Source organism: Eptesicus fuscus, chromosome 3, assembly GCF_027574615.1.
Source record: "Eptesicus fuscus isolate TK198812 chromosome 3, DD_ASM_mEF_20220401, whole genome shotgun sequence".
NCBI classification, from domain to species: domain Eukaryota; kingdom Metazoa; phylum Chordata; class Mammalia; order Chiroptera; family Vespertilionidae; genus Eptesicus; species Eptesicus fuscus.
The window spans coordinates 42,948,354-43,018,762 of NC_072475.1; the positions used below are offsets into that span (position 1 = coordinate 42,948,354).

Here is a 70,409-nt window from a genome sequence, read left to right on the forward strand (position 1 = left end):
GCAACCTTGAAGCTAGGCATTTTTTGCGACACTGCAACCCCAATCTTGGGCATGTACCCTACAGAAACTCTCACACACATGCTGAAGGAGACATGGACTAGTACACTGTCCATAGTGGCGTTGTTGGTAATCAGGACACAATGCAAACAGTCTAAATTTTCATCATTAGGAAAAATACACTGATCGGCCAGATTATTATGATCTCTGAACGCATAATAATCTGGCCACTCAGTGTGTGTGTGTGTGTGTGTGTGTGTGTGTGTGTGTGTGTGTGTATTAGAGGCCCAGGGCATGAATTCATGCATGGGTGAGGAAGTCTGGCCAGCCTGGTCAGGGGGAGGGGACATGGGCGGTTGGACGGCCTGCCTGCTGGTGGAACTCCTGGTTGAGGGGACAATTTGCATATTAGCTTTTTGTTATATAGGATATACACTGAGTGGCCAGATTCTTATGCGTTCAGAGATCATAATAATCTGGCCACTCAGTGTATATTTAAGATAATATTAGCACAATAGTATACTATACTACAGTTAAAATAAAATTTTGTTTATAAAAAGCACACACCTGCCCTAGCTGCTTTGGCTCAGTGGATAGAGCAGCAGCCTGTGGACTGAAGGGTCCCAGGTTCGATTGGGCACAAGCCTGGGATTGCCAGCTTGATCCCCAGTAGGGGGCATGCAGAAGGCAACCAATCAATGATTCTCTTTCATCATTGATGTTTCTATCTCTCTCCTCTCCCTTCCTCTCTGAAATCAATAATATATATATATATATATATATATATATATATATATATATATATATATATATAAAAGCACACTCCCTAGAGCTTATGTAGCAACATATGCCTGGTCCTGTTCTAAGTTTTAAATAAATATTACCTCATTTACTGAATGAACCAGAGTAGATTTATCGACACGAATCAACTAGGATAAATCCCAAGAGGATCGGCTGAAAAAGCAAGTCACAGAAGTATAGATTCAGTATTTTACCATGTATGTAAGGTTTGTAATATTTAAAATAATACATGATGCTCAGGAATTCACTCATATATAATAAAAATATAGAGAGAGGTTACGTCAGGGGTGAGGGGGAGGGGGAGGAGTAAGGAGGGTCCCTGTGGGACCTCATCAGGAAGGATGCTGCATTTCAAATGCTTAGTCCTGGCTAAATTGTTATCTATACCTCGATATATCTTTGAGATAGCTCATAAAACAGGAAACAGTAAAGGGAAAAATCACCTACTTCCATTTAATGATTTTCTTCCAGTCTTTCTTCTATGCTTATTTTATATCCTTATGATGATCCCATATACACTTGTATCTGTTTCTTTCACTTAATAAGATCATTTATCATGTTGTTAAAAACTGTTGATAGAACAAATTGATGGTCACCAGCTAGGAGGGAAGTTGGAGGGGTGGGTGAAAAAGGTGAAAGGGATTAAGAAGTACAAATTGCCAGCTATAAAAATAGTCACAGGGAAGTAAAGTACAGCATAGGAAGCACAGTCAATAATGCAATAACTATGTATGGTGTCAGATGGGTACTAGACGTATGGGAGTGATCGCTTCATAAGTCATTTAAACGTCTAACCACTATTTTGTACACTTAAAACTTATATGATATTGTGTGTCAACTGTAATTGGGAGAGTAAATTAATTTTTAAAAGAAACCTCTCTTGATACATCAGAGTTTATGGTAATGAGGTGGTTAGCAGCCTCCATATGAGGCCGTTCCCAGAAAGACCACTCGATCGGAGGGTTGGAACAGCCCCATCCACTGACCTCTGAGAGGTGGGGGTGGCTGTGTAAAAACTCCTTACCAGTGAGATTTGATGAACTTCCGAATTGGCGAGCACATGAATACGCTGGGAGGTGGCACCCCAGCTCCAGGGGACAGGAGCTCCTGTGCTTGGGACTCTTGCAGACGTCACCCTTTGTACTTCCTTATTGGACGTTCATTGGTGTCCTTTATGATAAAGCAGAAAACATTTTAAAAACTCTTCACAAATGTTGTTAATGACAGAATGAATTCCAACCTGTGGATGCACCAATAACATACTTAACCCAGTTCCCAGCCTGTTGATTCCAATTTTAATAAACTCTTTCTCATTTTTCAGTCCAAACAATATCTGTGCTTTGGGAAGTGTTTGGGATTATACCTTCTGATGCTTTCTCACAAGTAGAATTTCGGGAGCAAATAGTATAAGCCTTCACAGACGCGCTCTGTTACTCCTTTCTGCCAAGAGTGGGACCAATTCACTCTCCCACCCCCAGCAGTCCTTGGGTGACTCCACTTCTTGTGCAGCTTTGTCAGCACTAGATATTCTTGTGTGTGTGTTTTTTTTTTTTTAAATCCTCACTATTTTGATATGTAAAAATAGAAGTGTATTTGTATTATTTTGAGAATGTATTCCCCCAACTGAGCACCGCACGTTGATACAGGGAGAAAAGCTTTCCTGTCGAGGGCACCGTCAGACCCACGGTGTCGTCCCCGCGGAGCTGGGCGCCGTGTCCTGGGCGCCCCGGCAGGTGCAGCTCCGAGCGTCGCCCCTGGTTCTCCGGGACTGAGTGCCCCCCCCCCGGCCCCCCGCCCCCCCCGCCCTTCCCACACTCAGCCCGTCCCAGCTCAGCGCTGAGCTCAGCGGCTCTGCTGCGGGAGCCCAGCCCCCGCGGGCGCACAGCGAGGTGCTGGGCGCGGGGGGCGGGGGGCCCCCCCCTTTACTTTTCACCATCCTTCTTTCCTCCCCGCCCAGTCGTGTGGGGCTCACCTCCCCCCACCTGGTGGGCTGGGGCTGATGTTTAGCGCTGCCTCACAGCCGTCCTTGGGCCGCTTTCACCCAGGGACACCCTGGCCACTGACATCCCGCCCACAGCGTGCGGGCACCCAGGGCCCCATTCAGCCTCCCGAGGCCGGGGGAGCGGGGTGGGCGGGCCGGGCACCCTCCCCCGGGAGCGCACCCCCGCCACCTCCATCTCGGGCCACACACAGGCGGGGTGGGACCGACAGAGGTTTTCCTTTCCCATGGACAGGACTGGAATTTGGGTGGGAGGTGGGAATTGAGGAAGTCGGGGAGGGAGGGGTGACGGGGTGGGTGAGAAGTGGGAGGCTGTTGCTAGGGACGGGGGAGTGGAGGAACGCGGGGGTGGGGAGTTAAGGGATGAAATGAGGGGACCGGAGGAAGGGAGAGGCTGGGGGGGGGGGGGGGATAGGGAGATGGGGGGGGGGAGGGTGGTGCAAAGAGGAGACCAGGGAGCAATTAGGAGGGACATTCAGATCAGCTGGGGGTTCCAGGAGAGGGAAGGGGGTGCGGGAGTAGCAGGATGAAAGGGGTTTCAGGAGGCACTGCCAAGCCTCTGCTGCCCCCTGGAGGGATCTGGGCATGGCTTTCCTCAAGGGCTCTGCTTGGAGCGGGACAGGCCCTGGGGAAGCCTGCAGCTCCAGGCCATGGCCCAGGTGGGGAAGGCGAGGACACAGGTGGGCGGTGTTTAGCGAGGAGAACAGGCAAGGACAGTGCTTCCCCAGCTGCCAGGAGCCTCCTGGGAGTGGACCGAGAGGCCATCTGGGAAGTGGAGCCCACGTGGAGGGAGGAGCACCTGCTGGAGGGAGGATCTGAAGCACAAGGACCGCGGTGGGAAGCCCAAGATCCTCCAGGGACCAGCTTCTCCTCACAGGGTACCATCCCCACCGGGGAGGGATGAATGATGGTGTGGACACCTTACGGGAGGCTATAGAAATGGTGCTGTCAGGTGATGCTCCTCACACGAGTGGGACACACAGATCCGCTGGGAGAGCTTCAGCAAAAGCAGATTCCAATCCAGCAGGTCTGAGGTGGGGCCCGAGACCGCGTTTCTCACGAGCTCCCAGGTGAGGCCTGGGCTGCTGCCTCAGGACCACACTGTGAGCAGCAGGAGAGTAAGCAGTTGTGTCCTGACGCGGAGAAATGTCTACGTCATGAGGTAAAGTGAAAGGATCGTCTATGTGGGATGAACCCCATTTTTTTAAAAAAATTGTGTCTTATACAAACACACAAATGCATACACATACATAGAAAAAAAGATGCGAAATTTACACCAGCTGTATTTTTCTACAGGAAATGGGATTACAAGTGGTTTTAATTTTCTACTTTCAGCTTGTCTCGATTTTCTGAGTTTTCTTCAATAAACATGCACGGTTAATGTATGACAAAAGATGATCGCGTAACCCCAGAAATTATATGTTTGAAAAGGAGGACTCAGGCAGAAGTGCACAGGTTTCCCTCCGCTGGGTTGGCTGCTCCTCTTCCCACACTCTCCAGAGCATCTACTTACACACTGCACGGAAAGGGGACCCTCAGACCCCGAGGCGGGGTGCCTGGCTCACTTTGTTCTGCTAAGGGTTAGCTCAGACGCTCAACAACTGTGTGCTCACCGGAATGAGGTAAACTTGGTTATGCAAACGCTAGGAGCACGCTTAAATTGCAGCATGCTGTAAAATTTTCTTAGTGGCTATTACTTATTTACATCGCGTGTATTGATTATGTGGGCTCTCCAAGCTTGAAGATCTTAGTATTATGTTTTTTAAATTATTGTTGTTGTTGTTGTTTTTTAATTCTCACCAGAGGATATTTTTTTCCATTGATTTTTAGAGAGAGTGGAAGGGAGAGGGAGAGATAGAAACACTGATGTGAGAGAGACACGTTGATTGGTTGCCTCCTGCATGCCCCTAACCAGGGCCGGAGCCTGCAACCGAGGTATGTGCCCTTGACCAGAATTAAACCTGGGACCCTTCAGTCTGCAGGCTGATGATCTATCCACTGAGCTAAACCAGCTGAGGCAATATTACGAGTGGATAACTCTTTTCACTTATATGTCATCTGGTAATTTATACTCTCTTATTGATCATCTCATTTGATTTTCTGAGGGAAGTGCTCTCATTTCCCTTTTATATAAAGAGGGAGAAACTGAACCTCAGAGAGTTAAATATAAACTTGCCCAAGGCCAACAGCTAGTAGGAGGCAGAGTACTGAACTTGGTAACCCAGAATGTCTGACTCTAGAATCTAATTTCTTACTGAGATGTATCTCACAAGACACTGGCCTCAGGTCCAGAAATCTACCCTGGCCGTTCCTGTGCATCCACATCTCTGGAGCATTGTCCTCTCGTGTATGAGTGTGGGGTGATGAAACCTCTGTAGCACAGCTCAGGCTACAGTGAGGGCAGCGGCGTGGGCTCACTTAGAGCCACGCTGGGCACGTGGAAGGGGCAATGTGATGATGATGATGGGAGGGATGGTGATAATGTGTTTATTCATTTCAAAGAAGGATAACATGAAAACGAAACCTAGGAACTGATTACTAAGTATTATCTAGATATCTTTGAGAAGATCTTTTTTCTTGTTTATAAAATAGGACACTTTTATTATGTTTCCCCCTCTCTTTGAAAAGATTCAGTCAATCAAACAAATTGCTTTTGTTAACTAATAATTGGTTCTCTCTCCCTCTCTCTCCTTTTTAAATTAATCAGTCATTTGTAACTACCATAGTTTCTAATCAACATGAAATATAAATATAACCACATGGAACAGCTGCAGTTCTATACAAAAGAAAAGAAATTTTAATAGGCTTGTGCAGCTTTATAAAAAAAATCAATGTTTAATTATTGTTAAGACTTTTAAAATAGTGAAAAGACCCACCCATGAACTTCCTAAGAATCTATTCTAAAGAAACAATTTAAATTGCAGAAGAAAAAAAAATGTATTGCATTATTTATGATAACCTAAACAGTGAAAAAACACTAACTATTCATCTGTAAATGAATTGGGGCACATTTGCATGTTTGCACAATGGCATATTTTGCAGCCATTAAAAGTTCTGTTCAGCCTAGAGAGTGGAGAAAGATTTCCAATGCAGGGCACCAAACCCAGAAGCTATTAAGTAAAAGCTGACAGATTTGACACCATAAATATTAAAAAGGCTTGTCCTTGAAAGACATCATAAACAGAGTGGAAATACAAGTGACAAACTGAGATAAAATATGCAGGAACAATCTTAAAACCATGTGTTTTTATTTTCCCCATAAGTCCCGCTCCTTCGAACTTCTCTCCTCCAAGGCTGAGCCTTGCAGCTCAGTGCCCAGAGAAAAAGGGGTAGAAGCTGCCTGGGACAGAGAGGCCCTGGAAAGACTATGAGCCTCAGCCCTGACTTCCTTCACCTCCATAGAAAGACAAGGGTCTCCAATGCCAGCCTTTGCAGAGAAAAGAAACGATTTTTTTTCCTGAAGTTTGCCCTTTAATAAATCAAAGACCAACCTTGGTTGACTTGATCATAAATGTCTACACAGGGAGAACTACTATCAAGAGGAAGCATGGAAAATAGCCATCCCTTCCGTGGGGAGCATCGTGGAAGGAAGAGAGAGACAAGGATAGGAGAGTGGATGGTGAGAGATGTGTGTCCTGACTGTTGCAAACTTCTAGACAGGGAGATTGAAGGAAACATCCAAAGTAAGAGACAGGCTTCAGATCTCTTTTTTGTTTGGAGTTCTGGGATGAGAAGCCTCACAAGACACCTGCCCTGGACAACCTTCCTGTCTATTTAGGCAGAGAGAAGGCCAGCAGTTAGCTACCCAGAATCTTTCCTGGCATTCACTGGCAAGAAGGACATCCAGGATTTCCTGGATACGTGTGGGCAGGAAGAGCTGATCCTGTAGGTGAGGACTGAGTGGTCACTCAGGATGGAGCCAAATGGGAGTTGCAGCCAGGCCTCAAGGGGGTTCAGAGCACCCGTGGGATGGCAGTGGAGAAGAGTTCATTGAAAGAACCCCTGACTCCAAAGAAGCTAAGAAAGACCTCAAGTTTCTTAACTCAATGTAAAAAACAAAAGACAGTAAGATGCGTGTCCAGTGTCCAGGCCAATCAGAAGCATGGTTACAAGTCAAAGGTAAGTATCACATGATCTCACTCACATGTGAACAAAATAAACTGATGAACAAAATAGATCCAGAGACATAGAACCATGAACAGACTGAAGAATTTTAGAGGGAAAGTGAGGGTAGGGGTAGGGATGGGGGAGGAGAGATTAACCAGAGAATTTATATGTATACTAGAGGCCTGAGTAGCTCCCTTCCGCTCGCCTCAGCTGGCCACCCCACCCGTTGCCGCTAGTAGCTCTCAGCCCCATCCCACCCGCCGCAAGAGCCTCTGCTGGTTTGGTCGTGATGCCGTTAGGGGGTCAATGGGAAAAAAAACAACAACCAATAAACAAAGTGGATATCTGTAATACTTTCAATAATAAAGACAAATTTTTTAAAAAAGAAACATGGCTACAGACATCCGAGGAGCCATGGAGCAGTACAAGGACCTGGGCTCAGGACCTTAGACCCCTTCTTCTCTTCACCATTAGACCATAGCAGCCCCATCTTCCATGCACCCAAATGTCATCTCAGAGAATTTGCAAAAGGAGGAGCATAGGAGTTAAAATACCTAGGCCTATCATAGTCTAACTGCTGAAAACCAAGTGTAAAGAGAAAATATTAAAAGTAGCCAGATAAAAGACACTATATATATACAGGAGAGTAATGAAATGAATGATGAAAAATAAGGAAGGCCAGAAGATAATGGAGCAACATCTTTAAATGGTTAGAAGTAAAAGCTGACAATCCATAATTTTATATTCTGCGAATACACCCTCAGAAATGAGGGTAAACAAAAGTCATTTTAAAATAAATGATAGTTGAGAGAATTCATTGCCTGCAAAACTGCAGTATAAAAAAAGTTAAACTAGACAGAAACCCATTTAGAGGACATTACACCCAACAACTGCACATTCTTTTCAAGTGTGCACAGAATGGTCAACAAGATAGACCAGATGCTGGGCCATAATGTAAGTGTCTCAATGCATTTCAGAAGACCAAAATCTTAGAGTATGTTCTCTGACTCCAACAAAATTAAATTGGAGACCAGTAAAAATAAGATAGGTAGAAAAAAATCCCTAAATATTTGGAAATTAAATAAGGTAATTTTAAATCTATTATGGGTCAAAGAAGAAATCACAAGAGAAATTTTAAAATATTTAAATTAAATTATAAATGAAATAGCAAAATTTGTGAGCTGTACCTAAGCAGCTTAGAGGGAAGTTTATCAGTTTAAATGCTTACAGTGGAAAAGCAACAAGGGTTTAAAATCCATGATTTGAGTTTCTGGCTTCAGAAACAAGAAATGTATGAGTAAATTGAACTCAAATTAAGTAGGGGAAGGAGAAAATAAAGATAAGGGCAAAGATCAATAAAAGGGACAATAGTCCAACTATAAAGAAAATGAATAAAGCTGAAAGTTGGTTCTGTGCAAAGGTGATTAAAATTAATAAACCTTTTGTGAGATTAGCTAAGAAAAAGAGAGAGATAACACAATCAGAAACAAAAGATGGAATTCAATGGGGATTCTCAGACCTTGAAAAAATTAAAAAGTTATGAACAATCTTATGCTAATAAATTTAACAATTTAAGTAAAATGAACAAATTCCTTGAAAAACACTATTCACCTGAACACTACTTGCCTAATATAAATATCCCTGTACTCATTAAATACATTGAATTTCTAATAATAATTTTAAAAAAACTTCCCACAAAGGAAACTTCAGGCCAAGATAGTCTCATCAGTGAATTCCATCAAACATTTATGGGAAATGGAAGGAGTGACAAAATCATATTGTAGAAGAGCACATAGGTAAGAAATAATGTTGCAGTTATATTTGAAAATTAAAAGCTGCCACAGTGATGTTGAGATAGGCAAATATTTTTTACACAGGACACAAAAAGCACAAACTATAAAGATATTGGTCTTACCAAAATAAAATTTCTATTCATCAAAACACATAATAAAAAAATGAAAACTCAACATCCAGACTGGAGAAAATATGTGCAATACACATATATGACAAAGAACTTGTATCAAAAATAGATAAAGAACTCTTGTTAATCCTAATATATAAAAAGCCAGGGGCTATCATGACCGAAACAACTAGACGGACGACCGAACAGCAGGCTGCATGGGGTGACCAGGTCGGCAGGGCGGCAGTTGGGGCCAACCAGGACGGCAGAGGGGGGCAGTTAGGGGCAATCAGGCCAGTGGGCAGGTGAGCAGTTAGAAGCCAGCGGTCCCGGATCGTGAGAGGGATGTCTGACTGCCAGTTTAGCAGGCCTAAACTAGCAGTTGGACATCCCCGAGGGGTCCTGGATTGGAGAGGGTGCAGGCTGGGCTGAGGGGACCCCCCATGCATGAATTTCATGCACCGGGCCTCTAGTCAATAATAAAAAGACAACTCAATGAAAAATAGACAAAAGACTTGAAGAAAAACTTGAGAAAACAGAATTCTCTGGTCAATAAGCACAGGAGAAGATGGCCAACATTTTTAGTCATCAAGGAAATGCTAATTAAAACCACAATAAGATGTTGCTTCATACCCATTAGAATGGCTAAAATTAAAAAGATGAAAAATTCTAAATATTGGTAAGGATGTGGAGTAACTGGACTTTCATATATTGATGATGATTATGTAAAATGGTACCTCCATTTTGAAAAATTGTTTTGCAGTTTCTTATCTATATATATGAAAGGCTAATATGCAAAATGTCCCCTCGGGAGTTTGACCAGGAGAACAGGAGTTCAATCGCTCGCTATGACATGTGCTGACCACCAGGGGGTGGCGCGGAACATGGGGGGGCGACCAGTGGTGGCGGGGGCAGGGTGCTGAGGGAGCAAGGGAAGGAGGAGGCCAGGAGGCAGGAAGGTGGGGAAACTAATTGGCCCTGATTGCTGGCCAGGCCTAGGAACTCTACCCGTGCACGAATTTCATGCACCGGGCCTCTGGTATAAAGATAAACATATACCTATCTTATGACCTAGAGTAATGTAGGCATTTTAATTTTTTGAGGAAACTCCATACTGTTCTCCACAGTGGCTGCACCAGTCTGCATTCCCATCAGCAGTGCATGAGGGTTCCTTTTTCTCCACATCCTCACCAGCACTTGTCATTTGTTGATGATAGCCATTCTGACAGGTGTGAGATGGTACCTCATTGTCGTTTTGACATTCTTTCTTAAATGTTTAATAGTGTTCTATTGTACAAACATACCACAATTTATTTATTCATTCCCTAATGATGAACATTTGAGTTCTTTCTAGTGTTTACTATTGTGAATAAAGCTGCTACAAACACACAACAAGCCCAGCTGGCATGGCTCAGTGGTTGAGTGTTGGCCTATGAACCAGGAGGTCATGGTTGGATTCCTGGCCAGGGCACATACCTGGGTTGATCCTAACCCATGGTTCTCTCTTATCATTTATGTTTCTATCTTTGTCTCCCTCTTCTTCTTCTCTGAACTCAATAAAAAAGCAGATGAGTGGATTAGAAAACAGTGACACATCTACACAATGGAACACTATGCTGCTGTAAAAAAGAAGGAAGTCTTTCCATTTGCAACAGCATGGAAGGGCCTGGAGAGCATTATGCTAAGCGAAATAAGCCAGTCAGAGAAAGATAAATATCACACGATCTCACCCATTTTGTAGAATATAATGAACAACATAAACTGATGAACTAAAATAGATCCACAGACAAAGAAGCATCAAACAGACCATCCAACTTTAGAGAGAAGGCGGGGCGGGGCAGGGGGTGGGGCGGGAAAGAGATCAACCAAAGGACTTGTATGCATGCATATAAGCATAACCAATGGACACAGACAGTAGGGGGGTGAGGGCCTTGTGCTGGGGGGTGGGAACGGGCGGGGAGAAGTCAATGGGAGAATATGGAGACATATGTAATACTGTAAACAATAAAGAATTTAAATAATAAAAAAGAAAGAATGAACTATTGATATATGCAGCAACATGCATGAATCTCAAAAACATTCTGTTGAGTGACAAAAACCAGACACAAATGAATACATAATGTATGAGTCCATTGGTACTCAGGAAGGGGCAGAGTGATTTATGTTGATAGAAATCAAAATGGTCATTGCCCATAGGGGTTGGGCACAAGGGAATTTTCTGGGGTGATGGATATAGTCTACATTTAAATTAGTGTGTTGGTTACATAGGAGTAAAAATTCATCAAAACCTTTTGTTTTACACTTGAGATCTTTGCATTTCACTGTACGTAAGTTTTCCTGAATTAAAAAAAAAAAAGGAAAAACAAATAGTGTGTGTAGTGATATCTCAGTCTCTGGCATACCTTTTATGTATCCTATATTTTTTCGCATGACATAAAAAACTCAGTTGTTCAATAATGTTTGCTGCTGTGATTGATGAATCTAAAAATCCCACTGTCTTAATACAAACATATTTCTTATTCACCTGAAGTCCAAAATGGATGCTCATGATCTCAGGCAGTCCTCCAAGTGGTGATATAAGAGTCTGTCTTGGCCTCCACACCTCCATAGCATGCTTCCAAAGATGCGAGCATCTGTCTGCATCAAGCCAGCCAGCAGCAGGGTGAAAGCTCGGAGACTGTGCATGAGAGGCTTCAATGGGCCACGCCTGGCCGGGGCATGACTTCCGCTCTCACTCTGCTGGCTTGAATGTAGTCGCATAGACACACATGACTGAAAGGCAGGCTGGTAATTGTAGTCTAGACAAGAGCCGTCGGAGAAGATGAAAAAGATTTGTAAGTTAGCAGTTGCTGTCACACCGTATTAAAATCTCATACTAGCTAACATGTGTTAAATATATACTATTCATGAGCAACTGTTTAAGAGCTTTACAATCTTCAAAAATTCTTTGAGATACATACAGGTTTAATCCCTATTTTACAAGTGAGGAAACAGAGGCATAAAGAGATTGAGTTATCCAAGTCATTCAGCTCATAAGAGGAGGAGCTTGGATTTGAACTCAGGCAGCCTAAGGCCAGAGCAGGTGACCATAACCATTACTTTATGATGCATCCATTTAAAGGTCGCACAAAAATTTTAGATGAGTCAAATTTTACTTAACCATCTTTATATTGTTAGAGATTTAGGTTATAAATTGACTAGGGCTGCGAATAATGCATTGCTGAACATCTTCAAGTTCCCTCCTCCCCATATTATGGATTGACTCTTTAGAATTCTTTTTTTATTTTTTAAAGTTTGCTAAATCAGGCAGACAAGACTCTGCTTCCTCTCTGAATTATGTACTGCATACAAATGACCTCATTATTGACAAGACATTCATCATGGGATGTTAAATGTTTTGGTTCAGCTCTCTCAATTTGCAAATTGTTCTCTACAGAATATTAATCTGCTTTTGGTTGATATTTGGCCCTGAAGATACTTGAGTAGACAGATAGTTTCCCACTTTACACAACAGAGTTATGAATTTTTCATTGGGAAAGATCTCATAGCCTAGCTGGTCCAATTCTTTAGCTGATGAAGAAGGATAGTTCTAAAAATGTCAGGACAAAAATAGAAATTTTAGAAATTGAATCACATTATTTTACTTGATAGAGGAGCTTGCTTTCAAAGAGAGTTCATGAGAAATGCTGCAGCAAGCGAAAATTTAGCTTGTGAACAATTAACAGCTGTTACAGTCCAGATGCAGAAAGGGACCAAACTTTGAACTGACAAACTGGACCTCAGCTGTGGAAGTGACTTGGCTGTTACAAGATAGTTAACATATTCCCAGTCCTAGCGTGCACAAACACCTTGCTCAGCACTTTACATTCTTTGTCTCATGTAGTCCTTGCAGCAAACCTATGGGGCATATATTGTTAATATCCGTGTTGTACAAATGAGGAAATGGAAGCCTGCAGAGGTTAGAGGCTGATGCATTACTTTTAAAAGCAGAAAACCATCCCCACCATAGCTCATGGAACCTCATTAAAACGATATCTTTTTATTATTATTATTTTTTAAAAATATACTTTTATTAATTTCAGAGAGGAAGGGAGAGGGAGAGAGAGAGAGAAAAAGTCAATGATGAGAGAGAATCATTGATCAGTTGCCTCCTGCATGCTCCCTACTGGAGATCGAGCCCACAACCCAGGCATGAACGGAATCAAACCCAGGACCATTCAGTCCACAGGCCGACGCTCTATCCACTGAGCCAAACCAGCTAAGGCAAAACAATATCTTTTTAAATTCTTTGTTTGTCAGTCAGGGTGGACTAGGAATTCCACTCAGAAGATTATTCCCAAACCCTAAAATTCTCTTAGTTTCTCAGGAAAAAAATAAAAAAGGAATAGGCTAAAAAGTTAACTAGAATGGTAAAAATCTAAGCTTTCTTGAACTCAGAGTGGGAGGAACAGGCTACAAGTACTGATTGATTGGATGGTGACCTTTCAGGAAAGGCTGACCCACCAGGAAGTCTATTGTAGTTTCCATTCTCTGTCACTTGCTCTTTCTGTGTCAAAGCTCTCCTACCAGGTGTCTGTGTGTGTGTGTGTGGGGGGTCCCTCCCTCCCCCCTCCCTCCTTTCTTTTCTCCTTCACCTTCTCCCACAGCCTCTTCCCAGCTTCTTTCAGGCCCAGCCTCCCCTGCCAGTCTCAGTCCTTCCCTGTCATTCAAGCCACAACCCTGGGGAATCTTCTTGAACTTTTCAGAAGGTAGAGGCTGGCTTCCATTAGCCTCCATCTGTTAAAATGCGAAATTCCTTCCCAGACGCCAACCCTTATCCCAAAGCTCCCTCTCCTTGGAACACAGGTGTGTCACAGGGGTTGTCTATTCCCCTGATGACTGTCCTACAGTCTGAGGTACCCCCGGAGGCTGAGCTGTCGCTCACAGGGGGCCGTGGGGGAGGCAGGTTGCAGGGATAAGGAGCAATGGGTCCTTATTGGTGCCCCTGTGGGCACTGTGTGGAGCTGAGGACAGCCAGGCACTGGATGAGAGCTTGGCTTGGCTTGCAGATAACCTCCTGTATCCCAGGCCCCATGGCCTCTGGTGTCCTCACCTGGACTGTGGCAGCCTCCTCTGGGACAGGAGGAGATTCCAGGGAGAACGGGCTCAGGGGGGTTGGACAGTGGGGTGGGGACTGTGTGGAAGGAGCCTCGGTGCCAGCCGCCTGAGTCCAAGCCCGTGCAGCCCAGCCAAGGCCGTGGGGACATGAGGTCTCGGGTTGGCACTGGCTGGGGCGCTGGGAGGCCCCCGGGAGGAGTCACACAGGCTGACTTCCTCGGGAAGCTCACGGTCTCCTTAGGAAGGAAAGGCATACACCTGCAGGCTTGCTCACGCACACCGAGCTCACACACACGCAACGCAAATGATGTGAAGACACCCGAGCACAGTGAAGAGCGGACCGGCTCCAGTGCGGCAGAGACTGGACTCCGCGACAGTGGACTGGTGCCGGGTCTGCCGGCCCCAACAGCCTTGTGGTCTCACCAGACCCAGCTCACAAGGGGGCAGTCTGGCGGCATGGGCACTTGGCCCCTGTGGGAGTCTGTGTTGTTTGGTTGGTGGATGCATAGATCTCTGCTGCGTGTGGCATGGCCTTGGTGGAGAATCCCAGGGGTCTCCTTGTGAGTCTCCCATGGGAACGTGTCACCAACCCCACAAGACAACTTTCCCATCACTGACATCTTCAGCACCACGGCAGCGGGTTATGAGGCTCAGGTGACAGAGCTGCTTGCATCTCAGGGAACACGGGGCCACTTGGAGACATTGGGGTGGGGCAGCCTGAGTGGGGGTTTCCCCTACCTTCTCAGCTGAAGCTCTGCAGACTAAACATGTTCTTAGAAAGAAAAGAAGTTGCTCTTTGCTGTGTTATCTTGTTGGATCCTTTTATATACCTATCTCCCAACTAACTGTGAGTTCCTTTAAGGCAAGATTAGAATCCCAGCCACTGCATGTGATCCTGGGCAAGTCACCTCACTTCTCTGAGCCTCAGCATCCCCTCTAAAAACGGGGGGTAGCCCTGACCAGTTTGGCTCAGTGGACAGAGCGTCGGCCTGCAGACTGAAGGGTCCCAGGTTCGATTCTGGTCAAGGGCATGTACCTTGGTTGTGGGCACATCCCCAGTAGGGGGTGTGCAGGAGGAAGTTGATTGATGTTTCTCTCTCATCGATGTTTCTAACTCTCTACCCCTCTCCCTTCCTCTCTGTAAAAAAAAATCAATAAAATATATTAAAAAAAAAATAAAAACGGGGGGTAGTGTCGGAGCCCAGGGCCCAGAGGTGCTGTGAGCACTGAGAGAGAGAAAGCTCACAGGACCTGGCACCGTGTCTGCACAAAGTCTGTTCTCCTTAAAGGCTGGCTATCATTCTCCTTCCCCGTGGCCCTCTGACAAAAGATTCCCCACGCCAGGCCCAGCACTCAGTAAATCTGTGCTAATGTGTTAGTGGGTGTTGATGAGTTCATGTAACCCTTGGGTCACATGTGGTTAGCATGTGTGCATTTTAATAGGCTCTTTTACAGTGACTCTAATGATGTGTGGATTGTCTGGGGGCTCTGGGGTTGTTCTCTCAAGTTGTAAACTCACCACCGCTCTATTCCACCCTCCTGGGAGTCTAGCCACCTCCTCTGCAGCCCGGCATCTCTGCAACCCCCTCCTCACAGGCACTCGACGCCAAGGACTGCAGGCTGTATGTGGTTTGTGTCCATGGGTATGTGTGCTGTTTGTATGCATGTGTGTCGCCTCTGTGTTGTATGAATGTGTGTGTCCTCTGTAGTTAAGTTCCCAGAAGCAGTAAAAAGCTGACCCTGCCGGGGTGCAACTTCCTCACTCACCTCCGAGGGCTCCGAGCCCCTCCCAGCTCCCCCAAACTGGAGTGTTGCAGCATATGTGATCCTTGGTCTTTGTATTTCAGAATTTCAACCAGGACTTTGGCTAAACGGTGCTCAAAACAATGGTCCTTCTTAGCTAACTGAATGGAATAAAGCAGTGCTGAGATAGTGTTGTCTGGGCAATACTGCAGTGCCCTCTAGTGGCTATTTCCGGAACTTTTCAGTGTTTGCAGTTATGTTTGTCTTTGCGCCCAAGAGCTCAGAAGTTTTTCCTGGGAATCCAGCCAGGCTTGGCCTCGGTTGCTGTTGGTCATTCCTCTGCCCCGCAGAGAGCACAGCTCAGTAGGAAGTGGGGGTGAGGCTGGGGTCAGGCTGGGGAAGGAGTTGATTTGAGGAGACCAGATCTGAGCCTGCACAGCCCAGGAGACAAGGTAGCAGGGAACAGTCAGACCTCTCATTTTCTCTGCATCCCTCTCTTCTTTTTTTTCTCAGGAAATGATTTGGCACATGGCTTGATTCTCTTAGTGAAAACAAGGATACCTAAAACAAGATGACACATAAAAGTCAAGATTCTCAGACCAGGCACATGCACGCACACCCACATCTAATCCATCAGCAAGTCTTGGACCCAGCAAGTTCTGGACCCAAAACATATCTCAAATCCATCCTCACTTGCCAGACCATTGCCTAAGCCACCATCATCTCCTGGATGAATTATCCCAAAAGCCTCCCAGTCGACCCTCTGGATTCTACTCTCACTTTCCTATAATCCAGACTACACGCACAGTAGTTAAATGTTCTTTCAAAATAATAAACAGATCCCATTGCCCCCCCCCCCATTTAATAATGCTTTATTTGTCCTCCATTTCACTTGAAATAAAGTCCAAACTCCTTCCTGCATCCTACAAGGCCCCGTGTGTGGAATGAAGGAAGGCCGCCACTCCAAAGGGTGGACCCAGGACCAGATGATAGAGTTGTAGAGCATGAGAGAGAGTCCCCTCCCGAGGAAGAGAAAAATGTTCTAGTCATCAAAGCTGCCCAGGTGGTCTGCTCAGTGCGGGGTACGGTCCTGCCATGGAGAGTGCAGAGCTGCCGCTGAGAGGTTGGCTGCAGACTGGAGGAGGTGACCCCCCCTTGCCTTCCTGCACCAGAATTCTGTATCTGTCCGCATGAGAAATGTGGGAGGAAGTCCCCACTTCATTCGTGGTGGAGAGACACACAGATAGAATCTGAGCGGGTGCAGCCGCTGCCTCTTTGGGAACCCTTCTTGCAGGGAGGAGCCAGTACCTGGGGGGCAGCCCTTTCTGTCGACACCTCCAGTGTGGGGAGGGCCAAGTCTGCCTCCTCCCTGAAACGTCCTCCTCTCTGGCTCAGTTCTTCCGTCTTGCAGGGTTCCCTCTTCTGAAAGCGTGCCAGAGACTGCGCTGCAGGTCGGGGTCATTGAGATGGAAGGTGCAAACTCTGCTGTTAGGAAGGTCTTGGGTGAGGGGGAGCTGGGCTGGCTGGCAGTTCCAGCACCACAAGGACACTTGGACCGGGAGTGGGGGGTGGCGAGTGTGAGGGGCAGAGCTCACAGGAACTGGACCCAGGGAGCCCTGTGGTCATGGTGTCCCAGGGCGGGGCCAAGGCTTTGTTGGTTTCGAAAGATCCCCAGGTGGTTCTAAGGTGACGACGGTTGTGGAACCCTGGCTTAGTTGGGAAAAGCGTTGCCTTTGAGACATCTGGATTAGAATCCCAGTTTTGTCATTTGACGCTGGTGTGACTGTGGCATCTACCCCTCTAGTCCTGTGAATGAGCAGGGGGAGGAACAGGGAGGAGGGAGGGAGACAAGGAGAGATTTGTTGAGCAGTGTACCTGGCCAGGGTGTCTTCGCCAATGGCCACATTACACAGGCCCAGCTGTACCCTAGGCCATGGGTACAGGCAAGGGTACCCACTCAGTCCAGTTCCCATTTCTGAAGCACTTGCTGCAGGAAGAGCCAAGATGGCGTCTTTATGCAGGGAACACAGTAAATCCTTAAAAAACATTATGAAAGGATTTTCCCAGCCACCCTATGTGGTGGGCACTTCAGGATCCCATTACAGAAAAGGAAATGGGTACACTGAGAGGTTGGGAATTGTGTCTAAGGAAACTGAAGTTAGGTACTGGACTGGCATTGGAACGAAGCCCCGTCTCAGTCAAAAGCCTAGAATGAGTCTTGCTTACCCACCATCCAGCTTAAGAAATGAAATATTACACGGTTGAAGTCTCTGAATTCCCCTCCTGATCCTCTCGATCCCCTCAGCTCTCTCCCCTCCAGCCGCTGTCCTGAATTTGGTGCTTATCATATTCCTGCATGCTTATATACCTTTACCACATATGCAAAGATCTATAAACAGTGCATAGTATCTGACTGCACATTTAGAGCCTCTTATAGACAGTGTCAGGGAAAGGAAATCCTTCTGAAACTTTGCCTCTCAAAATTGTTTTTGACATTTATCCATGTTGACACAGATCTCCAATTTATGCATGATCACTTTTTATTTTTTTATTTTTATTGGGATATAATTGACATGCAACACGGTATTAGTTTTATGTGTACAACATAATGCTTTGATATATATATATATATATATATATATATATACATTGTGAAATGATTACAGTTTACTTAACACCCATCACCACACATAGTTACAAATCTTGTGATGAGAACTTTTAAGATATACTCTCTTAGCAACTTTCAAATATACTATATAGTATTGCTAGCTGTAGCCATCATACTGTACATTACACCTCCAGGATTATTTATCTTATAATTAGAAGTTTGTATCTTTTGATCGCCTTCACCCATTTCACTCACCCTTCTCCTCCCCGCCCCCCCCCCCAACTCTCTCCCCCCTCTGTTTTCTGATACCAACCAATTTGTTCTCTGGATCTATGAATTCAGGTGTGTTTTTTCCCCCTTAGAGTCCACATGTGAGTTAGATTATATGGTATTTGTCTGACTTATTTCGCTTAGCATCATGCCTTTAAGATCCATCCATGTTGTTGCAAATGGCTGGAATCTGTGGTGGGAGAAGAAGGCCTCCCGCTCAGCAGCGTGCTCCTGTAACAAAGGTATCCAGTTAACAGCTTGTGGATAGCCTTAGAAGTAAGTCCACAAAGAATTTCCAACTCAGCCGCCTAGCCTTTTACTTTAAAGAGTAGACCCATTGAGGATCACCCCTACCAGTGGCGTTTCAATACCCTCTGGGGGTCACCACCTCCACGCAGCCTTTTTTATGGCTGAATAATATTCAGTTGTATATACGTGCCATATTTTCTTTATTCGTTCATTTGTTGATGGACATTTAGGTTATTCCCATGTCTTGGCTATTGTAAAAAAAAAAAATGCTGCCATGAACATGAGGGTGTAGATACCATTTTGAGACAGTGATTAAGTTTCCTTCAGAGACATACCCAGCAGTGGAATTGCTGGGTCATATGGCAGTTCTATTTTTTTTTTAATTTTTAAGTATATTTTAATTGATTTCAGAGAGGAAGGGAGAGGAAGAGAGAGATAGAAACATCAATGATGAGAAAGAATCATTGATCGGCTGCCTCCTGCATGCCCCACACTGGGGATCGAGCCTGCAATCTGGGCATGTGCCTTGACAGGGAATTGAACCATGACCTCCTGGTTTAGAGGTCAATGCTCAACCACTGAGCCACGATGACCAGGCTGGCAGTTCTATTTTTAATTATTTCAGGAACCTTCACGCTGTTTTCCATATGGCTGCACCAATTTACATTCCCACCAACAGTGCACAAGGGTTCCCTTTCGCCACATCCTCGCCAACACCTGTTATCGCTTGTCTTTTTGACGATGGCCATTCTAACAGGTGTGAAGTGGTAACTCATTGTGGTTTGATTTGCATTTCCCTGATGATTTGTGATGTTAAGTGTTTTTTCCATGTACCTGTTGGCCATCTGTGAGTCTTTTTTTTTTTATTATTAAATATATTTTATTGATTTTTTACGGAGAGGAAGGGAGAGGGATAGAGAGCTAGAAACATCGATGAGAGAGAAACATCGATCAGCTGCCTCCTGCACACTTCCTACTGGGGATGTGCCCGCAACCAAGGCACACACCCTTGACCGGAACCGAACCCGGGACCCCTCAGTCCACAGGCCAACGCTCCATCCACTGAGCCAAACCGGTTAGGGCATCTGTGAGTCTTCCTTGGAAAAATGTCTATTCTGATTCTCTGCCTATTTTTTAATGGGATTGTTTGATTTTATCATCACTTTTTAAAACCCATGACTCTGTTGATGGACCTTTAGGTTGTTATCATGTACGTTTTTAGACAACGTTGCTACACACACTTTTGTTCAGGTAACCTTTTGCACACACATAAGCGTTTCACAAGGGTGTACACCCGGGAGTGGAATTCCTGGGCTGAGGGCATTGGGCTCTTTACATTTATTTTGCATTTCCCCTTGTGTCAGCAGCATGCCAGAGTTTCTGTTGCTTTATGTCCTCACCCACACTAGGATTGCCAGATCTCACACGTACAAGCCTACCTTCTTATTCTGTGCTTAATAGTCTTTTGTGGTTAAAAAAAAAAAAATCAATGGAAGAATAGTTACACAAGGAATGCATCCAGATGACGTTCTTGGCTATGTAATCCTCAGAGAAGTCTGGATGGAGGTCGCTAAGGCAAGCTGTGCCATTGTTGATTCAGAACATTCTGCTATGAAACATGGAGTGAGAGACATGAAGCCCACTAGGACCTGGACCAGCTTGTTGGTGATCTCCTCCAACAATCTGTTTCAAGGCATCGTCCTTTTGTCGTGACCTTTGGTTTGGGGGAATACATAGGGAGCCCAAACGACTAGGTTTTCCTGAGGTGGCCGCAGTCCATGCCAGTTGTCCCAGAAAAACTTCTAATCGCACCTCCTTGGACTCTTCAAAGTGTTCAGGTTTGAAAGATACATTCTAGGGTCATGCGAAAGATAAAAGTGGCAATTCAGGTCCATTTCCTATCCAGAGTATTTAGACTTCTAATATTCTGCCGTGGTCAGTGTGGATATGATTTAAGGCCAGAGAGCAAATCATAGGGGAAGAGCTACAATGATTGCTACAACAAGGAGATGTAGGATGGAAGTAGGAGAGCCTGGGATCTTTTCAGAGAGGGAGCTGACCACAGCTCAGCAGCTCTGTTCCCTGTGCTCTCACTGTGGAGTTCGGGCCATGCTCCTTGCTCACTGCCCCTGGGAGAGCCAGCTCCAGCGGCAGGTGGTGCCGGGAAGCCTGGCAGGTGTTCCCCCTCCCAGTCTCCTCAAGATCAGAATCCGATCCAGGCCACCAGACAGTGCTCCCTGCCAGCCCTTTCACGAAAACAGTTCCTGGATGTGCTTCGTGAGTTGTGGCCAAGCTCTTGTGACAACACCTCCTGGAACAACAAAGGGATCCTTTGTGGGCAGCCGGCTCCAGTTAACAGCTTGTGGATGGCTGGACTCTCTGGCACTTTCTCCTTTAGACGGCACCCCATCCCCCGACTCCCATCTATTCAGTTCAAGACAGTCTGGGATCCCACATAGATAATTGGGCCATTTGATCAACCTGAAGAGGTAGGTCAGGGCGGCCTTCCAACATGAAAACTTCCGGAGGAAATGGCAGGACACAATGGGAGACCTGTGGTGGGAGGCCCCTCGGCGGTTCCGTTCCAGCATCGTGCCACCTCCTGAGTGAAGGCTCCAGCTCAGCAGCGTGCTCATGGAACAAAGGCGTAGCCTTAGAAGGAAGTCCACAAAGGATTTCCAACTCGCAGCCTAGCCTTTTACTCTAAAGAGTAGACCCATTGAGGATCACTCCCACCAGTGGCGTTTCAACACCCCTCTGGGGGTCACCACCTCCGTGCAGGCTTTGTTGAGCTGCGACCCACCCCGGCCCAAATAACAGTGACCTCTTGCTTTTGTGCTTCCTTCATTATCCACTGTGTGTGTGTATACACACACATACATATGCCTGTCACAGCACAATGACTCCCTCAAAGACAATAGCAGTATCTTACCTTATTTCATGCACTAGGAGCCCAACAAAAGTGTGTTAAGAAATGAATCTGCTCATCACCTAGAGGGAGTTAGCCCCAGAAGCAAACTGGATAGAGGAACCCAAATGAGATCTCAAGTCTCTTGTTGTCTTCTGCCTTTCTTCTCGGTCTCATTTTCTGTCATGCAGATGGACTGTCCTGATATTCGAGGAGGCTGGCCACCAGAAAGCCCCAAGTCACAGCATTACAGCTCTGGGAAATGAAGGCAGCTGCATGGTCTCCCCCTAGGCTCATGGTCATCCCAGGGTCCATAGTGTGGGGTCCACTGACTGAAGGGTTCACTGGAATCATATGACTGGACTGGGAAAATGGGGGGATTGAGGCGATCCTGAAGAGACAAGAATAACAGACATTTAGAGCAATAGCATTGGAGCTTGGGGAATTCCTGGGAAGACAGATTCAGAGCTGGAGCCCAGGACTGATCCTGTCGGAGGGATGACTCTGGCACCTGTAATAACCACAGGCCAAGGGGGTGGGGTTTTAGTGCCAAACCTCTGTAAGAACAGCAAGTGGTTATATCTGCAGACTCTGAACATCATCAACAGTTAGCAGATGTTGGAGAACCTACTAAGTGCCAGACACTGTACAGGCCCACGGGGAGAGGTGGTCACCAGTCAGCAATCCTTGCCTTCATGTGACTTGCCATTCACTGGACGCCCATGCTCCACTGAATGGACCCCAGTGAGCCTCACTTCCTGGCAGACTTGGCTTCCAGGATGACTGGGGTGGGCAGTCATCATTCTGAGAGCTAACATTCTTGGAACTGAAGGCCCCAGTTCATCATGGCAACAGGGCTATGATGTGGATTTTTAGGATTTAGGATCAAAAACAGGCCCTAACTTGAGAGAGAGAGAGAGAGAGAGAGAGAGAGAGAGAGAGAGAGAGAGAGAGAGATGAAAGAGAGAGAAAAGGAAGAAGAAGAAGAAGAAGAAGAAGAAGAAGAAGAACAACAACAACAACAATAACAACAACAACAACAACAACAAAAACAACAGCCAGGCATTGGGGTGGGTTGGGACAGGACCAGAACTTGCTGTGGTCTGGACCCTGTCTAGAGGGTGCTGCTCCTCTGGCTCAGCATGAGCTGCCTTCAGTCCCTGGGCTGTCTCTTCAGCCCAGCTCCTGGGAGAAGGCTCTGCCTGGCCTGACCTGGGCCAGTGCCCACCCCTGTGATCGGGAGCAGGTTCTGTGATTGGCAACCCCACCATGTGGAGTTGCGGAGAGGCGTGTCACCCATAGGAAGGATGAAAGGGAGGGAAGTATGTTGAGTGTGACAGAAACAGCAGCGTGTTGTTTTATCTCCATTTTCTATTACCCAGGTGTTGTTTATCTCGGTTCTCCAGGTGAGGAAACTGAAGCTTAGAGAGGTTATATGGCTTGCTCAAGATCACACTGATGTATGACAGCACTTGAACCCAACCTGCTTGATGCAGAGTCTACACTCTGCATCTCTATACCAAGGGCAGGTGGCTGGCAGGGCCACCTCACTCAATCACAAACGATAATTTAACAGAATAACATAGTGGTTAAGAGTTCAGGGACCAGTTAAAAGGTAATTGCAATCCAGCAGGCAGGACAGGGAGGACTAACTTATACTGAGGCAGCAGCTAAGATGTACAGGAGGATGTGAATGACTAGAGAGCACGAAAAGAAAGGTTCGGTAACTGAAATCTGTCATGAGCGATAGTCAACAGGATGCATGAAGGAAGGACAGGATGCAGACACTCAGGTTTCTGGTGTGGGCACCTGGTGGATGGAAGTCCTGCAATGAGATACAGAATTAGAAGGAGGAAGTGGTGGGGTTGGGGGTGGTAGGGAGATGGCTATAATTTTGGACATCTTGGATTTGGAGGTGCCTGAAGGACACCCAAACAGAAACATCCAGGAGCCAGTGGATAGATGGGGTCAGGAGCATGGGAAAGAGTCATGGGTGTAGCTGGTGCCCCCACACCCCCGCCCCACTCCAGGGGCACTGACAAAGGCCTGAGGGTTCAGCCTGGGGAGTACAACATTTCAGGGCAGTTCAGAGTACTTTCTGGGTTCTGCAATTTTGTGAGAAAATATCAGGAAGGGTATCTCATTCATTACTGTGCCTCTTCCTGCTCTGCCCCTTCCCTGCCTGCCTTACCTGGGTAGGTCAGTCTCCCAGCCTGCCTTACCTGGGTAGGTCACTCTCCCAGGCTGTCTTACCTGGGTAGGTCACTCTCCCAGGCTGCCTTACCTGGGTAGGTCACTCTCCCCAGCCTGCCTTACCTGGGTAGGTAAGCCTCCCAGGCTGCCTTACCTGGGTAGGTCACTCTCCCCAGCCTGCCTTACCTGGGTAGGTCAGTCTCCCAGGCTGCCTTACCTGGGTAGGTCAGTCTCCCAGGCTGCCTTACCTGGGTAGGTCAGTCTCCCAGGCTGCCTTACCTGGGTAGGTCAGTCTCCCAGGCTGCCTTACCTGGGTAGGTCAGTCTCCCAGGCTGCCTTACCTGGGTAGGTCAGTCTCCCCAGCCTGCCTTACCTGGGTAGGTCAGTCTCCCAGCCTGCCTTACCTGGGTAGGTCAGTCTCCCAGCCTGCCTTACCTGGGTAGGTCAGTCTCCTAGGCTGCCTTACCTGGGTAGGTAAGTCTTAACATTTCAGCGTACATGGCATACCCTGAGTAGAGCCTTGCCAGGTCTCCTGAACCTGCTTTATAACATTGCACACTTCTGCACAGCACTCATGCCATTTGAATAATTTAATCTCATCAGTAATGCTTTCCCCTACTAGACCAGAAGCTCCATGAAGGCACAGACCATACCTATCTTGCTCTTGTATCCCAGTGGGATGTGGAGAACATCCCCCTCCAGGCCTTTTCCTTGATCCCCCAAACCCGCCAACTTCCAAGGATGCTGATTTACTTGGCCAGTTTCCGAGGCACAGATAGGGACAGGGTCATAGCATGTTACAACCCACCTACATTCCAGTGGCCCTTCACCTGTGCCTCTGGGTCAGTGACACAACCTGGGCTTTCCTGGGGGCCAGCATCTTCCCCTCTCCTGTTTCTCCCAGTACCCGAGCACTTGGAAGGGCTCCTCCTTTGAGGGAATGGAGACTCAGATGAAGTGAATTGCTGACGGTCACAAAGCTAAGGAGAGGTGGGGTCAGGTTTCTAACCCAGGCTGGCCTGGCTCTGAAGCCCTTATTTCTTTCACTCCTTCCAGCTGGGAGCAGGGGGGTGCGGCGAGGACTCTGAGTAGCAGTAGGGACCCAGACAGGTCTGACAAAATGCATTCTGAAAAGGAAAACACAGTTAGGCCTGACCCCAGAGGGTAGCTTCAGAAATCAGGGAGAAGAAAATGCCTCTCTTGTACTATGCCTGCTGGAACACTGGGGCAGATCAGGTGCCACGTCTGGCTGGGCTGGGAAAGAAGCCCAGGAAGAAATTGGCCAGAGCCAGTACCTGGGCAGACGCTGGGAACAGGGACAGCGAGGAGGAGGGGCGGGGCATCCCAATGAACCTTTCCCACCTGAGACCTGCAGCAAAGCCTGGCAAAGGCCGCTAGGTCTGCGGAGGGAAGGAGAGCAGGTCCCATTGACTCTGGGGGTCCGGAGTAGGGAAACTTGCACATCAGGTGGGGATGGGGAAGGGAGGAGGGGAAGTACGAGACTAAAAGGCGTTTTAAGTGTATATATAGAGAGATTTCAGAGAGGAAGGGAGAGGGAGAGAGACAGAAACATCAATGTTGAAAGAGAATCACCAATGGGCCACATCCCACACACCCCCTACTGCGGATCAAGCCTGAGACCTGATCAGGAATCGAACCTGACCTCCTGGTTCATATGTTGATGCTCAACCACTGAGCCACACCAGCTGGGCTAAAAGGCATTGTTTTAAAAAGCAAATATGACTGACTTTTCCTCTGCTTGAAACCTTAAAACCCAAATGAGGCTTCCTATGTCCATAGGGCTGGATTCCAAACTCCTTAACTGGGCTGGTGGAGCCCTCTGCAATATGGCCCTGTTGATCTTGCCAATGACTCCTAAATTGTCCCCCCCAGTGCAGACTTTATGATCTGGTGGTTCTCCCTACTGACCCCCAACTTTAGACCCACCTGGGGAGCTTTTAAAATACATCAGTGACCAGATTCCTAAAACTGGACAACCAATGGGGTCCAGGCTGCCTGTCACTATTTGAGCCAATTAAGCAGAGACAGGGTTGAATCATATATGAGTGCTTATTCCAATAATGCTGGCAGTACGGGAGAGCAGCAGGTCATCCACAAAAATCTGCTCTGCCCCTCCCCACTAGCCAGCTGTTTATGTTGGGTAGAGGGACAAAGAGTACATGGGAAAGTAGGCAAGGTATAATGGTTATAGGTTATAGGCAATGTGGGTGGTGGTGGTGGTGGGGGGGCGGTTTGCAGAGGGCGGGTGCCCCGGGGCACCTCCAGGACTAGATTGTTTAATCTTTCCGCAATGATAGGCAGTTCACAGAAAAGGAGGATGGACTGCATTCTGATATTGGCTCCTATGTCCTGAGGTGTACAACTCTCAGCCAGGTTAGAAAGTGCTTTCTCTAACCAGAATAGAACCATCACAGTTAAGCAGAGCATTGTTAATATTTCTTAATAATAATAGCTAGTTCCTACTATTCCATTTCTGCCCCTAACACTCCATTGCAGGTCAGGATCTCTGGTGGGGGCTGGGGGGTGGGCACCCTTCATTTTAAAAAACTCCTCAGGTGATTCTATTGTGTCTAGGGCTGAGGACCCCGTGGCTCAGCCTTTGCCTTCTGCCATCGATCCTGGCCAATTCCTCTTCATCTCCAGGCCTCAGCCTGGTTGCAGCTCCGAGTCTGCCTCTCATGACCTCTGTCCTGGCGTCCTCCTCAGCGGGTCTGTGCCTGTCTATGCCTGTGGCCCACAACACTGAATAACTTCAATAAATGGGCTGAAATGTTGAGTATCGAGTTAAAAATCTGTCTCCGTAAAAATTTCCTAGTCCTTGATATTTCCTCCTTTCTAATTAAACATGAAAGCCCCAGTCTTTTCCATTTTTTAACTTTCCCCAAATGTCTACGGACACTGGTCTTTAATTAGCACTTCTGCACCCCTCTGGGTCCTCGCTGTCCTCCTGAGCAGGGAGCTGGCTCTCTGTTCCTGCAAACGTTAGTGTTTCCCCAAATAGCTCCTAGAAAAGGAAGTGCGGCTTCTCCACCAGAAAAGACAGTTTGCAAACAAGAGCTCTGCACAGGCAGGCTCAAAGGCAAGTGGAGCTCCCCCTCTCTGGGAGGTGTTTAAAGCACCTCCACTTAAGATCACAGAGCGGTTTAGTCAATACTCATCCATTTCCTCCTCCACCCTTCCCCGGGGGAAGCCAGAACTGAGCCCTTGTCAGAGAGGGTACTGGCTGCAGAATAGCATCAAGAGAAGGAAGGGGATGAACCTGGTAAGATCGGAAGATGATGAAGGGGAGCCGCGGCCAACAGGGCGCTCATTGTCTTTGGAAAAGCTAAGAGCCGCGAGCTGGCCCAAACAACCCGAGGCAGTTTCCGAAAGCAACTGTGGAGAAAGAAGCCTGCACCTTTCTCACCTGCTTTGAATGGGTGGCTCGGAAGTGGGGGAAGAAGCCAGGAATCCACAGGGCATCCTTCTCCTGCCAACTGCCCAGGGCCTGGAGGGAAGCCAGGCTGTCAGCCCCCTGGAGCTTGGGAATGTGTCTGAGTAGAAGGAAGCTGCAGCAAACCCCACCCCCTCCCCATCCTGGAGAGGAGGTGCTGATGCAAGTGCCCAGGCCCCAGGGAGAGAAATGGCTGCAGCCAAAGCGCTAGGTGTGGACAACTAATCATTGTTGGATTTCTGGCGCCGTTGACTTTCCTTCTCCGAGCTCAGTTTCCTCACCTGAAAATGAGGATTTTGTTGGACCAGGTGCCAACGGTGCTTCCAGCCTTGCCTTCTGGGGCTGGTGAGAAAGCAGGGGAAGGAGAGAGAGAGAGGCGTGCAGAAGAGGTTGTGATTCAAGAGAAAGAAAGGATCTGAGCCCCTGTCTGGGGGATTTGGCATGTCTGCACATGGCATCCGGCTCTAGACTGGAGGCCCGGCCCATAAAAAGAGGGTGGAAAGACTCCCCCCCCATCTTGGGGGACATCAGATGAGGAAACTGAGGTCCAAAGAGCTTTAAAAGCTTCACACGGGGTCCCACGGGTAGCAGGCAAGGTACCTTTGTCCACTATGCCACAGTGACTATGGGGATGGCAGGTCCGTGAAATTTCATGCACCAACTCTGATAGATTGACAAGCACTGTCACGCTGGGAGGTGTTTAAAGCACCTCCACTTAAGATCACAGAGAGGTTCAGTCAAAACGCATCCATTTCCTCCTCCACTCTTGCCTAGGGGAAGCCAGAACTGAGACCAATGAGCAACGTCTGCCACAGGCTTGGGAAGAGGTAGTAGCAGCATGGATACCACAGATTTACTGTACTTACTGATTCATTTAGAGCAGTGGTTCTCAACCTTTCTAATGCCGCGACCCTTTAATACAGTTCCTCATGTTGTGGTGACCCCTGACCATAAAATTATTTTCGTTGCTACTTCATAACCGTAATTTTGCTACTGTTAATGAATCGTAATGTAAATATCTGTGTTTTCCAACGGTCTTAGGCTCTACAGCAGCGGTTCTCAACCTGTGGGTCGCAACCCACAGGTTGAGAACTGCTAGCAGGATAACCGTAATTTTGCTACTGTTAATGAATCGTAATGTAAATATCTGTGTTTTCCGATGGTCTTAGGCTCTACAGCAGCGGTTCTCAACCTGTGGGTCGCAACCCACAGGTTGAGAACTGCTAGCAGGGTCGCCTAAGACCATCGGAAAACACAGATATTTACATTACGATTCATTAACAGTAGCAAAATTACGGTTATGAAGTAGCAACGAAAATAATTTTATGGTCGGGGGTCACCACAACATGAGGAACTGTATTAAAGGGTCGCGGCATTAGAAAGGTTGAGAACCACTGATTTAGAGAATTGTTGTTGAGATGCTGCTTCACACAGGGCACTGGCATTACACTGGGGATTCAGTGGTAAATGAGACAAGCCCCTGCCCTCAGGAAGCTTACATTCTAGAAAGGGAGAGAGACACGACACATGTAACCCAATGACTAAATAGCATAATCTCATCTAGTGCTGAAGAGTATAAGGAAAATAAAATAGTGCAATGGGCTAGACAGCGATGGTGTGGGGAAGAGGGAGTAGACCAAATGGTCAGGGAGGTAAACCTTTAAGCAGAGACCTACATGCTCAAAGGAGGCAACTCTCCAAGAGCTGGGAGAAGAGCATCCAGGCAGAGGGAACAACCAGTGCAAAGGCCCTGAGGAGAGACCAGACACTGAGGCTGCTTAGATGGCAGGGAGGGGTTCAGTGGAGGAGATGGGAGTGGTGAAGCCAGCTGTCTGCTCAAGGAACTCATTCAGATGTATGACAGGTCTCCCAAACAGCCAGTCCAAAGTAACGGCCTCAGTCCCCAGCACCCTCCCCCCGCCAACCAAATTGTTCCTCCCTCAGTCGTTCCTTCTCTTCTTGTAAATGACCACCCATGCCATTGCTCAAACCACTGTGCTACATACATCCCAAGCCCTGTTACCATCAACTCTGGCTGTGGCCTCTTCCCTGGTCTCCTTGCCTTTACCCTGGTCCTCAACCAAAGCCCCTAAAACTCTCACCAAACCAATCCCACTATCACTTTATTGCTCCAAAGCTCTCTTCTCTCACTTTTGTATTTCTTGCAACAATCCCAACCCACAAACTCGGGGACACATATTTATTATCTTTTTAAAGGAGAATCTGAAGTTGATCACAGCCACAGGGGCATTGAGCCCCAATTCAATTCACACACATTCCTTTAGCGGTCCCCAAACTGACAGTGTTTCCAGCATGGTTCTGGGGACTGGGCATTAATTATCATAGGACCATTTATCAGGCACCTGCAGTACGCCTGGCCGTGTGGCTAGAGCTTTACAATAACCCTGCAAGGGAGGTATGATTATCATCCCACTTGGACTCAGAAAGGTTCGGCTTCTTGTCCTAAGTCCCCCAGCTGGCCCTAGCCAGATTGGCACAGTGGATAGAGCATCAGCCTGTGGACTGAAGTTCCCCGGTTGGATTCTGGTTAAGGGCACATGCCTGGGCTGCAGGCTCGATCTCTCTCCTCACTGATGTTTCTATCTCTCTTTCCCTCTCCCTTCCTCTCTGAAAGGCCCTGCCCACTCCAGGCCCCATCCCCCAGCAAGGATGTGGAGTTAGGTCTCTCTGATGCCAAAGCCCAAACTCTTGCTTCTACATAAACTTCCTCCAAGACTCAAATGGGCTCAGAGAGAGGTGCCTTGACCTCAGTCTGGATGATTTCCTTTCATTCCAAAATCAAAGCCTGCTCCCTGGGTTCCTTGGCACCTCCTCAGCCTGGAAAGATAAGAAGCTTAGCACCTTTTGTCTACCTAGCCCTGAGGAGATGAAGGTGTTCCAGTCCTTATCTGGTCTGGCTTTCAGTCCCCATCCCTCCACCTGCCCCCTCTCATGTCCCCTATGTTGCCAGGTGGTCACCTTCCTGACATAGGCTGTTGTCGCCAATACCCAGATGCCCTTCAGCCTGTCGGCCTCTTGATCAGGAAGCATTCCCGTGGGAACCATGGTGCCAACATCCGGTCAGAAAGGGCCTTCTGATACCTGCTGGCCCTGCTGCCTCTGTTTTCAGGCCCAAGAACAAAGGAGCTTGGTGCCTGCCGCCCGGCAGGCTGTGTTTGTCCAGGGCGAGGCCTAGCCTGGCACAGATGCTGCGCAAACAGGAGTGTCGGCTTCACAGATCCGCCTCACGACCAGCGGGGCTTCAGCTTAGAGGTGTTGCTGCTAGGCCACCTGCTGAAATGTTACCCTGTTCCAACCAGCACCCCAGGGCAGAGGGGACTGTCGGGCAAGCAGTCCACTCTCTAGGCCTCAAGCTTTCCAGCTCTGCAATGGGAGGGTTGTACAAATGATCTGTGAGACTCCTTCTGTGGCCTAGGACTTGAGAACAAATCTGGGAGGCAGAAGTACCGGGGTTGGGTATGGAATCTGGGCTTCTGTCTGGCCTCCCCGAGCCTTCCGTCTCATGGCATCTCAATCTCCACCCCTGATTGAGCCCCATTCACCCCACATGCCTCGGTCTGGCCAGGAGGACTGACCTCCCTCAGAGCAATGTCCTTGAGTACTGGATCCATGACCCCATTTACCCCAATGGAGCTTTTAGGACGGGAACTAGGTTACTTCACAGTAAAATGATTAAGTGTTACCATCTTGCTTCTGAGGCCTAGCTCTGATCTCTCACTCTGCCTCCAGAAATCTTAGGGTCACTGGGAAAGGCATGGAAGGATGTTTCTCCAGTTAGGACAGTGAGAAGCTGCATGGCGATAGTGATTCCCAGATTTTAGTGAGCATCAGAGTCACCTAGAACCCTTGTCTAAAATACAGAATGCTGGGTTCATTATCTCAGAGACTCTGAGTTCCAAGATCCGAGGTGGACTCAGGATTCTGAGTTTTTAACAAGCACCTAGGTGATACTTAGATCTCCGATGAAGTAGAATGAGCGTGTCTAAAAGCTATGCAGCCCTGGGTTCAAATCCCATCCCTGACCCTTATTAGCACTATGACTTGGGACAAGTCACTAAGTCTTTCTAGATGTCAGTTTTGTTTGTGAAATGAAGCTAAAATAACATCTACCTCGCAATAAATGGAACCTATTGTTTCAGAGTGTTTATTGCACTTTGTAAATGTTTGTTGAGCAAACGGGGTAGAAGTCCATTTGTTTAAACCAGAAACTTGCGGTTCTCCTTGATGTCTCCATCTACCACCCATCTCTCAACTACTCAATCACAAATCCCATTAACTCTACCTCTGAAAACATATTAGACCTGCCCACTCCTCTCCAACCCTAGCCACCACTCTAGCCCAAGCCACCACCTTCTGCCTGACCACTGTACAGCGTCCTCTCTGATCTGATTTCCCCCAGCACCTTCGCCTACTCATCCTTCCCAGAGCAGCCATGCTAATCTGATTGGGTAATGTCTCTGCCTCCAGCCCTGGCCCTCAGAAAAGCCTTATGATTCTGGAAAAAAATTCCTCTGGTTCCTCCACACCTACTGCTAAGCCTTTTTCAGCCCTTCTCAGACTCTGCACTCAAGATCTGAACTTCTGTCAGGTTCCTTCCATGAACAGCAGTTTCTCTTACCTTGGGACTTCACACAAAGTATGTTTGCTCTGCCTGAAACAGCCACCGCCCCCACTCCCAGAACACACACACACACACTTCACCTATTCATCATTCATATTTCAGCTTGCATGTAATTTCCTCAGGGCCAGACATAGCCATCCCCCTCACATGTGCTCTAGTAACTCTGTCCTTCCTGCATAATACCTGTTACACTCGTCTGTGATGACTTCATGCCTGCCTCCACCACTAAACTAGCTCCAAGAAAAAGAACACAAACCTCTGTCTTATCCTTTGCTGTAGCGCCGGTTACTGGAGTCTTTGGCTCAAAGAAGGATGAAATATACGGCTGAATAAATGAATGAATGAATGAATGAATGAGTGAATGAATGAATGAGCGAGAAGGCTGTGGTCGCAGGATTTTTCGAGGTGAGTGCCTCCTGATAGTACCCTAAGCTGAATTTAGGGTCTGGATGTGCCTGGAGAAAAGACAGCCACGTGGGGACGTCTCTGGACATGTACCGGCCACAGGAGGGCGCCCCCGGTTCATTGTACCTGGACAGCAGCTCCTCGATTACTAACCACCGACAGGCGACAGGAGGCGGGTTTTCCCTCTGACGGACTGTGTTGCTCCGCCCAATCTAATTCATCTTTTCCTTGGCCCCGCCCACTCCAGGTCTTGCAGACCCTGAGGATGGGCTTGATGGAGGTGCCGCCAACTGAGCTCCAGCAGAGCGCTGTCGGGGCAGAGCCAGCCCTCCCGGCGGCCTGTGAGTGGGCGGCCGGTGGCTAGAGGCGGGCCTCGGGGTTGACGGGCAGGCGGCCGTTTCCGCCCCCCTCGCCCAGAGCGGCCGCGCCAGCGCCGGGCACAGCAGAAGTGAGTACGTGAGCGGCGCAGCAAAGACCCGTCCTCGGACCCCTGACGGCCCGCGCACCCCGAGCCCCGGATCCGAGTCGAGCCCGCGGCGTACCCCGGATTACCGTGCACCCCGAACTACGACCACCTGCGCCCTCTCGCTCTGGCTGGCCTCCCCGAGCCCTGTGGCTCCGAGCTCTCCAGCGCCCAATCCTCCTGGACCGGTCTGTCCGGATTCCCGCGGGACCGACCTGCCAGCATCGCCGGCTCCAGGCGCTGCCTCGGTCCCGGAGCCGCTCGCCTGAATTGCACCCGCTCCCGGCCCGACCTCCTGGGACTGCGCGCGAGCCTGCCGCGGAGCCCCGAAGAGCGGACCCTCCCCCGGGCGTCCGCAGCCCCGCCGGCGCGGCTAGGCGCGGCCCGGCTCGGCTCCCGGAGCGCCCCCGGCCATGGCCCGAGCCCGCCCGCCGCCGCCGCCGCCGCCGCCGCTCCTGCCGCTGCTCCCTCCGCTGCTGCTGCTGCCGCTGCTGCTGCCCGCCGGCTGCCACGCGCTCGAAGGTGAGCGGCGTCGGGGGGCGCGTCCGAGGGTTAAGGTGCTCCGGTCACCCGGGCGTGGGCCGGGGAGAGCCCGCAGTGTGGTTCCGACACGGACTGAGCGCACGCCGGAGGAGGGCCCCCCACCTGCGCCCGCTCCCGGGACGGGAGGAGAGGTGTGAGGACGCCCCCCGAGACGCCTCGGGGGCTCCGGCTGGTGCCGAGGCCGGCGGTTGCACGGGCTGTACGATCGCGGGCCCCTGGACTCGGGTCGAACGTCTCCGCGAGTCCTGGCCGCGCCGTGCACTTTGGTGCGAACACCCCGCGGAGAAGCGGGGCCCTCGGCACCTCGGGGAGGCGAGGAAGTGTGGGCGACGACCCCGGCGAGGCGGAGGCTCCGAGGCTGCGGCAGAGTTGTGGGAAGCGGGACTCCCCCAGGTTGGGGGGCGGCGTCGGTTAGGAACCCGTTGGAGTTCATTGTGAGAGTGTGAATGAGTGCACCCCGCTTTGTCAGGGGATGGCTGCGGGGGTGAAGAAGGCGGGGGCCTGTTATTGTTTATGGTTTACTGAGTGCCAGTCGCACACGAGGTGCACGGGCGTTGCACACTGCTCTGCGGATCCCCCGCCACCTTCTTAGCAGGACACCCCCCAGTGCTCCGGTCTCCACTGAACCCCTGAGGTGGTGGGGTTTGCCCCGGGTAGCTCTGGAGCCCTGTGCCTTACCCCTTAGCCAGTGGGGAAGGCCGGGCTTCTCAATAGCTTCTGTGAACCCTGCCAAGACTGCTGCTGAGAGGGTAGCGCCATCTCCCCAGTGATTGTACTTGGATGAACGGCCCAAGTGTTGTCGGCCCTGGCGAGAGAGCTCACACACATGCCACTTGACACCAGCCTGCCAGGGACAGGGGCACTGACATTGGCCACAAACGACACACACACACACACACACACACTTTCAAAAATGTCCGAGCCATTGAATGAGGGAAGAAGAACCTTCTGTAAGGTGGAGGGAAGGGCACCCCTGAAATTGGGGGGCAATTAGAATAAAGGCAGTACTTACGTTTGATATCTTTAACAGATCTAGTCACTTGCTTAGTTGAAGAACAAAAACGACTTCTGTGTAACTTGATTTGTTCATTTGCTCACCATGGGTAAAGGTAAAGGTTGGAAGGGAAAATAAACCGGTTCCGAGAGAAAGGCATCTTCCGGGGCTTTCTGATTTTCTCCGGGGAACAGCGTTCCTAGGGACCCCCACCCCTTTCATCTCGGAGCCCGCCGGTGCTGACAGACCGAGCCCCACCGACGGACACATGCAAATTCAGGCAGACACACCAAGGTCGCGCCCACACTTGTGCACACTCATCCACATGTGTGTGTGATAGGATCGCTGGCGTGAGAAACCAGAGCGGGGCTTTGTTGTTGATTGCCTCAAGGGTGTGAGCCAGGGAGCCTGATGGAGTTCCCAGGTCTGTGTCTTAGCCCAGGAGCGGCGACACAGGCACACACGCTTCTGGGGCTGTGTGTGCCAGGCCCCAGGGGCCCTTGTTGTGGGTGTGGTGGGTGCTGGTGCTCAGATTAGGGTGGGGGTGTGGTTTGGGTCAGGTGAGGTACGACTACCTGAGGAGGCTCTCCCCCCCTCCAACCCCCCCCACCCCCAGCCCCACGCTCTGTCTTTTCCTCTCTGTCCCCATCCTTTTCACCCCTCACAACTTGCGGCAGGCCCTAGCAGGAGCTGGCAGCTGGAGACCAAGGACCTGAGGGGCTGGCTAGGAGGCAGAGACCTGATGAGCTGTAGCCTCGCCCCCATCCCTCTCCTGCCCCCTCAGCTGTGAGCGGCCAGGCCAGTGTGCCCCTGGGAAGCAGCAGTGCCTCCCGAGGGTGGCTTTCAACAGTTCCTTTTGCCAACCTCAGACCCTAGTGTCTTCGGTTTGTGTGTGTGAAAATGAAAGGAAAAGGAGAGATGCCTCAGGGCATTGATCCTAGCCCTGCCGTACCCCTACTCACCCTCCAGTTCTCCCTCACAGGGAGATGGAATAGGATAGTACCCACCTCCTCTGGCTATTGAATCCTTAATGTGTGTAAAGTTCTTAGCACATAGCTATAGCTATTCAAGGATTGCTGTTATTGTTATTATTACCCTAGGGTTTGCTCCTTGGGGGACCTCAGAAGTGAAAATTTATGTTGTGCCCTTACCGTGTTGAAGGGCAATCGCAGGAAAGAATAATGGGGGAGGGAAGGTTGGTCTGAGAAGGGAGGAGTTGTCACCTCACCTCCCTCTCCTTTCAGCTCTGGACGGGCGGGAAGGGGAAGGATGGGAAGAGAGCTGTCTCTGACTCCAGCCTGTCCCCCACCCCTATTCTGGAGCTGGAAGGTGGGATGGGTAGACTTGGAGGTCCTGGGCTGTGACCAGAGAGCAAGCACTGAAGATTTCTTCAGCGCCCCAAGCTTCACGGGCGGGCGGGGGGGGGGTCCAGTCTCCTTGCTCCAGCCTTCCATTTGGCTTTGCCAGTATATAGTTTGCTCTGGGCCTACGGGAGACTTCGGCTCTCTGCATGGGGGGCTGAGGGAGGAGGGCATTATATTTAGGCTCAGGGTCCTTGAGCTAAGGCTGCTGCCCCTCATGGACCCACTCATTAGATACTGTCTAGTACCGGTTGCTCTTCCCTCCCTGCACACTTGGGGTTCAGTAAAACTCTGTATCTAAGGATGGCATTCGTTTTCTGTGAGGATGGAGCCCACTAGCTTGTCCTCCCTGGTTGAAGAAATACCCCTCCTCTTGCCCTTTGATTGATTACCCCACCCCCCAACACACTCGAGGTCACACACACACACACACACACACACACACACACACACTTGCCCTCGGATTTACACACAGACACAGGGAAACAAGGCCACCTTGTTGCTCACTTTCCTTTCGAGTAATGCTCTCTAGTCTCCTAAGCCAAGATCATTCCCTGTTTCAGAACCAAGAACGGGTATGGGAGTGGGATCCAGTAGGCGAGCAGACCGGGCACGGGGTGTGGGGTGAGGAAGGCTGTTTGAACCGGAGGTCCCTTATACCTGTGATAGGATGGGGAGGTCCCTGCTGGAAAGGTCAGCCCCTTTGGAGAAAAGAGAAACAGCCTAGAGATGGAAAGCCAGCGCAGCCCCCTCCTGGCCGGCCCAGCCACGGTAGCTGAGCTGCGGCTGCAGGGGAATCGGTCCCTGAGGGAAAGAGGCCGGGTGTGAGTCCCGCTCTTTCTCAGGCGGCGGCAGTGGCCACTGTGTAGGTGCTGGCTGAGGGGGGACAAGGGCCTGGGATCTTTGTGGCTGGCCCACTTGTTTGAGTTGCCTCTGGTGGGCCCCCTCTCCGTCCCTGTTTGTTATGAGCTGGCACTGAAGAGCTGCTGCTGAGGGGCAGTGGCAGGCCTTTGGGGGAACCAGTTTGTTCGTCACTGCCTTCCCTTTAGCCAGAACTGCTGCTGCCACCGCTGCCGTGGGCAAGGCCTCCGCCACCCTCCGCCACCACCGGCCTTAGACTAATTAAACAGCGTGAAGAGGCTGAATCACCAGGCCTGCATAGTTTTAAAATTGTAGCCCTGCCTGTTGTGCTGAGTCAAACTGGTTTGTCGGGATTGGGCAGCTGGGGGAGGGGAGAGTGTGGGGAGGGAGCCTGGGTACAGCTGGGCACCTGATGGGGTGGGAGAGGCCCCTTGCCCTGGGGGCTGGCCCTGGCGCCAGGTCTCCTATTGCCTTCTGTCCCCAGACTCCTGGCCAGACTGACCCACTGTGACCTGGATCCCTGGGAAGGGCTCAAAGGCCTCACCTAAGGGCTAGCTCTCCATCTATCCTCCGGACTGGATGGCAGGGTCAGGACTGGGGTGGGGGGCATGGATGAGCACCGAGGCATCTGGGCTCCCTGCCTTGTGCCTCTTCCTCCCTTCTCCTCCCTCTCAGGTTTATTTAATTATAAATCCCCATGATCTGAGGGGAAGAATGAAAAACAAAATGTGTTCTCTGTTCTGAGATGCTCCCCACTCCTCCTTCCCAAACTTGAGGGCTACAGCAGGGGTGTGTGGATGGGGGAGGTGGCCTTGGGTGAGAGAGGCTCCTCCAGGTCCCATGGCAGGGTTCCCCCGAGACCCCTTGCTCCTCAGGCTAACCACCCTGAGTGTGCAGGTTGGTGCATGCATGTATACCATGAGAGAAGACTGGGGACAGATTCCTGGAGTTGGTTGGCTGAGATATGGACCCTGTGTTGTGTGTGTGTGGCAGGGGTGTGTAGGGGGGTGCAACTCAGGGATGGCATGAAGTTCATTCTCTCTTTGCAGGCAGGACTCTGGGATGCACCTCCTCGCCCAGACCACAGCCCCTCTGTCCACCTGCCCCTGCACACTCTGCTGCTCCAGCCCTGGGGAAAGACCTTTTCCCCACCTCAAAGTCCCTGGGCTGGAATTTGGCTTGGAGGCATCTTGCTTGTCTCTAGAATTTTTTGGTTCCTTGAGTTTCACTGACACCCCTATTCCCCGGGTAGGGTGCTGTGGGGCCTGGCAGGTGCGACCAGGGCAGGTGGCAGGCTCCTAGTTGGTGCCCTTGTACCAGGGCAGCCCAGTGAGGCTCTCAGACACAGGCCGGCTGCCCCGTTTTTCTTATGCTGGGCCCCCAACTTATGTGTGGAAGTGTTGCCTGAAGTTCCCGGGGCTAGATCTCTTCATGATGCCACCCCCTCCCCAACAGCTCAGGGGCCCTGCAGACAGTGCCATTGTGCTGGCAGGGAAGTGGCCTGCTGCTTGGCCAGGGCCTCTACCTGGGGAGGCTGCACCCAGCCACACCCAGAACCATCTTCATGCCCCTGCGCCACCCTCAGCCTTGTGACCTGTGACAGCTCCAGCATGTGCCAGGGTGACAGGAAGCAGGTCTGGTCCAGGCTGCCCAGTACCACTGCTTTCTTAGCACACACTCCCCCGCCCAGCTCTTCCCATAGAAAGACTGTACTTGCAGTGTGTGTGTGTGTGTGTGTGTGTGTGCTGCATGTGCATGAAGGATGCACCTCTGAGGCTTTACACAAACTCACACTGTGTCTGTATGCTCGGCATGTTTCAGTGCAAACGGGCCTCCGTGTGTGTGCAGCTGATGCTAGTGTGTGTGACTATGTAAGAGCATGTAAGAGTCTGTACAGGAAAACTGGTGTTTTTGTTTGCACTTGACTACACTCAAAACTGTGCCTTGTGGCTGGCAATAGTGTGTGCGGCTGGGTGTGTAAGGAGAATGTACAGTTGGGTGTGTGTCCTTCTGTGTATGCATATGTCTCAGGAAATCTGCACATATGAAGACTGTAGGAGTGACTCTTGGTGTAAGGCAAGCCAAATCTGTGTGTAGGAAAGTTTCACTGTATGTGAACGTCTAGAGAAGACTAATCTGTTTGTGCCATGTGCATCCGAGTGTCTGAGAGAGACAGACCATGGCTATGTGTGAAGCTGTGTGTGTCTTCGGGCAGCTGTGGCTTTGTGTGTTTTGGGCCCCCATATGTGTTGACTTGTCACTCTTTGGCCCCAGGGGTGGGGAATGAACCTAGCCACTGAGAACTGGGTGAAACGTGTGTATCTGTGTGTCTGTGCGCAGGCGCGGGCCACACAGCTGCTGCCACGTGGCTTTTCTCTGTCGCTCTGAAAGTGCAATTGGTTCATTTCTGAGCATTGAAGGCCCAGTTCCAGAAAGTCCCCAGGCCTGGGGTCCACTTCCCTGCTTGCTTTTGGGGGGCCGTTGGGGTTCCCTGCTTGACCAAATCCTGTGTCTGGGAGTGGCCAGCTACTCTCCGGTCTCCCTGCAGCAGCCACATGGTGGAACAGAGGAGGGCAGGGGTGCAGGCAGCAGCTGGAGAGTTTAGAAACTGCTCACTCACTTTTCTTTTGTCCTCATCCCCACACCTCATATCCTTTACCCCAACCCCAGCACACGCGTGCGCACGCGCACACACAAGCATACACACACACACACACCACATAGCAGAAAAAAGGTGGGCTCTGCTGGATTGGGTCTCTCCCTCCCAGTGCCACAGACAGGGGGATTCTGCACCCCACCACACACACACACACACACACACACACACACACACACACACACACCCCTCCTGAGGCTGGGACACAGGCACCTCAGGTCTCTGTCTTGCTGAAGGAAGCCGACCCCTCCCCTCCCCCAAAGAGTAAGCCCCCTCCTCATCAGGGTGACCGGAGCCCTTCCTCAGGCACACATGACTCGAAATCCAAGTCCTCTCCTCATTAATGGGAAAAATGTGCGGAGATTGAGCGATGGCCAAGGCTGAGCGATGGCCAAGGGCCGATCCCCTCCCTCCCTCCCTCCCTCCCTTGCTCTCGCCCCAGAAATTAAACAGAAATGAAGAGCCTCCCCTTTCTCCTGCCCACCCCCCTCTTCCCACCTCCCCACGTCTCCTCCCTCCGCTCCCTCCCTCGGAGCCAGCGCAGGGCTTGTTTTAAACTGTGGAGGAATCTGGCTGAAGGGGGGAGGGGGCTGAATATTTGGGTTTAAACAGTTCCAGATGGGTTTGGCACAGGCTGAGCAGAAGGAAGTGCGAGAGAGGGAGGAGGGAGGCAGGCAAGGGAGCGGTGGGAGCCTTGCCTGCTCGGGCGGCGGGCGGGCAGCGGGCAGACTAGCAGGCGGACTGGCTGGCGGGCTGGGGGAGGGGTGCGTTTGGCTGGGCTGGCTCCCAGGGACAGGACACTACTTCGGACTGCTGGCTGGGGAAGAGGCCACTTGGCAGCCTCCCTCTCTGCCTCCGCCTCCTTGGGCCTCCTTGTCTCTCCATCTCACTGTCTTTTGTAGTGCGCCGCCGGCCATCCCAGCTGTCTGGTCCCCACCAGCCGTCTCTCACATCTCTCCTGCTCGGGTGCCGCCCACCATCCGCCTCTAGGAGGCCCCTGCTCTGCCCGCCAGCCTCTTTCCCTGCTGGTCTCTGGGCCCCTGCTTCTGCCCATCTATCTCCTCTTCCCTCCCGCCCCCACCCAATGTTGGTGTCTGTCTGCCAGAGGGACCTGTCGGGCCACCGACCCAAAGGCTGGGAGGACTCACCTGCAGCCTGCCCTCCAGGGACGAGCGCTGCTGCAGGGCGGGGACGGGCCTCACTCAAAGTGAATGGCTGCTGCCTGGCTGCCCCCATGGCATCCGCTGGGCCCCAGGGCCACGACTGCGTCCTCCACCACCCTCAGCTCAGATCCAGCTGCAGGAAACCAAGCAAGGCTGCGAGCCTGGAGCCTGTGGGGTTCGGGTCTTTTCCCTCCGGGTGCTCTCAACCTGCCCCGCTGATGATGTAGAGGCCTCCAGAAGCTCTGGGGTGACTGAGCCCCATTCCAGCTCAGACTCGAGGGGAGGATGGCTGGTTGCCCTGCCTTCTAGGCTGTAAGAAGGGAGTTGACACTTCTTTTCCGCTCCTAGATCTGATCTTGGGGTCACGCTGTCAGAGAGCAGAGTTGTCCAGCCAGAGGACCCAGAACCAGGTTCTGAGGGGAGCAAGTTTATGTCGGAAACATTCATGGGTTCCTCCTGTGGCGGAGCAAGGGGACGTAGAGAAAGAACCACAAGTCAGAAAAGGATTGGTGCTGTGACAAAGCCCCTAGCCCTGGATGCCCAAGGAAGGCACCTAACCCTGACTTAGGGATTCAGGGAAGGCTTCCTGGAGGCGGCGGCAGCTTGGTTGGGACTTAAAGGATACACAGCAGCTTTCCCTGTTCCTCTTTCACCGAGGAGCACATTGCCGTGAGAGTGCCCTGGTTAAGGGGTTAGTTGTGGAGTCAGATAGACCTGAATTTGAGCCACCTTCCAGCCCTTCACCCCCAACTCCTAGCAGTTGCACTTGAGGCCATGTATTTATCTGAGCTTTGGTTTTCTCGTCTGTGAAAGGTGTACACCAACAGTACCTTTATCTAAAGATTGTGGGGAGAACTGCATTAGCTCTCAAGGAGCTGGTCTGGGTCGTGGTGGCCTTCTTCCCACCCTCAGAGAGCATTCCTGCCCCATCCCCCAGGTGGCTGAGTGGGAGGGAGGCTGAGGTGGAGTGGGTTCTGGCCTGTAACTGCCCTCCCCTTCCCCGGGGCTTGTGTGGGGCTGGGCCTTTGTGTTGGGAATGGAGTCAGGGGAGGCCTGGGCAGCAGGGTCTGGAGCACACGGCCCTTTGTTCCAGCATAAAGGCCCTGCTGGCCCTTTGTGTGGAGATTAGCCGAGACTGTAGGTGTGTGAACTGGCCCTGGCTCTTGCCTCATTAACCCAGGCCTGGGGTCAGCAGCAAACACCCACTCTCAGCTGGCCTGACCTGACATCTCAGGGGCTGTGACATCTCTGGCGATGGCTGCAGGGTCTTCTCCAGGGCAGGGGAGCTGAGGGGTTTGGGGACTTAGGGGAGGGGTGGGGTGGTGCCTGGGGGGAGTTGGTCTCCTGTTTGGCTTTCACTGGGTGACCTCTTCCTTCCCATCCTGAGCTTGACCCCTGACCGTTTATCTCCTGTTGCTCCCCCAGAGACCCTCATGGACACAAAATGGGTGACATCTGAGTTGGCGTGGACATCTCATCCAGAAAGTGGGGTAAGGCTTCCAACCTCCTGAATGTTGGTTGCCCCTTGCATCTCCAGCATCCGTCCTCCTGGCCATACCAGGGCTGGAGAACAGGGCTCTCTCTCTCTCTCTCTCTCTCTCTCTCTCTCTCTCTCTCTGCCTGTCAGTTTCACTTCCCGCAGCATCCGCATCCTTTTCACCTGTCACCTGCCTTCTTTGCCTGATGGCCCATCTCTCATCCTCCAGCCTGCCTGTGTCCGCCTCCCACATACATGATCTCTGTCCCATTCTCTACCCACCCCTCAGCCTGTCTCCAGCCTATTCCCATCCCTCTCCAGCCTGACAGCCCTTTGCTTGTCGGCCCTGACTCTCTCCCTCCTTCCGGGGTCCCTGGGAAGAGCACTGGCTCGGGAACCAGGAAACCTTGGTTCCAGATCTCGAACTTGCTCTGTGACCTTGAGCAAGGCAGTGTACCTTTCTGGGCCTCCATTTCTTGATTACCAGATTCCTGTAGTCCTGACATCTCTAAAATATTCTAATTAACCTCCCTACTTGGCCTCCACAACCACACTAAGCCCCGAACACTAGGGTTTGGTGGCACTACAGGCCTTCAGCCACCAGGCCTGACTGTGTGACCTTGGGCAAATCCCTGCCTCTGTGAGCCCTGGCTTCTTCTTCTCTGGAGTGGGGACAGCAGATACACCTTCTCACGGGGGGGCTGTTGTAAAGGATAAGTGTGATAGCCAATTTTATTGAATGCTTGCTCTGTATCAGGCACTGTTACAAGGACGTTACATGTTTTACTTCCTCATTATCCTCAGTTACTTCCACTCAGCCCCTTTTTACAGCCAATGACACGACACGAAGGCACAAAGATAATAAACATTATGGCTAATACTCACATAGTATTTATCAAGTGCCCTAAGTGCTCTATTCACTTAAAGTCATTTTTATTCCTTGTACGTCTTTATTCTTGCCACGTGACAGACGGGGAAATGGAGGCACGGGGAAGTTAAGTGACTTGCCCAGAGTGACACAGCATGCAGAGACCTGGGATTTGAACCCAGCTAGTCTGTGTGTTCAGCTACCACATTGCAGAAGCATCTCTGTGAAGTAAATATAGCAGATCTGGGCATGTGGTAAGCACCTGGCAAATGTTGGTGCTCACTCCCTGTCTTTCTCACTTGGCCCATGTACAGTGGGAAGAGGTGAGTGGCTACGACGAGGCCATGAACCCCATCCGCACGTACCAGGTGTGTAATGTGCATGAGTCAAGCCAGAACAACTGGCTGCGTACGGGGTTCATCTGGCGGCGAGATGTGCAGCGGGTCTACGTAGAGCTCAAGTTCACTGTGCGTGACTGCAATAGCATCCCCAACATCCCTGGCTCCTGCAAGGAGACCTTCAACCTCTTCTACTACGAGGCTGACAGCGATGTGGCCTCGGCCTCCTCCCCCTTCTGGATGGAGAACCCCTACGTCAAGGTGGACACCATCGCGCCCGATGAGAGCTTCTCGAGGCTCGATGCTGGCCGTGTCAACACCAAGGTGCGCAGCTTCGGGCCGCTGTCCAAGGCCGGCTTCTACTTGGCCTTCCAGGACCAGGGTGCCTGCATGTCACTCATCTCCGTGCGTGCCTTCTACAAGAAGTGTGCATCCACCACTGCAGGCTTCGCCCTCTTCCCAGAGACCCTCACTGGGGCCGAGCCCACCTCACTGGTCATTGCCCCTGGCACCTGTATCGCTAACGCTGTAGAGGTGTCAGTGCCACTCAAGCTCTACTGCAACGGTGACGGGGAGTGGATGGTGCCCGTGGGCGCCTGCACCTGTGCCACCGGCCATGAGCCAGCTGCCAAGGAGTCCCAGTGCCGTCGTGAGTGGGGACTGGCCTGGGGGGCGGAGGGAGGGAAGAGCTTGGGCCACAGCTGCCTGTTGCCCCCTGTCCACTGCTTCCTACCTGCCAGGCGAGGTAGTCTGGCGTCAGGTCTGGGGTGGGGGAGGAAAGGGAAGAAGGGTATCAGGTGCAGAGAATGTGCTGCAAGGAGGGAGCTGAGAGAAGATGAGGAGAGGTACCAGGATAAAAAGAAGGAAAAAAAAAAAGAAACTAAATAGAGAGGAAGGGAGACAGGAGAATTCTTGACAAGGAGGCCCCTGGAGAACCTGGTCAGAGACTCGGGAGGCCAGCAAAGATGCCTGTTTGTCCCACCCCAAGGGTACGCCTCACCCTGGAAATACAGCTGTGGGGACAGGGTCTGTGGCACCGCGTGCTTGGCCCTTTCACCGTGGGGGTCTTATCTGCTCCTTGAAAGGCGGTACTTAGGCACAGTGGACAGGGACCCAGCCTCTGAAGCCTGAGTCCTGCCTCTGCCCTGTGAGACCTTGGGCAGATTGCTTAACTCTTGAACCTCGGTTTCCGCATGTGCAGGACAGGGACAGGAATGATTTCTTTATGGAGGCGGAGCGGGGCTTACCTGAGTCGATGCCTGTGAAGTCTTGGAGCCGTGCCTGGCGCGTGGCGAGCACAAATGCTGTGGGAGTTCAGTGGACTCGCGGGAGCCCTGGGATGCACGGGATCAGGGATTGTTTTGTCTGTATTCTTATGCGAGGAGGTTAGGAGGCTTGTCTCTGGTGGCTTGCAGTGTACTTCTAAGACCTTGCAGCGTACTAGACGGCTCTTATCTGAGTCTCACCACAACCTTTTGAGGCCGATTCCAGTTATGTTCCCTATTTTGCCAATAAGGAAACTTGGAGTCTCAGAGAGGTTCTGCACTCAAGGCCTCATAGATGGGATTGTGGGAGCTGGGCCTAAAGCCTTGTCCAGCGCTTTACCACGGGCCTGTCTTCTGTCCCCTTTGCCCGATTCTGTGGAGGGGTGGGAGCTGGCCCTGTGCATAGCCCTAAGTTGAGGGGCTGGCTGCCCCAACCTGTCTATGAGGCGAGGCCAGTGTGGGGTGTTGTCCTGAGAAGGTGAATAGTGCCTTGCCAGGCCCCTCTCACTTTTCTAAGGGAACCTGCCCCCAGACTTCCTCTCTCTAAGTGGAGAAAGGTGGTGGGGGTGATGAGCCTGACAGCCTGAAGAGGGGCTAACACTCTGCAGGTCCCTGGCAGGAAATGCATACTGGTTCCCATAGCAACCAGGCTGGCCTGGCCTCTGCCCCCTCCCCCACTGGCTCAAAAGAGCTTGGATGGAATATCACCTTAGTGAGGGGAGATTAAACCCCAGGGAAAGGCATAGCCCCAACCCCGGGCATTCCACACTCTGGATGACCTCCCCAGAGGCAGTATTTGTGGAGAGGGTGACCACCTGCTTTAGTGTGTCCAGGGCATTCCTAGTTTATGCCCATTGTCCTAACATGATTATTACTAACGATCCCTGTAGACTCTGGGAATATTCCAGTTTGAATAATAAATTATATGGCCATCATAGATCAGACAGAACCCAGGTTCCGGGGCCCAAGTGCAGGTGGTAGATAGCAGGAGAGGCAGCAGAGAAGGGGTGTTCAGGCATCCAGTTCTGGGCTCTCTGAAGCCTGGGGTTCCCCTGGTGGATGCTTTGAGGCCTCTGAACTCCAGGTGACCCCAGCTTTCCTGCCTGCTTTTTTTCTCTCCTTTCCTCACCCCTCTTCTGCCCTCAGCCCTGCCCAAGGGCAGAAAGAAGCTGCTGCCCTGCTCCTGGTGGGTGGGGAGAGAAGCTCAGAGGCCCCCATCTCCAGTCTGTCCTGGAGTGCCTTGAGGGTCCCAGGGTTTCCCTCGGGCTTCAGAGAGGGCTGGGGCATCCCAGTGGAGCAGAGGGTGCTGCCAGTTCCCTAGTGGGCTCTTCCCATCTTCCGCCTCTTCCTCTTCTCACTTCCCTGTCTCTACAAGCCCAAGCTGTCCAGGCTGAAGTCTTCATCATTGGGGCACCGGGTTGGGGGCAGGGGCAGGGAGGAATTCGCTGACGTGGGGTTTCCACGGGGAAAAAGGGCCTTTTGTAGCTGCAGTTGGAGTTGGGCAACACCAGCGTGGCCCCCACAGTCTAGAAGGTGGAGGGGCCAAGACGTGAGCTGGGGAAGGGCCAGGTTCTCACGGGGGTGTGGAGGGTTGGTGTCTGCAAGAGAAGGGAGCTGAGCACGCCCTTCCTCTTCTCCCCCACAGCCTGTCCCCCTGGGAGCTACAAGGCGAAGCAGGGAGAGGGGCCCTGTCTGCCCTGCCCGCCCAACAGCCGCACCACCTCGCCAGCCGCCAGCATCTGCACCTGCCACAATAACTTCTACCGTGCAGATTCGGACTCTGCAGACAGTGCCTGTACCAGTGAGTGAACGCGCCTCCTCACAGGCTCTGGCTCCAGGCCTTGCCTCGGCCGGCCGGCCTGGGAGGGCCTAAATGGTCACTATGAATATCTCCATTTTCCATATGGGGAAACTGAGGCTCAGCTGGGAAGTGACTGGTCCTTCCACCAACGTTTAATGAGCACCTACTAGCTGTTGAACACCAGGAACTGGCTGGGGCCTTCTAGTGCATCTTCCTCTATGCAGAACCGTGGCTCTCTTGGCCCAGCTCTAACCATGGAGCAGTCCTCACATCCACGGAGTTGCCTGGCGTCCCGCTTTCTGCCTGCTCTGGCCTTTGGTGTGCCAGGCATTGTGCCAGGCACCAGGGATGTGGAAGAGAATAAGATACTGTCGCTGCCCAAAAGGCAACCTGGTGGGAGAAACAGATATGAAGACAGATAATGACCATATAATGTGCTAAGTGCTCGGCTGGAGGGATGCCCGGGAATTGTGTTGTGGGAGTGCAGAGGACAGGGAGAGGATGAATTAGGAAGGCTTCCAAGAGGAGGTGACATCTCACGTTGAGCCTTGAAGGCCAACCAGGAGTCTGTCTAATGAAGAAGTGTATGTAGGGAAGGTACTCTGCTTATTAAAACAGAGGCAAAGGCAAGGAGGGAAAAGCAGGTTGGAGGGCGCAGGAACTCTGCGCAGAAGGAGGGTCCTAGGTCCCTTAGCTCACTGCCTTCTCCCTCCTCCTTCTCTGCAGCCGTGCCATCTCCACCTCGGGGTGTGATCTCCAATGTGAATGAGACCTCGCTGATCCTCGAGTGGAGTGAGCCCCGGGACCTGGGTGGCCGGGACGACCTCCTATACAATGTCATCTGCAAGAAGTGCCACGGGGGCCTTGGGGCCGGGGGGGCCTCGGCCTGCTCACGCTGCGATGACAACGTAGAGTTTGTGCCTCGGCAGCTGGGCCTGACAGAGCGCCGGGTCCACATCAGCCATCTGCTGGCCCACACACGCTACACCTTTGAGGTGCAGGCAGTCAACGGTGTCTCGGGCAAGAGCCCTCTGCCGCCCCGCTACGCGGCTGTGAATATCACCACCAACCAGGCTGGTGAGGAGGGGACTCAGGAGGGTCGGGCCTGGGTCATCTTCCCCAGACAGAGTCGAGGTTTCTTTGGGCCTGCCAACGGACCACCAGGGGGCCCATGGGACCTGGGTCCTTGGAGGAACCTGTGGTGAGCCCCCCACTCTTCCCCTAGCCCCGTCCGAAGTGCCTACACTCCACCTGCACAGCAGCTCAGGCAGCAGCCTGACCCTGTCCTGGGCACCCCCCGAGCGGCCCAACGGCGTCATCCTGGACTATGAGATGAAGTACTTTGAGAAGGTCAGAGTCTCAAGGGGCAGGAGGAGGCCTTGGGACAAGAAGATTACACCCAGAGAGTGTTAGGGACCCTTGGGAGCGAGGCCTTGGGTCCTGGGGTGGGGTGGGGAGGTCATGGGATGGGCCCGGGGGTGGGCAGGGGCTGACTGGCTTCAGAACCCACTGAGACCCTCCTTCCTCCTGGTGGTGTAGAGTGAGGGCATCGCCTCCACGGTGACCAGCCAGAAGAACTCTGTGCAGCTGGACGGGCTGCGGCCCGAGGCTCGCTACGTGGTCCAGGTCCGCGCCCGCACCGTCGCTGGCTACGGGCAGTACAGCCGCCCGGCTGAGTTTGAGACCACAAGTGAGAGAGGTACATCCCCTCTGTGCCTATTCGTGCCCCAGCCCACGCTTTCCATCCCTCCCCTCACCAGTGCCCTCCCGTCTCTAGGCTCCAGTGCCCTGCAGCTCCAGGAGCAGCTGCCCCTCATTGTGGGCTCGGCCACGGCCGGGCTTGTCTTCGTGGTGGCTGTGGTGGTCATTGCTGTTGTCTGCCTCAGGTACTCCCAGGCCCACGCTTGCTCCCATGGCTGGCTAGGGCTTTCCTTAGTGCCCTAGTGCCCAGGTGACTCACTGGCCACATCAAACCCGGAGCCACAGCCTTCCTGGGCCCAGGCTCTCCTTGCTGGAAAGGTCCTCTCCAGTCCATGTCCACATCCTCACCTATTCCTTCCACATCCTCTGAAGCCACTGGCAGAGTGGACGAAGTCCACTGAGCCCCTTGCCCAGAGACCCAGTGGCTGCTGTATCCACCGACCTTACAACCAGGCACTGGGCCATCCCCCGGGCACGCTACCCCTCCTGTGTGCCCCAAGGTCCCCTGAAGCAGGGTTGCTGTGGGACTGGTCTCAGGCCTCCTCTCCCTCTCCCGCCCTCCAGGAGACAGCGCCATGGCTCTGATTCAGAATACACGGAGAAGCTGCAGCAGTATAGTGAGTTTGTCTCCTTAAGTTCCCTGGGTCCCCGCAGGGCTCGGAGATGCCTCCTCCTGCTTCCAATCAGTGCCATTTCCTGAGCCCCTACCTCACTCCCACCAGCCTCAGAGATGAATGAGATGGGACCCCTGTCCTCAGAGGCAGTTAGTCCTGTGAGAAAGACAAGAGGTGTACACATAGGAAACAATGAGAGAATAATTCAGTGTGAAGCTGGGTGTTCCTGTTTCGAGGGCAGTTGAGGGTTCAGAGGAGAGGAAGGCTTCCTGGAGGAGGTGGCCTTGGGCTGAGCTGAGCCAGGCGGGATGAGTAGGGTGTAGAGAGGTGGGGGAGAGCATTCCTGGCTAGAGGAGCCTCTGGAAGGTAGTGGGTGGGGTAGGGAGAGCGCCCAACTGTGGGGGCAGTGAGAATTCTGGCTTGACAGCTGCTGGGAAGCAAGGCGAGGTGCTTGCGGCCAGTCCTTGGAGGGTCGTGCAGAGCAGGCAGAGAGGAGTTGGGACTTGACTCCACCATAGGTAATGGGAAAGGCTCTCAAGCTGGGGAGTGATACAATGAGAGTATTGTTTTGGGGAGACAGGTATGCAGGTAGATTGGTGGGAAAAGTCCAGAGGCAGAGAGCCCGGCTGGGAGGCTATTGCAATAGTTGGAGTGTTGAAGGCCTGGACAAGGACAGGAGCAGTGTGAATGAGGGGAGGGGCAAATGGGAGAGAGGTTTTGACGTGATGAGCGATGATGGTGAAAGAAGAAGAATCCTAGGTGCCTTTTATGGTCACCAGTTCTCACAGAGGGGATGGTGGGGAGGGAGCGGAAAGCTGTGGCTTCAACAGAGAGGAATATGGAGCTGGCTTAGCAGGGAGGTCACAACCTGTGCTCCCACCAGGGGTGACAGCCTGAGGGTGCAGACTGACTCAGGCCCCTCACTGAAGAGCCGCCCCCTTTCACACCCACCTTTTCTTCCTCTAGTCGCTCCTGGAATGAAAGTTTATATTGACCCTTTTACCTACGAGGACCCTAATGAGGCCGTGCGGGAGTTTGCCAAGGAGATCGATGTGTCCTGCGTCAAGATTGAGGAGGTGATTGGAGCTGGTGAGTCCCCAGGGGCACAGTGGGGATTGGGGAGGGGGGTACCCCAGGGGAGGGATGAGGCAGGCTGGGTATAGGAGCATTCCCAGAAATAGCTTACTACCTGTGCCCTGTGCCCTGCAGGGGAGTTCGGGGAAGTGTGCCGGGGTCGACTGAAACAGCCCGGCCGCCGGGAGGTATTCGTGGCCATCAAGACGCTGAAGGTGGGCTACACTGAGAGGCAGCGACGGGACTTCCTAAGTGAGGCCTCCATCATGGGTCAGTTTGACCACCCCAACATAATCCGGCTGGAGGGCGTGGTTACCAAAAGTCGGCCAGTCATGATCCTCACCGAGTTCATGGAGAACTGTGCCCTGGACTCTTTCCTCCGGGTAAGAGCCAGCCTCCAGCCCCTCGCCTTTCTCCTGCCCCAACAAGATGGGTTGGGCAAACCACTTCTTCCCACAAGTCACACCGACCCTGTTCAAGTCCGTGAATATTTATTAAGGGAACTAGCAGGGACTTCAGAGCCAGAGAAACCCCAGTTCTCACCCTGACTCTGCCCCTACTGCCTGTGTGACCTCAGGCTTTTGCTTACCTTCTGAGTCCAGTCTAGTCTCGTTGTAAAATGGGAGCGCTGGATCTAGTTGGGTCCTCACGGGGATTGAGATGTTGTGTAAAGATGCCTGCCACACAGCAGGGCAGCTTCCTTACTCTCAGTGCCCTCTGGACATGGTCGCAAGGATAAGCAAAGCCTAGTCTTGGAGGACTTGGAGAGGGTGGGCGGGCAGGCAGGCGTTGGGCAGGCCCTGGGCGTGATTCAGCTTGCTTGTTGCCTCCAGCTCAACGATGGACAGTTCACGGTCATCCAGCTGGTGGGCATGTTGCGGGGCATTGCTGCCGGCATGAAATACCTGTCCGAGATGAACTATGTGCACCGCGACCTGGCTGCCCGCAATATCCTTGTCAACAGCAACCTGGTCTGCAAAGTCTCAGACTTTGGCCTCTCCCGCTTCCTGGAGGATGACCCCTCTGATCCTACCTACACCAGCTCCCTGGTACAGGAAGCAGCTGGGAGGGAGCCTGGGGGCGGGGCCAACCAGGCAGGGGCTCAGGGCTGGGGATCAGCCCGGAGTCATAGGGTGAAGGGCATGTGCCCCCCCCACCAGGGTGGAAAGATCCCCATCCGCTGGACTGCCCCAGAGGCCATAGCCTATCGGAAGTTCACCTCTGCTAGTGACGTCTGGAGCTACGGAATCGTCATGTGGGAGGTCATGAGCTATGGAGAGCGACCCTACTGGGACATGAGCAACCAGGATGTGAGTGGGACCAGGGTGGTCCAGTGGGTGGGGGCTGGCTGGGGAGTGGAATGGTTGCTCACTCCAGGTTTCCCTGTTCTCGGCTCAGGTCATCAATGCCGTGGAGCAGGATTACCGGCTGCCCCCACCCATGGACTGCCCCACAGCACTGCACCAGCTCATGCTGGATTGCTGGGTGCGGGACCGGAACCTCAGACCCAAATTCTCCCAGATTGTCAACACCCTGGATAAACTCATCCGCAATGCTGCCAGTCTGAAGGTCATTGCCAGCGCCCAGTCTGGGTCAGTACCTCTGCTTCTGCTCCGACCCTGCTCTTAAGCCAGCAGCCCTACCCCGGCTTCCCCTGTCTTTAGGACTTACCAGGTCCCTCCCTTCTCCCACAGCATGTCACAGCCCCTCCTGGACCGCACAGTCCCGGATTACACGACCTTCACGACCGTTGGTGACTGGCTGGATGCCATTAAGATGGGGCGGTACAAGGAGAGCTTCATCAGCGCGGGGTTTGCATCCTTTGACCTGGTGGCTCAGATGACCGCAGAGTAAGTGTGCCTCAGATTTGGAGGGGCAGGGCAGGGGGTCTGAGCTGGGCTCCGGGTAGTGAGCAGAAGGAGTGGGACTGACCCTGCCCTTGGTCCATGTGCAGAGACCTGCTCCGGATCGGAGTCACCTTGGCTGGCCACCAGAAGAAGATCCTTAGCAGCATCCAGGACATGCGGCTGCAGATGAACCAGACGCTGCCCGTGCAGGTCTGACACCCAACTCCCACCGGGTGTGTGTGCCCCTCAAGGACGACACAGGGACTCTGACCGGTCGGCTGGACTATTAGACTTTTGGGTGCCTGGCCTTAGGCTGTGGCCCAGAAGATGAAAGTTTGGGGAGGCCCAAGCTGGGACTTCTCCTCCAGGCCTGTGCTCCCTCCCCAGAAGGTGTGCCCAAAACCTCTTCATATTGAAGATGGATTAGGAGAGGGGTGATGACCCCTCCTCAAGCCCCTCGGGGGCCCAGGCCTTCCTGTTCTCCAGTGGGGGATCCCCACCACTTCAGACGTGGCTGTTCTTCAGTGGAGGTCCTGGCAAGGGCAGGTTGGGGATAAGCCTGGGTTCCATAGGGCCCAGCCCTGGCAGGGGTCTGGCCCCCCAGGTAGGAAGAGAGCAGTCCCTCCCTCAGGAACTGGAGGAGAGGACTCCAGGAATGGGGAAATGTGACACCCCCATTCCAAAGCCAACTGGCACCTCCAGTTTGCACAGGGACTTGTTCTGGGGGCTGAGGGCCCTGCCCCACCCCCGCCCTTGGTGCTGTCATAAAAGGGCAGGCAGGGGCAGGCTGAGGAGCAGCCCTTGCCCCCCCCAGAGACTGACTCTCAGAGCCAGAGATGGGTTGTGTGTGTGTGTGTGTGTGTGTGTGTGTGTGTGTGTGCAGAGCGTGGGTGAGTGTGTAAAAGCTTGGCCCTGTGCCCTGCAGTGGGGCCAGCTGGGCCTTCAGCGGAATAAAAGCAGTAAGACGATTCTCTTGCCCCTTCTTATTCCACTCCCAAGGCAGGATTCCCTGGTGCCCTCAGTTCACAGTCCCTTGGGTGCCAGCTCTTCAGAATTTCCTTTCCTGGAGTCATTGGGAGACCAGATCCAGGCTCAGCTTCCCTGTTTTGCTTTATCATCAGTGCATCTAACTTCTTGGCAGTGGGTGATGACAGTAGAGCGCAAAGTACCCCCAGAGCTCCCTCTAAGGCCCAGAGCTCCTGGGTAGAGGGGGCGGGGTCTGATTGGTGTTTTACAGACAACATCCTTTCACACCCATTGTCTCAAGGTGCTGAGGGTAGAGCCGGTTGGTCAGCTCCCAGGGTCACGTGGCTGTGGCTAAGGACAATGGTGTTTAGCTGGAGAGGCCAGCTCCCGTCAGCAAACATCAGCCCAGAAGTGTGGCTACTCTTCTGAGCAATTACTATGCTCCAGGCACTGGGCTAAAATGCTTCATTTATACACAGATCGTATTTAATCTCACAACAACCCAGCCAGGGAAGGAAGTCTTTTTATCTCTTTTTACAGAGGAGGAAAGGGAGAGGTTAAGAAACTTGCCCAAAGTCGCTGAGCCAAATAAATGAGGTCTGGGGCTGGGGTTCCCACCCAAAGACTGCCTGCACACTCGCAAGGTTCAGAGGATAAATAATAAGAACCAGGGAGAGGGTTAGGAAAACAGCTTCTGGAAATGTCAAAGGAGAAAAGGCGGGGATGGGAGGTGGGGGTGGGGCGCAGGTGCAGTCGTTTTCCCAGCGGCAAGAGGGGCTCTTGGACAGTAAACCCCCTGCGCGGCTTGGAGTAGGTTTCCGAGGTACCTGCAAAGCCGAGATTAGAGCTCCGTTGGCTGGACCCGGTGGGGGGAGGGGCGTGGACAAAGCCTTCTAGGTCTGATGGGGCTCCTCACACTGATGCCTCCAGGCGGGCCGAGCCCGCAGGGGAATTCTAATTGGGGTGATAGCTAGGGGTTGGCGGGGCTGCAGGCCTGGAGGCTCGGGGACCAGGCCCGGGAGGACGGAGGCAGCCTGAGTCCGAGATTGAGGGTTTTGTTCGGTGCCCCACGGCCGGCTGCCTGGGAGGGAGAAAGGAGCCCGGGAGGCGGGGCGCAGGGAGCGCGCGGCGCGGACTCCCCGGCCGCTCCCGCCCCTGCGCCGCGCGCTGCGGCCGCTCCCGCTCCTTAGTATTCCCCCCACGGAGCCCAGCGCCGCGCGGCAGTGGCCGGCCCGGGCAGGGGCGCCCCACGGCACCCCCGAGGCGCGGAGCGGGTGGGGATGGAGCTCCTGTGCGAGGCCTCCCGCCTTCCCTGGTTGGGGAACTCTGCGGAAGGCGGGGGTAGGAGGAGGGTGCGGGGCCGAGGTCGCCGTGGGCTTAGGCGCCGGAGCTGTCAACTGCGCGAGGTGTCGCAGGCCGCGGGGGGAGGGGACGCGATGCCGGGTGGCGTCCGGCACCCCTCGCGCCGCATTCCCGGGGTGAAGGCTCAGATAAAGGGGGGCGGTGCGGGGGGGGGGGCGCTCCTAGCTCCCGCGCAAGTATCCACTTCCTACCTCTCGGGCTCCGGGACGGGAGAGGGTCGGTGGCCCAGGTCTCCTGGAGCGACCCCCTCACCGCCCTGTCCCGCCACTCTAACCATTTTAGCGGGAGTATGGAACAGGGGCTCTGCCCGAAGAGGTAAGACGTCGCCCCCTACTGGGTCCGCAGGGAGGGCGGGATCGTGGACTTGGAGCACCAGAGAAGTGTGGGGGCCGCGAGCCACACAGTGACCGGGGTCACTTGGTGTGTGCCCCCCCCCCCCAGGCTGCAGATTTCGAGGGACATCTTGGACCCAGAAATCCAGGGTGCATAAGGTACTCTGTTGGATGTGCCGGGTGCGCATACCTCCCTCCACGTGTGTCCAGATGGCCTGGAAGCCCCACCCCCTGGCACGCCTCGCTCACACACGGAAGCTGCGGGCTGGGGCACGCCACACTTACCAAAGCCACACCCACACCCTGTCCCCAAGTCACCTCCCTTACTCAGGTTCACAGGTCTTCAGTTACAAGACCTTCCCTGGCCCCACCTTCCAACCCTCACGCCCTAAGAGGTGGGGGAAGGGATGCAAAGAAGGAAGGACAAAAGCCATCCCCTCTCTTGACGGCGCCTTCCCGCAGTGCTTTCCTACCGGGGCTGCCTAACCAATCCAGCAACCTGTAGGAGTCCTCACACCCTGAGCAGGGGTGCAAGGAGGGGTGGGCCGTGGCTACCGCAAAGGAAGAACGAGGGTATGCAGGAGGGGCCTGGCTTTCCTGGAGGCAGATAAGGACTGAGGGGGAGTGAGGTCTTAATCTGCCCAGTCTTGGTTAATTACACACACTCCTGGGGATAGATGATTAGATCTCCAAGTTAGTGCTTAAAAATGGAAGCCGGTGGGGGTGGGAGGGTTGGGGGGTGGGGAAGGTTTGGAGTTGGGGGGAGAGGTGTTGAGGCTTGGGGGTAGGCAGCTATCTCTTACCCCCTTATCTTATCTGCCCCAGAGAGGCAGTCGCAGGCCCAAATGACCCATTTTGTGCCCCTCCCTATGCCTGAACTCTGTAGGGACCGGTAAGGAGAGCTTGCTGCTCTAGGCTGCTCTAGCCTCTGACTGCTTCCCTCTCCTCCAGGGTGGCCCCAGGAAGCAGGAACCTGGAGAGCAGCCCTTAGATCTAAGCCTGGATGGCCAGATCCTGGATTAAAACCTGAAAAATCTGGAGCAACTGGGGTAGTGCAGTGGGAAAGTCATAGATTTAGAGCAGCGGTCGCCAACCTTTCGGACCTCGGTGGTCCGAGGACCACCGGTTGGCGACCGCTGATTTAGAGTACAGGCAGAACTAGGGTCAAAGCCCAGCTTCCTAGTCTGTGACCTTGGGCAGGTTGACCTCTCTGTGCCTCATGTCCTCATCTAGAAAAAGATACAGTGATCATTCCTACCTCAGGAGACTGTTACAAACACCAATCAGTTGGTATATGTGAAGTATGGGCCAGGATCATAGTAAGTACTCAAAAATGTCAGCGACTATTTTTATTAATATGAAGTTTAAATAAAATGTAGGAACAGATAGGAAAATGCTGAATAGAGCTTGGCACTCGCAGGGTTCAAAGACACCAAAGCACTTGGGGAAATCCACCAACCCCATTCCACCAACCCCATTCCACCCATGGGGATGCTGAACACTTTGATGCAGGCTTAGCCCGGGCCTTGGCCCACTTCCTGAGAAAAGGCTGCTGGGGCCTGGGTGGTTTGAAGGCAATGAGAGTGCAGAAGCTCATTATGGGGTAAAGAATGCAGCAAGTTGCTGAGGAAGCCTGGTTTCTTCATTTCTCCCTTTGGCCCAATGATCCCGCCCTCCCTCCTGGAGGGGGCTCTTTCCATTCATTGATTCTCCAAATATTTACTGGATATTTTACTACTTGCCAGGCACTGTGCTGGACACTAGTGACACTGGGATGAGCAAGAACAGAGAGACCTCAGTCTAATAGGGACATGGAGGCTGTTCAAACAATCATACAAAGAAATGTATATAATCACAAGTCGGGGTAAATGTTACCCTTGTGGGACTAAATCACACCTCTGGGGACCTGAGCTAGTTTTGGGCAAGGCTGGGGCCCCTCTAACCAGTTATCTGATGCCTAGGAGAGGGAGCTGGGGCCCCCATTACCATCCAGGTACCTTTAACCTTTCGGCATCGGACCTTGGAGTATATCTTTATTCACTTCCTCCCTTACTCATTCATTTATTCAACAGACCGTCATTGAGCCTGTCCATATGCCAGTCCCAGAGTGTGGAGTTAGGGAAGCGGAGATAAACCGGCTATAGCACCACTCCCTGGAGGTACACATAGCTCAGAGGGGGACACTAATACTAGTATATAAATCAACTAATATGATATGATGAGGTAAATGCTACAGCTAGTTAAGCACCAGGTACTATAAGGAAGGGACCCAGGCTAAGAATTCTGTCAAAGAAGACTGCCCAAGAAGGTGACTTGAAGTAAGCCTTGGAGGCTGTTAGTAGTTAGCAAGAGGGGAGGAGAGAGCAGTATATGCAAAGGTCCTGGGACAGGTAAGAGCAGGGTAGTCTATTGATCAATGTCATATGTCCACGACCCTCTTCCTTCCTCTTCCAACTCAGAGGATGGGGAAGGAACAGGGTCATGGATATGTGACCTTGACCAAGCCTTTCATTCCCCATAATTCATCCCCAGTTGGGGCCATCTGCTTCCCATAACCCAGGGAGCCAGTCTTGGGCACCTGGTCCCAGCAGTTCTACAATTCCACAGTGTTCTTTGGGCACCCCATAGGTTGCTACTTCTGTAGTCCTCTGCTCTACCTCTTCTCTACTGCAAGGTGCATTTGCCCTCAAGCATGTCTGAGAACATGATTCATTCTATCCCTGTTTCCACAGAAGAGCTCAGAGAGATTACATGGCTTGTCTGAGGTCACAGAGTCAGTCAATGGCAAAACAAGATCTGAATCTGACTTAACCCATCCATGCTTCTGTTCTCTTCCCTCTACATCAGGATACCTTGGAAGAGGGCCGAGGGGAATCTAAAAATGCTGCACCTGGATGGCACATCCAGGCCCTTTCTGGGCCACTTCCGAGTGATGCTGTCCCCCCTAGGAGGGGGCTCTGCACACATGAGCAAAGGCTGCCTGGACTTTCCTTTCTCAGAGAGAGGAGGGGAGAGAGAAGAGGAGAGCCGGGATGGGGGAAGGTAGAAGGGTGGGGGCCCAGGTGCTGAAGGCACTGTCAGTCCAGTCCAGGAATGGTATAGGGTTCCAGCTCGGGGGTGGGGGCACAGGTCTGACAGGCAAGCAGCGCTGTCCCTCCACCTCTCCTCCCTGTCCCTCTCTGTTTCTTATTAATTATTCCCATCTCATGGAGTAGGAATGAAAACAGACTCAGGATCTGGCTGGAGGCCTGCTGTGACATCAGCCAGAGGTGGCTGCCCTGGCCCTGACTGTTGGGGGCCAGGAAAGACCCCTTTCCCCACTTTCTCTTATAGCAGGAGACATGCTCCCTTCCTTGGGCACTGAACTTAGAGTAGGTGAGAAAGGTGGCACTTGCCCGAGGGGACCAGGAACGGGTGTGTCTGAAGGAATGTGGGGGGTACAGGAGCTGGCTTTCTCCAGACACCACTGACTCCCACACACCCTGCCACTCCTTCCCCCACAGCCACCCCCTGTACCACTCCCAGGCATTGTTCTCCCATCATCCTCTCCACTTATTTTTGAAGCTACTTACTCAGTGATTGAAATCTTACCTTATACTGCCTGTTTCCCATCCTGACCTCTGTCATCCTTTCTGAGACAGGCTTCTTCTGGGACTTGGTACCTGGCCAAGTCCAGCTTCTTGGTTTTTATACCCAGATATTGACCTCTCACCTCTAGTCACCTCCTCTTTTATTCCCAATTGGCCTCCAACAGCACAGTGGGCTACACTTTGATCCTGGTTACTAGTATCACTAAGCCATTTCCTCCAAGATTGCAATGATTTCCAGGCTCCCATCACTTCCTCCTGTCTGCCTAGTTTTGAAATCTCTGGTCCCCTTTTCTCTCTTACCTGGGGGCCTTCTGGGACATACTTCTCTTCCTGCCCAATCTGGACTATTCCTACTCCCAAACAGTCCCACCATGATCTCTCTGAGCAATTATTGTGCTGCTGACTTCCGGTAAAATTCCCCCATCGCAGCTGGTACAGACTTTTCTCTATTGCACCTTCTTCCAGGCACTGAGCCTCAGGCAATGGAGATAAGTGAGCCACCCTCTAGAAGCCTACAGTTCAGTGGAGGAGGAAGATAAATAACATGGTGACACAGGAATAGTCCAGGTGTCACTGGTGCATTTTGAAGAGGAGAGTGACATCAGTGTTTTGGGAAGTGGAGTGAGGCAGGTGTCAAGTGTGGATTGGAAGATTGAGATGGTGACAGGAAGGCAGGGGAGAAGGTCACAGTCTAGGTGAAGAGTAATGAGGTCCTGGGTGGAAATGGGGCGAGGAAGAGGTGCAGTAGAGATGACACAGAGGGGGCAGGTAGGAGGGATCTTACCTTGCAGAGGTAAGTAGCAACATGCTTAGTGATTGATTGGATGTTAGAGGGGAGAGACAGTAAATATCTAAGCATGGTGATTCTGAGGACTGGGAGGTTGGGTGTACTTTGGCACCATTTATGGATTCAGAAGGTACAGGAAGAAGAGCAATACTGGTATGTGTGGAGAACAATGGCTCAGTTTGAAGCTTACAAGGGGAGATGCCCATAAAGCCATTGAATTTGTGGATCTGGAGCTCAGGACCCAGGTCTGAGCCAGAGTGTCAGGCACAGCATGGAGGCCAGAGATGACATGCAGAGAGTGGGCAGGACTGCCCAGGAGAGTTGTAGAGAGAAGAGAAGAGGCTGGGGTGGGTATTTGGAGGGATGTCCCCTCACTGCTCCTACCGACATCCTCCATGCCTCTCTGAGAGTTCTTATCACACTGCATTGTAAATGTTCCTGTTTGTCTTCTCTGCTCCTTAAAAGAGGCATCGTATCTTTATAATGCATATTTCCCAAGGAGATGTGCCAGGGGTTGGCACAAGATAGGGGCTCAGTAATGCCTGTGGGATGGATGGATAATAATAATAATGTGTTGAGGGCTTACTATGTGCCAGGCACTATTCTAAGTGTTTTACATTTAGTGATTTATTTAATCTTCAGAACAACCCTACATTTCTGCCTCTCAATGGAAATGTACTCTTACCATTTCCATTTTACAGATGGGGAGGCTTGACTAAGAGAAGTTAAATAACAAGTAATTTGTCCAAGGTCACAGAACTAGTATGTGGCACAGCCAAGATCTGAATCCAGGTAGTCTACTTCAGAGCTGATGTTTTTTACTCCCACACTGTTCTGGTTCTCAAATAAAATCTTAGAATAAGAACAGCTACTATGATTACCCTTACTGAGTGCTTAATGTGTCAGGCACTGTGCTTAGAACTTTATTAGATTAAGCAATTCTATATAAATGAGTTAATAGATGAGTACACTGATGGATGGAATTAAATATGTATGTATGTATGTACAAGTACATGAATGGATGGGTGAATGAATGAATGGGTAGATGAGAAAGTAAATGGGTGGATAGAGAGAGGGATAGATGGATAGAGAAGTGAGTGTATGTATGAATGAAGAATAGTTGAATGAATGGATGATGAGCAGGTGAATAGATATGTAGATGGATGTATGAATGGTAGGACGAATAAAAGAATAGGCAAGCAGGTGTTTGGATGAAAGAATAAGTGGATGGATGGATGAATGTGTGAATATTTGGAAGAATAGATGAATGGATGAGTGTATAGAAGGATGGAGGGAGGGATGGAAGATAAATAAGTAGGTAAATAGATTAATGGCTGGGTGAGTGGATAAATGGATGGGTGGATGGAAAGATGAACAAATTGTAAGGTGGATGAGTGGATAGACAATGGGTATATGGATGAATGAATGGATAATTAGATGATTAGGTAGCTGGATGATTGGATGAATGGATGGTTGGATGGATGAGTGAATGTTTAGATGGTTGGATGGATAAAGAGGATTGAATTCCTATATTTAGGGCTGTGAAAGAGAGTAAGAAAACCCACAAATTATAGTCTCTGCTCTTTCTCTTAGTTATATCTATGCCTTCTCTTGGTCATTTCTTCCACATTAGTATATAGAATTTGTTCTGTCCTCTCCCCTCCACCCCCACAAAATTACAACAACTAGGCACCAAAACTTGGTCCTCACCCACTTACTCTCACCCCTAAGTACAGGGACATCCTGAAATGAATCCCAGTCATCCTGATTCCTTTCCTGCTCTTCTGCCTTGGTGTCCGGGGAAAGCACCTTCCAAACAGCCAGCCTAGGAAGAAGGCAAGTGGTTATTGTGGGGGCTCCTCCCTCTGCTCCTGTTGTGATATCTTCAATAGGCCTAACCCTGGAGCATCAGTAACCAGCAGATGCCAGGTTGGAGGGTTGTGATTAGAGTAGGAAACTAATGGGCATCACAGAAAGTGTCAGGGGAACAGTGTCGGGGTGCGGGGTGTTCTGTGGGTCTGGCAGGACAACCATATCTATTCTCAGAGAAGGGGTGTTAGGAAGTAGCTGTCAGGCAGACTGAGCGGAACGAGGCCTTGCTGAGTTAAAAGGCAGGATCCACCTCTGAAGGCGTCTGATTGTAAGCTCTTGGCTCTACCACACGGGAGCTGTGTGGCCTTGAACAACTCACTTAGCCTTTTTGAGTTTCCTTTTCTGCGAAACGAGTTCATAACGTCTACCTCACGTGGTCACTGAGAGAATGAAACAAGATGATGCAAAGAAAGTGTGTGGCACATGGAAACCCTTTAACAAATGCTTTCAAGAAGTAATAAAGTATGCACATTTCATGTTTTCTGGGGGAAGGTAATCTATGGAACCTATACTCTGTGTCTGTTTGGGAAGAAGTGTGGGTCTGGGGGGACAGTGACATTATAGGTCTAGGGTCCCCATGACCTCTGAGTACCAGCACAGCCTCATGGAACCTCCTTGAAAAGCCTTCTCCTGCTTCCTGTCCCCATAAGCTCTTCCCACAGCCTGAGCAGAACAAAGTGGCATCAGGGTGGAGGTGGGAGTGAGAGTTAGCTATGGAACCCCTGAGGAGTCCAGAGCCTCCCTGAAGCCCCTGACCCGCCCTCCCTCTCTGGGCCAGGGGCCAGCAGGCAGGGCATCCAGCACAGTGTTTCACAAAAAAAGAGCTTCTTGTTGTGGAAGATGAGTCATGGAGACCCCAGCCCTAGCATGGCCCTGGGAGGAAAGCGGGGGAGAGGGTTCCTCCCCTGCCCAGGAATGGGCCTTCTCCCACAGCCAGACCTCAGTGTGGAGCATGTGGATTCACAAAAGCCAGGAACTGGGATTTTTACCTTTCCTTTCCTGTGACTTTCTGTCACTTCTCTTGTCTCATTTCATCTCCACCATGTTTACATGTTTTCAGATGGGAGAACAGAGGCTGAGGATCTTGTGTTACATTTCACAGGCATCTATAATATTAAATCTCTGGGTTTTTAACTCTGCTGGGGGCACTTTCTCCTTCTACACTGGGCTTGTCCTGGACTTGAGCACAGGATATATGAAGGGGGGAGAAGGGAGTGACAATGTCTTGTACTAAACATTTTACAGAGTTTCATCCCCATAACAACCCTATGAGGTTGTGAGGAAGATGCTATTACCCCGTTTTACAGATAGGGAAACCGAGGCCCAGGGAAGTCACGAACCCCAAGGTCACGTGCCTAATACAAGTTAGAGCTTGTATTTGAACCAGGGTCTCTGTCACTTGACCAGAGAGGGGGCCTTGAGGACAAGGACCACGGGGGCCTGGAAGAGGAGATGAGGGGCTCTAGCGGCACGGGGAGGAGTGGGGTGCTGTGCAGTTTGACTGAGCACCAGGGCTCTTAGTTCCACATGCAGCTCTGCACTGGGAGCCCAGCTCCGCGTGTGTGAAATGAAGATGCTGAACTGGTGCCAGCAAGGGCCATACCCAACCCCAGCCCCCACCCGAGGGCTCAGGAAATGACACACCTGAACTGCAGAACAGATTGTTGGACCCGTCTCCAGGATCACCTCCCAGGGGAGGGGTTTGCAGATGGCTGTTCAGCAGCTCCTAGGAGGGAGGAGGTCAGGCCTCCTGGGCTGAGGAGTGCCCTCCAGGATGACCCAGACCCACTGTGTGGTGTGCTGGACACATCAGCCTGTGGGGCAGTTGGTTGGGGCTCGGGGTCTGCTGTGTGATCTCTGACAATGTAGTTAAATATCTCTGGGCCTCATACTTGGTTTTGTAAACAAAGGGAGAAATATTTCCATATTTCCTGCCTACCTTCTGAGCATCGGGCCTGGAGAAAGAGACCTCCTACCCCTTTTCCTCCCCCTCCCCACGCCCCGGGGGTCTGACTCTGGGTCAGAACAGTCTCTGGAAAGAGATGGGTGAACGGGATCTCTGCCTGCTTTTTCTAGGGGCTGCCTGTAACTTATTTCACAAACCTGGCTGTGCAGAAGGGACAGCTTCCTCTTGATACCCTTGCTATGATGCCTGAAACACGGAGCTTTTCCTGCTCCTGGGGCTAGAGAATGTGCTGAGAGGGGGGCGGGTGAGGATAGCGAGTTGGGATGGGGATTTGCTCTAACTTGGCAGCTAAACTCTATTGTGGGCAGGGCTGGGCTCTGGGCTCTGGGCTCAGCTCTAGAACATCATTGGCTCCTAGCACAGGTGACTGAGGCCCCGGTGGGGACGGTGGGGACGGCCAGCAGAGCCCAGGCTCCCACATTCTCAGGCCGGAAACTGAACTCTTGAGTGGCAGCCTCCAGGGCCTCCCTTTTGGGGTTGCAAGCGGTGTGGAGGCCAGGAGTGCCCGGAGACTGAGGGGAAATGGCCTCTGTCATTTCAAGTGTGTGCAGGGGTCCATCCCTTCTCCTTCCACACCAGCCGTGGCCCAGGCAGCAGCTCAGGCAGAAGGGTGGCTGGGGGAGGGGAGGGCAGAGCTTGCAAAGGAGGAGGCAGGAATTCTGGTTGGAAATAATTCAAATGAGGCTATGAAACCAGAACCCTGTCTCAGAACAAATTGGCCAGATTTGGCCTGGGGGGAGGAGGGTTACAAGGAGAGTGGAGGAGGTTATCCCTGGCTGAGGGGGGAAGGGTTGGCTGGACTTCGAAGTGTGTTCCCAAGAGGAGCCCAGGCCTGAGCTGCCATGGGTAGAAGGGGGCAGCCGCCCCCCTGCCACCCACCCTCACCCCACCGTTGCCTGCCATGATGTTGGAGGGAGAAGCCAGGTGCCCCAGCCACCCATCTGGCCTGTCCTGGAGGAAACAGGTCTAGTCCATCACTGATGCGCTTTAGAACGGCCAGGCTGTGACCCTGTCCCTGCCCCCAGTCCTGCTCTACCTCTGAAGCAGAGGAGCCCCTGTGACTCCATCCTACTGAGTATTCTTCAAAAGTTCTGTTTCCCTTCTAAGTCCCCTGCTCTGTGCAAAGCCCGGGGTAAAGGATGAACTCCGCTAAGGCTAGGTGAGGAGGTGTGACTTAAAAAAATGGATTCTCATTTCTTGTTCTAACTGAGGAGGCATCTGGGGGCCTCTCACAGAGCAGGGCTGCCCGGGCAGCCTGGGGAATGCCTCTCCTCCCCAGTCATGGGTCGGAAACAGAGGAGGGGTGGGCAGTGGGGATTCACACGGGGTCAGGCAGGGGCCTGCCGTCGAGGAAAACCAAGGCCTTCAGAGACTCATCAAAGGCGTGCTGTGTGAAAGAGGCAATCTTGGAGGGGTCACTGGGTTCACACTGCCTGGAGAGGGATGAAGGCCAGTCTGGTTGGGACTGGTTGGGAGTGGAGGGAGGTGGCTGGGGGGACAGGCTGAGAGAGGCCCAGCACAGCAGGCTCCTGGTCCAGCTCTAGCTTCCCCTCCAGCGTCCAGCGGGTTGGCCAGCTGTAGGTGGAGCTCCAGAGAGCTCTTTTCCAGGGGGAAGCGCTGTCTGTCTGCCTGTCCTGGTCTGGGTGTCTTGGCCCCAGAGAGGAAACAGGGTTCCTGGCCACCCCACCCCCATGCCTCCATGTCTCCTCAAGGGCCAAAATCAAGTGTTCCAGCCAGACGGAAGCAGGACTCAGCCAACGGCCATGACCCTCCTCCGCCCCTCACCCCCACCCCTTTTTGCCCTGACCCTTCCCTACTCTGATCCTAGCCCTGGGGTCTGTCTGACTCGCAGCTCCTTCAACACTTCCTACATCTTGCAGGATTCTGCCTTTGTCCTTCTTCCCTGTGACTCAAATCCCACCCAGTGGAGAGGGGGCGAGAGACTGATTGGGATCCCCTTTCCCGCTCCTCCCGGAGCCCACTAACCACCTGAAGAGCTAACTCCCCTCCCATCTGCAGTGTGGGGGGCTCAGAGGCCTCTCTGCCCTTTCTCCTCCTAGAGCCCTTAGAGGTCCCGGAATCCTCTCTGCTTTATCCTCAATGTGGATTCCCAGGTCTCCACTGACCTGCCTGCCCCCTCAGAGTGTGGGTCTCATTCACTATTCTTGACACCCCTCCCCCCACTTCAATGAGGTCTCAGAATTCTCTCTGTCCTCCCCCAGCCCCAGTGCGGACTTCTAAAGTCCTCCTCTGTGCACTCCCCAATGGGAACCCAAGAAGAAAGTCACTTCTGAGGGAATGAAGGGGGGCAGCCATGGCTCATGATGAGAAGGATGTGGGCTTCTGGCCCCTCCGTGGGGATCAGGCTGGGCCTGGACTTCTACTCTCAACCCCTCCTCTCAACTGAGGGGGCCACTGTGGCGGGTGGAGTGAGCTAGAGGGAGATGGGAGGGGCAGGGGAGGTGGGGGAACCGATCTTGTGTTGTTCTTGGCTTGGAGCCCCCCGCCCCAGGGAAATCCTGACTCTGTGGAAAACTGAGCAGGCAGTCAGGCAGGGGAGGAGGAGTTGGAAGAGGAAGAGGAGGAGAAGGGGGAGGAGGACCATGGGCTCAGGGTGAGGTGGGGGTAGGGCTCCTCTCATAAATCAATCTCACCAGCTCTCAGGCCTGACAAAAACCAGAGACCCTGTGTCCCTTGGGGGCTGGGGTAGGGGAGGGGGTGCAGATCATCCAATGGGCTTTGGGGAGAAAAGGATGAATTGAGGGACAGCATCCTGCTCAGAGGGACCTGACTCAAGCCCCCCAAAACAACAGGTGTGTGCGTAGCAAACTTCACAACTACGGAAGCTGAACCAGAGTGTGTGTGACAGATTGATGGGGAGGGGGGAGGGGGGTGACCCACAGGTCAGCAATTCAGAACATTTTTATTGCCTTGAAATCTGCCCTGGTTCAACTCCTGAAGAGCTGTGTGACTTCAGACAAGTTGTTTCACCTCTCCAGGCCTCAGTCTCCCCAGATGTATGAGGGTGCAGGGTGGATAGAGCCTCCCTCTGGCATCTTCTGACACTCCACTACTGCCCTTTCAGTGCTTGGCAGAGGAAAGAATATTACTCTGGAGCTGGCAGGACAGCAGTTATGAGTCTAGGCTGATTCATAACGGTGGCCTTGGGTGGGTCACATAACTTCTCAGAGCCTCAGTTTCTGCCTCTGTCCAATGGGTCTAATAATGCCTCCCTGGCATTGCTGTGATGCCAGTGAGTGAGACAGTGTATGTGTGAGTGAGACAATGTATGTAAAGGGCCGGGTGTGGCAGAATATCAGTCAAAGGTCATTGTTATTTTGTGTCCACCTCTTGGGTGTTTGCAAGTTTCTCAGCCTTCCAAGGATTACCTCTTTCCTTGAATACGCAAGTATCTATACTAATAAAAGGGTAATATGCTAATTAGACCGGGAGACCTTCCGGACATCCTTCCAGACAAGCCATGGTGGCGGGGCCAAGGCAGAGGCGGTTAGGGGCAATCAGGCCAGGAGGGGAGAGCAGTTGCGGGCAAGCAGGCCTGTGGGCTGGTTGGGGGGAAGTTGGGGGCGATCAGGCCAGCAAGGGGGGCAGTTGGGGGCGAGAAGGCTGGCAGGCAGAGTGGTTAGGGACGATCAGGCAGGCAGGCAGGTGAGCCGTTGGGAGCCAGCGGTCCCAGATTGCAAGAGGGATCGGGCCTAAACCGGCAGTTGGACATCCCCTGAGGGGTCCCAGATTAGAGAGGGTGCAGGCCGGACTGAGGGACACCCCCCTGCTGTGCATGCATTTCATGCACTGGGCCACTAGTTAATAATAATCAAGCAGCTCCAGCTCTCAAACTGGCAACATAGAAACCCTTACAAATCACCCCCTCAGTATTTGCAAGGACTCGAGATGTCTGTGCTTCTCCTCCTCCCACTCACCTCTCCTGCCATGGCCCAGGTATTTCAACCAGCAGAAGGGGCCAACTTTTGAGGCATATTCTGTGCCTCTGAGAGAATGCTGAAAGGCATTCCTGAAGGAAAGCAAGACCTGCCAGGAAAGGGAACCCCAGCTAGAGGTTTCAAGAGAGATCACACCCACCCCCTCCTATTCCCTCCAAGCTGTGTTCTCAGTGTGGCCCAGCCCAGTGGGCCTGTTCAGACTCAGGAATAAGGATCTGGAGTGGCCTAAGCCAAAGCCACCCCACTCCCTCACCACCCACATACACACTCTAGGGGTTTCCTGAGACCCAAAGAAAGAGATGAGCCTGTGGGTGGGGAGGCGAGCTTAGGGCAGAAGATGGGTTGGTCCAAGCTATTTTTCTGCGAAATAATACTGTGACACAGTTGCAAAGAAAAGATTATTTTTTAAGGAAATAAACACAACTTGGTACCTTGAGGCAGATATTAGAGTCTGAGGCCCAAGATGCAAGGGGCAAGGGATTAAGAGACCTAAGAGGGGCTGGACTCTTCTAGGTGGCTCTTGTGGGGACCAGATACACTGTTGTCAGAGGCATGGGCTCCCCAGGGTGAAGGAAGCATGAGGACCCCGGAGGAGAGGGATGGCTGACAGATTCCCAGGTAGTGCCTTTATAAATGTGTCTCCTCCACGACATGCTAGCCCCTCAAGGGTGTGGCCAATACAGGCACCTGTGGTGGCCCTTGGCCCCCTGGGCCCCCTTGGCCTCCTGGGCCCCCTGCTCTTGTGAGGCTTATCTTCACTTGGGTTTCCCCGGGGCTGAGAGGAGTCCAGCCAAGTCAGCTGGGAATTCCTAGAGAGACCATTTCTCAGACAGATGCTCCCAAGCTGGAGCCTCCAAGACAAGTGGGCGTCTAGCCTTTGCTTGACCACTCCCATCACCTCGCAAGGCAGCCCCCTGTCCTCTTGGTTGGGTAGCTGAGATGATTGAAAAATTAGAAATGGGTAATCCTACAAGCATTTATAGCTGGTCTCTCTGTGAGAGTGAAGGGGGGTCAGGGAGCAGCTATAGGTGGCTATTTAGGGTGAGGCCCAGGATCCCAGCGCATAGGCTCAGGCCTGGAAAGTAAGGGACGGGGTTTGAGTCTTTGCTCTACCATTAACTCACTCTGTGGCCTTGAGGGAGTCCCTCCGTTCCTTGAGCCTCAGTTTCTATAACTGTAAACTTTACGGGCTGGGTTTGGGGGACTTGGAAAGGCCCTGCCCCTGGCAACAGATGCTCGTCCATGAGTCTATGAATAGCTGGCACAGAGGGATCAGGTCTTGGTCCGTGGGGGCTGGGCTGGCAGGAGAGTGCTCAGAGAATGGGCCCTGTGTGGGATGGGACAAGGTTCCCTTTCATTTCATGAGGCCTTGGAAGCAGCCCAGGGCCCACAGACTCTCCCTTCCGCCAAGGTCAACCTGACCCTGACCCGGGGGGCACAACTGCCTGGGGCAATTGAGGTCAGGAGCTGGCAACATGGGAGAAGGAGCCAAGTGCAGAGGTTCAGACTCCTGTCCCCTGGCTGGGGTGAGGGTCTGAGCAACTGCAGCTGTGTGCCTCATGCTCGAGACAGTGGCCCAGGGCCCCACCCCCTGCAGTCTTGGTGGTCCCAGGAAAGACCTCCACTTGGCCTAAGTGTCAGACAAACCTGGTATGGAATCCAGACCTGCTACTTACTAGCCCAGTGACCTTGGGCAAGTCACTGCCCTTCCTCATCTGGAAGTCAGGGACTCTAATTTTTACCTTGCATGGTGACTGGGACTATAAAGGCATCACGTGTGAGCATCACGCCCACAGCATGGGCTCCACGAAGACTGGACTCTTCCTGCTGCCTCAGCCCTCTGCTCTTGGTCTTTTTGCTCATTTGGGTATTGGGGGCTTCCAATTTTCAGGTCCTAAAATCTGCACAATTTAAAACAGTCAAAACAAACCCTCCACTCTACTTAGACGGAGAGGGAACGAGCTCCGGGCCCAGCCTAATGGGTTCCAGGTGTGCTCTGTGCCCTGCCATGGCTGAACCTGCCTTGGTGGCTGAGGCTGTGACTGCCCGGCTGGCTGGGAAGGCTCAACTAGCCAGACCTTTCCAACCACACTCTCCAGCCTGTGAAGAGTGTAGAGCTGGGCCAGGCCCTACCCAGTATGGTGGGATGGCCAGCTTTGTGCTCAGAGAGCCTGGGGTTCAAAGCCAGGAGGCACTGTGCATACCGCCAGCCGTATGTGGGGGTCTCCCAGACCCTCCATCCCCGCCTCTCCCCAACTTCCCAAATCCATGCTGAGCACCTACTGTGTGTCCCGCCTTGATCTCAAGAGGTGCTGGCATTGCTGAGACAATTTTCAGACCAATAAATCTCCTTCTCACAAGAGGTCGACCGTGGGAGGGAACTTCCAGAGAGGCTCAGGGAACCAGGTGGGAGCCCAGAGGGCATAAGTAAGGTTTCTTTTATTACAATTATACAGTAATTATTGTGTTATATAATCAGAGTGACGGCCATCATTTATGAATGGTGAACCATGGGCCAGGTACTATACTTGGTGCTTTCCACACATGAGCTCATCAAATCCTCTCAGCCATACATGGGGACAGCTTCTGTTCTCTCAGGGAACAGAGAGGGGGCAGGAGGCTCAGGGAGACCAGGGGCCCTGCCTGAGGTTGCACAGTTAGGAAGGGACTGCAGTGGGATGTGCGCCCAAGGCTGTCTGACCTCAAGGCAGGGCCTGTCCGGCTCTGCTATACTTTTCACAGGCTGGTCCAGCCCTTCCCTAAAGTCAGTGAGAGTGCATGTGTGTAGGCGTGAGGATCTGATCAGAAGGCAGAACAGGGAGGGATTTCTCCCTGGAGCGATGCCAGAGGCTCAACACCCATAGCTAGGCCCATTGCCCCTCCACCAGCCCCAGCCCACCCCGCCTCCCAGTGCTCTGTCTCAAGCATGTGCCCTGACCCTACCTGGGCTACCCTCTCTCTCAGCCTTCTCACCACCTCTGGATTGCCATCCCCCTCCCCCCCCCCCAATCTTGAGCTGGGTAGTGGAGGGCACTGTTTGCATTGGGCCACCATCTAATCACCTGGCTCCCAACCATGTCAGCTGGGCCCTCCAGGACAGACTGGGCAGTCACTGCTGGGGGAGGACTGGAGACCCACTCTAGAACTGCAGGTGGTGTGTGAGCATGATTGCAAATGAGAGGTTGCTCTCAGCCCTCCTGTTTGGGTAATTATTAGTAACTAGAGGCCCGGCGCACAAATTTGTGCATGGGTGGGGTCCAGCCAGCCTGCCCTGATTCGGCTGATGGGACAGGCTAGGGGGAGGGGATGCAGGAGGTTGGCCAGCTGGCCCCACCTCCTGGTCAAACTCCTGGTCGAGGCGACAATTTTATTATATAGGATAACAATTTGTAGACTCTATTGCTTCAATAATCATCCCATACATATAAACTTATTGTCATAGCTTCTCAAATCACTTGGTACTTTTCTTCATAACACCAATTTGTAATTATAAATGTATTTACATTATTTTTTTGCAATTTTAATTTATTTACATTATTTATAATTTTAATCTTTTTACAATTAATGATTAATTTATTTACTCTATGGTTAATGCTGCCTTCCTGCTAGACTGGATAGTCTGCTTTTTGCTGTATCCCCAGTGCCGGCACAGTATTGATGCGTAGTAGGTACTTGACAAATTTTTGTGGCATGTATTTATGGATGAATGAATGAATGAAATGGAGTCAATGGGGGGCTAAGAAGAGGTAGGGCAGGACCAGAAGGCTGGGGAGCAGGAGAGGTATGAGGATGAGCTTTTGGCCGGGGAATCTGTGTAAAGTGTTTAAAAAGAAAAACTCTCCGGAGGAGGACGTAACCTTTTCTTAACATCTGGGGCTCAATTATGTCTATGGAGCTGGGGTGGGACAGCATGAGCAGCTCTGGAATGGGGCAACGAAGCTGTAGGGCCCCTTCACTGGTCTGGAGCGGAACGGCAGCCTCCCCCAGGTAGGAAATCAGAGGGATCTTGTGGCTCAAGGCCTCTCTTGTATCTCTACAGCCTTACAACCTAGAAGGGCCAGCAGCCAACTTTTTTCCCCTCCTCCCGCTGACACTCTCAGAAGGGAATTTAGGAAGAACATCCATATTTGGGCCACTTCAGAGAAGCCCTGGAAGACCTATCTACCGGTGCAGGAT

General features: G+C 52.1%; 1 protein-coding gene across 3 annotated transcripts; it reads left to right on the forward strand.

The window, feature by feature from the left end:
• The first annotated feature begins 33,045 nt into the window (after positions 1–33,045).
• EPHB3 (EPH receptor B3) lies at positions 33,046–52,357 on the forward strand. Of its 3 annotated transcripts, XM_008157550.3 has the most exons (16): positions 33,046–33,358; positions 41,840–41,904; positions 43,074–43,746; positions 46,008–46,163; positions 46,890–47,240; positions 47,389–47,513; positions 47,703–47,862; positions 47,941–48,049; positions 48,429–48,481; positions 49,445–49,567; positions 49,688–49,935; positions 50,386–50,601; positions 50,713–50,862; positions 50,951–51,144; positions 51,247–51,402; positions 51,507–52,357. In XM_008157550.3, the coding sequence occupies exons 1-16, from the start codon at positions 33,250–33,252 to the stop codon at positions 51,613–51,615; spliced, it is 2,997 nt and encodes a 998-aa protein (XP_008155772.2). In that variant the 5' UTR covers positions 33,046–33,249; the 3' UTR covers positions 51,616–52,357. The 3 variants fall into 3 exon arrangements, with proteins under 3 accessions (XP_008155772.2, XP_027989806.2, XP_027989807.2); XM_028134005.2 differs by having other exon boundaries at positions 50,386–50,862; XM_028134006.2 differs by lacking the exon at positions 46,008–46,163 and having other exon boundaries at positions 50,386–50,862.
• Positions 52,358–70,409: the final 18,052 nt, after the last annotated feature.

Excerpts from the sequence above, each read along its gene's own strand:
- EPHB3 (XM_028134005.2), top strand. The coding sequence starts at position 33,250 with ATGGCCCGAGCCCGCCCGCCGCCGCCGCCGCCGCCGCCGCTCCTGCCG. Across the intron at positions 43,747-46,007 it reads CAAGGAGTCCCAGTGCCGTC|CCTGTCCCCCTGGGAGCTAC; the intron begins GTGAGTGGGGAC and ends TCTCCCCCACAG. Across the intron at positions 47,863-47,940 it reads TGAGACCACAAGTGAGAGAG|GCTCCAGTGCCCTGCAGCTC; the intron begins GTACATCCCCTC and ends TCCCGTCTCTAG.